Below are 72,089 nucleotides of genomic sequence, written 5' to 3' on the forward strand. Positions count from 1 at the left end.
GAAATTGTTTAAGATTCTTCCACAAGTTGGTCCAAATTTATGCACTTTTTTTGTCGCATCTACAGTAATACGTCCTCCATCATCTTTTTGCTTGTTTGGGATCCCACAACCGTTGATCATCATTCTGGTGAGAATAAAGTAATATTTTATTGCTGTCTATGGATTAGGTATGGAAGTGATCATCTCCTCCCGTATTTGTTAGCCATTGGACTTCCCATTGCTGTGAATGTTCAAATCAACTGCTGATTTCCGGTCTACTTTGGTGCAAATGTTATTGAGTGCTTGCCATATTTAGGTTATTTCTGGAACGCAGTGAGTGGATCATTTGCTTAACAGAAGCAGGTCTGTGTTTGCAAGTATATCGAGAGTGGGATGACAATAGTGTACTCGTTAATATGGTGAAGTAGAACCACAAGGTGAAGTCTCCTTAGTGGTTTTGTGCTGATTTTTGAAACTTTTAAAATTAAAATTATTTTAATTCTTATTATGAAATATATTGTACACACAGAGAATACATCTTATTAATATTTACACATTTAAAATAAAATGTAATAACCTGTGATCATCACATATATAGGAAATATACATCAGCAATCCATTCAAACCCCTGGTGGCCTCTTCCTACATTTCCCAGAGAGCTACATTTTTAAATTTGTTTCAGTCAATCCTTTGGTTTCTTTATAACCTTATCATAAGTGTTTGTATCCTCAAATACGTGTGTGCCTCTTTTGAGCTTTATATTCAAAGAATCACACTGAAAGTGTTCGTCTTTTCTTTTCCTGCCTTTTGTCCTGGGATACGCTGATGTGCCGATGTTTATAAATCACTTAAAAGGATAATAACTTCTGTATAGATTTACGTTGTTTAAACACAATCTACTCAGGTGTTTTCCTCTAATTTGCTGCAATTACAAATAAGAGTTCAATGAGTGTATCTAGACAAGTCTCCTTATGAAAGTAGAAATTGTTTTACAGTGAACACTTAAGACAAAAATAAATGATTGTAGAACTTTTACCAGGTAATTCCTGATTATTCTTCAGTGATTGCACAGATTTATGCTTCTCCCCCAATGCATCCGAGTTCACTGTGTGTCACATCAGCATCCAAACCTGGTCCGTTCGCTCACTTGAGTATTTGACAAAAAAATAGCAGGTGTGGAATACTACCTAATGCTTTCATTTTCATTTCCATAATTATTAATTATACTCAGTGGTATTTGATATGTTTATTGGTCATCCACAATTTCTGTTACACTATTGTTCATTCCTTTTGCACACTTTTTTTCTAGTGGGTTGTTTGCCTTTGTTTTGATGGTTCCTAAAGATTTCATATATATTTGCTTGCTGATTCAGTCACTCATCCACCTGTCTAGGTGACCTTTCCCTTTGAATGGCTCTTAAACATCTCCGACATCATAAGTCCAAACCTGTATCCTGATCCCCCATCCCATACTGCCCCAGCACCTCCTTCCTCAGTACTTTGAATGGCAGTGACTTTTTTCAGCGCCTCAAGCCCAAAGCTTTGAGGTCACCCATGAGGGTTCTCACTGCACACACTCTGTGTCCCGTCCACCAGCTTTTCTGTTGGTTCTACCTCCAAACACACCCAGAATCTGGTGACTTCTCAGGACCTCCACAGCTACCACTCTGCTCTGAGCTGCTCATAACTTTCACTCGAATTTCTGAAATGTTTGCCTAATCTCCCTTCTTCAGTCCATGTCCCTCAGCAACCTACCCTCAACAGAGTAGCCCGAGTCCTATGTGAGAGTCAGATCATGGCACTCCCCAGCTCAAAGCCCTGCAACAGCTTCCCAGCAACCTTGGAGCCAAAGCCATGGTCCCCATGAAGGCCTCCAGGACCCTACCAGTGTAGGTCCTACTTACCCTCTGACCTCATCTCTCACTGCTCTCACCTTCTCCTCTTCCTTCCAACCAAACAGGCATCCATGTGATTCTAGAACACACTGTCCACAGTCATGCCTGAGGGCTGGTGCACTTGGAGGTTCCTCTTACTAGACTGCTCTTTCTCCAAGAATCTATGGGGTGAATTCCCTCATTTCTTTCCAGTCTGTGCTCCAAAGGTAGCTACTCAGTGGGGCCTAGCATGAGCTCCCCACTATCACCCCCGTCACTCTTGATTGGCCTCACTTTTGTCCCACTTTTCCTTTCACTGTAGCACTGATGATCTTCTAGCATACAATAGAATTTACCTATTTATTATGTTTACGTTTAGTATCTAATGCACCCATAAGCATTTTTGTCTTTGTTCTTCACTGATGCATCCAAAGTGCTGAGGACATTGCTTGCCATATTGTACTCGCATTCAACTGGGTAGATACTAGTTGAAGGACAAATAAAAGTCACGCATATAGAGCAGCGCACACAAGTGTATATGGTGATGAGTATAGGAAACTCGGGATCCAACTACTTAGGAATAAATTCGGACAACATTGACAGGCTCTCCCATTTGCTGTATTTTTGGGAAAATAACTGAAGCTTTTAGTTTCCTTATTGCAAAAATGAGGCTAAAATTGTATCAGTGTTGTCACGGAAAAGTCAGATGAGACCATAATTATTTTGTTTTGTAAGGCATTCTTTTGAGAAAGTTTAGAATTTTCTCTTTACCTTTTATGGTCTTAAACTTTACAAATATGCCCATGTGTAGATTTTTTTTACTATATTATGTTTGGCATTGCATATCAATTTTGAGGGGGAAATATAATCTTGCTTCAACTGGGAAAAAAATTTCATTATTTCTTCAAATATTTCTTCCTGTGTATTTACTTACTTTATTTTGGTGATGCTTATTATGTTAAAGCAATTTGTTTATCTGGATGTTGTCTGAGAGGGTTACACTATGTGACAATTCAGCAGAATAATCAGTAACTGGTTATGTCTGTTCTGTTAATTAGCACTTTGTTTTAGTTATATATTCTTTAACAATTAATTTTTGTATCTGGCATTTTCATCCAGTTTTCCTTATACTTTTTTTCCCTTTGTGTTTCTTATAAAATCTTTATCCTTAACTTCCAGAACCTGTTTACTATTTGTTTTAAATTTTACTTTATGGTAAATTAATCATTTTTTATATGGCACAAGACTTTTGTTTTGTTTTACTTTATTTTTAGTTTGTTTTTCTCAGATATCTCCTATTTCCCCAGATATATTGCCTACTATTCCGGTAAATGTATTTCTGTGACTAAATATTAAATCCAGGCCACAATTTATGTCCCTTCTACGATATGTCTTCAGTCGTATCCTACAAGTTTGAAAAGCATCTCCTTCTTTTTCGTAACTCTTGATATATTTCTTTTTACGTTTTCCTAAACCTATAGCAACTTAGAAGACTTGTTCTCAATTTCTAAATGCATAATTCTTTCTTATTTTTTCCTTATAAATATTCAATTTATTTTAACTTATTTATGGGTTGTAATCAATAGTCATTTAATAAATTGTGTATTTGTGTAACTGAGTTATTCAAAATCTTTACATCTTTTGTTGTTGTTGTTTTTTTTTTGCTCTATGAAGAAATTCACTTTAACACGCACAACTTTAAGACTTTGCATACGTTACAACAGTGCATTAGGGATACAAGCTGTAAAACACTTTCCATTCCTTTGGATTTTGCATATGATGGGTTTGCATCAGTCACTGCAGGTAGATTGAGCAAGCTTTGTTTTTGTGTTTGTTTTTTTAAACATGCATTCAACTAGATATGATTCTGAATAGATTAATACTCCCTTTTTATCACTATAGTTAGCTAAAAAATTGCCAGGCAGCCCATAAAACAGGATTTGCTGTAAGAACAACCCAGAGTCAGCTGGAGACTCATGGCGCTGGGACCTGCTGGGCGGGCCGCAGGAGTGCTAGCTAAGTGTCAGAGCATTAGGAAGAAAGTCCGGGCTGGAGGCGCCAGGCCTGCAGCACCAGCTGTGGAACCTCCATTATGTGACCGCACAGCTCCATCCTCAAACATCGCAGGGTGATCACCACTGAGGGGGCACGTAGCTGTAGGTGGGTGTTCCGGGGGCCTGATATGTGGGCACCGTGACTGGGTGAGGGGCGACAGGAGTTGGGGAGTGGGCAGTCAGCAGGGTACCTGCTGACATCGCCATAGTGGTCCCAGCCACCATGCCCATGGTGACCCCGTTGCCTGTAGGTGGAGGGATAGGTGCAGGGTACACCGTCGCCGGCATGCCATTGGGCTGCACCACCGTGGTGTGGTGGACGACGTGAGGAGGTGCTGCCTACAGGGGTTGTGTGCAGTATGTGCCTTGCTGTGCGTATGGGCTCTGCTGGGGGTAGGCACTTCGCACGGGGTACACGGCGGTCTGGTAGGGGCTCGGGGAGGAGTATGGTGGCACTGCCTCACTGGTGGGGGAACAGGGCACTTTGTAAGGTGTGCCAGGAGTGTAACCTGTTTGGAAGGTGGGGTTCGCTCCAGGGTACATGTTGGGGGAGTAGGCGGGAGCCGCTGCTGTGTAGCCCATGGGGAAACCAGCTGGATAACCAATTCCTTTGGCGTTTGCATAGGGAACCCCAGAAGAACCAGGGCTATAAACAGGATTCATGATTTCAAGAACATGACATCCACAACCAAGGCTAAGACAGGAGTCCAGATCAGCGCTGTCCAACAGCACTTTCTGCAGCGATGAAGCTCTTCTCCATGTGGGCCGTCCGATAAGCACCCATCAGCTAAAGTAACAATCGCTCCCCGCGCCGCGGCGGGCGGCCTGGGCCTCGCTGACCAGCGCGCCGGCCGGGGGAGCGCCGCGAGGCCTGCTCCGATGCGGGGCCCGAGCCGCCAGGGCCAGTCTCCACCGCCGCCGCCGCCGCCGCCGCCGCGGGCCTCTCCCCTGCTCCGCGCCCGGCCCGCCTCTCCGCAGCCCGCGCGACCCGCCCACGCTGCTACATCTTTTGTTTTTATATATTCTTTGATATTTTTGTTTTTCTCCCAACATTGGAGTATGAAAATTACTTTATAAATGAATAAGTTGAAAGACTTATATACCGTCAATGCTCATATTTCTATCTTCATTTAACTGTTTTTTATTTATCACATATCTATATATTTATGAATGCCTTTCTCCATTTAGTCCATTTTATTTATTTTATTTGTTTCAAAGTGAATTTCAGACACTGGTACACTTTAGCCCCTGAACATCTGAGGATAGATATATAATATTAACTAACTAGAGTTGTTTGCTTATTTTTAAATTTTATTTCTATATTTTCAATTTAAAAAATTGGTATGTAAAACTACATATGCTATATTTTTACTTAAATACAGTCAGATACACAAATTTAAATGTACCACTCAATGAATTCTGGCAAATGCATACACCCACGTAGTGTGTTGAATTTATCCTGCAGAAAATTTCTTCCTCCTACGCCCATTCCCGTTAATCCTTGCCCCAAACCCCAGAAGCTTCCACATTGTTCTGACTTTTTACCATCTTGGATTAGTTTGTTTTCTGGAAGTTTATACTAGTGGAGTTCTATGGCATCCAGTTTTGAGTAAGAATTCTGTCATTCTACATGTTTTTGAGATTCACCCATGTTGTTTGTATAAATACTTGATTTGTTGTTGTTGTTTAATTTAAACTCTTTTCTTTTGAGAAGTAATTTTAGATTCATATGCTATTGTAAGATATAATGCAGAGAGATACTAAGTAACTTTTACCCATCTTTCCTCAAGGATGACATCTTATAAAACTAAAGAACAAGAATTATAACCAACACAGAGACATTGATAAAATTTATCAATATTTCTCAGATTTTCCTAGTTTTACTTTTCTCGAAAGTATGTGTGTAGGTGTGTGCGTTTAGTTCTATGTAAGTTTATTATGAATGTAGGTTAGAGTGTCCTTCACTGTGGTCAAGATAGAGATCAGGTTCATTACCATGAGAGTCCATCAGTTTGCCATTTACTGCCACACCAACACACCCTCCCCTAATTCGTGGAAATCATTAATTTATTCTCAACTCTATAATTCCATCATGAATTACATGAATTTATGTATATTACATAAATATTATATGAGAGGAGTTTTATACACTATATAATTTTTCAGGATTGGCTTTTTTTCACTGAGCATACTTGTCTGGAGATTCATTCAAGTCATTGAATGTAACAATTCCCAAAACTTAGACCATTTTTAATTAATTTGTTTTTATGTTGGAAATGGAAACATCTTGTATATTTTTTAACACTAGAAAAGAGGGGACTGGTGAAAGAGAAAGTTGACTAATATAAAGTTATTACCATGCAAGCTTTAGTTGAAATTATTCTGTTTAGTATAATAAATTTATATAATAAATTTTAAAATCTCAAACTACACTTCAACATACTAAACTTTTGAGATGGAATGAAAATAGTTAAAAGGAGAAATTTTATAGGGGCTAATGTCTGCATTAAAAAAAAAAAACCTTAAATAAACAACCTAACCTTGAAGTTTCCAAAGAACTAGTAAAAGAATAAATTAAGTCCTAAGTTTGTTGTAGAAATAAAACTGAGACTAAAAACAATAAAAGAGATCAATTAAACTGAGAAATGCTTCTTTTTTTTAAGGGAAACAAAATTGGCGAAAATTTGGCTGGACTAATCAAGAAAAAAAAGAAAGAGGGGTCAAAAATACAATCAAAAATGAAAGATTACACATTACAAATGATACCACAGAAATAAAAAGGCCCATTACATATTATTATGAACAACTATATGCTAACAATTTAGATGATCTGGAAGAAATGGATGAATTTCCAGAAATGTAAAATCTACCAAGACTGTCATGAGGAAACAGAAATGATATCTACATATACAATGTAATATTATTCAGCCATAAAAAAGAGTGAAATCTTGCCATTTGTGACCATGTTGTTGGACCCTGAGAACATTATGCTAAATACAATAAGTCAGACAGAGAAAGACAAATACTGTAGGATCTCTCTTATATGTGGAATATATCTATACAAACACACACTATTTATACACACTATGTACTATACACCATGTATATACTCTATAATATGTCTGCTAGATATGTATGCTATATACTATAGATAGATAGATAAATAGATAGATATAAGCTCATGGATACAGAGACCAGACTGGTGGTTGCCAGGGGTGGGAGGAAGGAGATGGGAGAAATAGTTAAATTGCTGTTTGTTTTTGTCTCGTTTAAATGAATTGAACAAAAAAGTAGAAATAAAAAGAAGTAGAAAATCCAAACAGACTAATATCAAGGAATAAGATTGAATTAGTAATCAAAAATCCTCCAACAAATGAAAGTCCAGGATCAGATGGCTTCACTTGTGAATCTGACTAAACGATTAAAGAAGAATTAACACCAATCCCTCTCAAACTGTTTCAAAAAACGGAAGAGAAAGGAGCACTTCCGAACTCATTTTATAAGACCAGAATTATCCTGTTACCAAGCCAGATTAGCACGCTAGAAGAAAAGAAAATTACAGGCTAATATTGCTGATAAACATACATGCAAAAAGTCTCAAACAAAAATTAGCAAACTGAATTCAACAGCATATTAAAAGGATCATATACCATAATCGAGTAGGACATATCCCTGCGATGAAAGGATGTTTCAATATGTGGAAATCAATAAATGTGACATTAACAAAATGAAGAATAAAAATCATACAATCATTCCCATAGATACAGAGAAAGTATGTGAAAAACACTTACCATCATTTCAGGATCAAACATGATAACTATAGTTCCCACTGCTGTGTGATATATACGAATGTTGTTAAGAGAGTAAATTCTGAGTTATCACTACGAGAAAAAAATATTATTTTATTTCCATGTATTTTTATTGTATCTGTGTGAGATAATGAATGCTAGCTAAATTTATTGTGGTAATCACTTCTCAATATATGTGAGTCAAACATTTATGCTGTACACCTTAAACTCATACAGTGATGTATGTTAGTTATATCTCAATAAAACTGAAAAAAGACCTCTCAAACTAGATATAGAAAGAATGCAATTCAACATAATAGAGACTATGCATGACAAACCCACAGCTAACATCATACTCAACAGAAAAAGCTGAACACTTTCTCTCTGAGATTAAGAACAAGACAAGGGCACCACTCTTGCCACTTCTACTTAACATAGGACTAAAATCCTAGCCAAACAATTAGGAAAGAAAAATAAATAAGAGGCATCTGAATAAGAAAGGATGAAGTAAAATTTTTTCTGTTTGTAGTTGACATGATCTTACATATAGTAAACCCTAAAGACTCCACAAAAAACTGTTAAAACCAATAAATGAATTCAATAAACTTGCAGGATATAAAATTAATATGCAAAAATAAGTTACATTTCTATACACTAACAATATACTACCTGAAAAAGAAATTAAGATCTCATTTACAATAGCATCAAAAAGAATAAAATATTTAGGAATAAATTTACTAAAGGAGGTGAAAATCTGTACACTGAAAACTATGAAATATTGATAAAAGAAACTGAAGAAGACTCAAATAAGCTGAAAGATATCTTGTGCTCAAGCATGGAAAGAATCGATGCTGTTATAATGTCCATTATACCCTAAATGGTCTACAGATTCAAAGCAATGCTTATCAACATCCGATGGCATTTTTCCAAGAAAATAGAAAAAAAATCTTAAAATTTGCATGGAACCCATAAGACTCCAAATAGCTACAGCAATCTTGATCAAGAAGAACAAAGCCGATTCCAAGCTGGGTTACAAAGATATAGTAATCAAAACCATATGGTAATGGCATAAAAAAGACGTAGGACACTAAAAAAAGAAAAAAAGAGAACAGAAATAAACCTGACTAACATTTTTACAAAGGCACTAAGAAGGGGCTGGCTCCATGGCCGAGTCATTAAGCTTTGCCAGCTCAGGGTTCTGCCAGTTCGGATCCTGGTTGCAGACCTAGCACCACTCCTCAGGCCATGCTGAGGTGGCGGCCCACATAGCACAACCAGGGGACCTACAACTAGAGTACACAACTATGTACTGGGGGCTTTGGGGAGAAGAAAAAGAAGATTGGCCACAGATGTCAGCTCAGGTGCCAATCTTTAAAAAGAAAAAGGCACTAAGAATACACAGTGGGGAAGGGATTGTCACTTCAATAAATGATGTTGAGAAAACACAATATCTGCATGTAAAAGAATGAAATTAGACTCCATATTATACCATGTACAAAAATCAACTCAAAATGGATTAAAGACTTACAAGTAAGACTTGAAGCTAACAACTCTTAGATGAAAACAGAGAAAAACTCCTTGACATTGTTCTTGGCCATGACCTTGTGGTTTTGACACAAAAGTATAAGCAAAAACAGAAAAATATAAACAAATGGAACTACATCAAAGTGAAAAGTTTCTGCATGGCAAAAGAAACAATCAACAAATAAAAAAGTAATCTATTGAATGAGAGAAAATATTTGTGAACCATATATACCATAAGAGATTACTATCCAAAATATATAAGAAGCTCATACAACTCAAAAGTTAAGTAAATAAATAAATAACCTGATTAAAAAACACTCAAAAGACATAAATAGACATTTTTCCAAGGAAGATACACAAAAGGCGAACAGACATGTGAAAAGATGCTCAATTTCACCAATCATAGGGAAAATGAAAGTCCAAACCACAATTAGACATCACCTCAAATCTGCTAAGATGGCTACTATCAAAAAGTCCAAATACATCATATTGGTGAAGATCTAGAGAAACGTGACCACTTGAAGACTGTTGCTGGGGATGTAATTGATCAGCCGTTATGGGAAACACTATGAAGTTTCCTTAAAAAATTAAAAATGCAACTACTAGGGGCCAGCCCAGTGGTGCTGCAGTTAAGTTCACATGTTCTGCTTCAGCGGCTTGCGGTTTGCCAGATAGGATCCCAGTTGCGGACCTATACATTGCTTGTCAAGCCGTGCTGTGGCAGGCGTCCCACATATAAAGTAGAGGAAGATAGGTATGGATGTTAGCTCAGGGCCAGTCTTCCTCAGCAAAAAGAGGAAGATTGGCAGTAGTTAGCTCACGGGTAATATTCCTCAAAAGAAAAAAATCATTAAAACTCAAAAAAGTAGCACAAATCTCCCTGGTAATGGTAAATGTATAGCCATAGTTAAATCTGCAATATGGTAATGGTGGTGTATAACTCACAACTCTAGTTTACAAGGTAAAAAAGTCAACGTGGCAAAAATAACCAAAAATTCAATAATCTGTCATTAGTTACACAATACTAAAAAAATTTCAATTGTAGCAGCAAAAATCTAAAATTTGAGGAGGAGAAGAAACCAAAATATAAAGAATGTAAAATATATTGATGTTAAATTGTTAACAGTTCAAAACAGGATGTTATAAGTTTAAGGTATTTTATGTAAGCCTCATGGTAATCACAAAGAAAAATCTCATAGTAATTCTTCAAAAGAACATGATAAAAAGTCAAAGCATACAGTTACCAAAAACCTGAAAACACAAAAAAAGGACAGCAGGAAAAGGAAGAGAAACAAGGAACAATGGATATATAAAACAGCCAGAGAACAATTAATAAAATAGCAATAGTAAGTCCTACCTATATATAATTACTTAAAATTTAATCAAATTAAACTCTTCAATCAAAAGATAAAGAAAGGGTGAATGGATAAAAACAAGACCCAGTGATATGCTGCCTACAAAACACTCATCATAATTTTAAGGACACACATAGGCTGAGAGTGAAGGGATGAGAAAAGACATTTCAGCAAAAGTTAAACAAAAAAAGAAGTGGTAGCTATACTTATCACAGACAAAATAGACTTTAAACTAAACATGATCAAAAGAGATAAGATTATTACATAATGATAAAGGGATCAACACATCAAGAAGATAGAACAATTGTAAATATTTATGCACCCAAGATCTGAGTAGCTAAATATATAAAACAAAAACTAACAGACCTAAAAAGAGAAAGAAATAGCAATACAATAATTATTGGGGACTCTAATACCACATTCTCAACAGCAGATGGATCATTCAGACAGAATCAATAAGAAAACAGTAAATTTGAGCAACAGTATAGATCAAATGGACCTAACAAACATATAATGAACATTCTGTCCAGCAACAGCAGAATACACATTTTCTCAAGCTCATGTGAAATATTTTTCAACATATCATATGTTAGGCCACAAAATAAGTCATAGTAAATTTAGGAAGATTGCAATCATCCAACTATCTTCTCTGACCACAATGGCAAGAAACCAGCAATCAAAACAAGAGGAAAACTGGAAAATCCAAAATCCCATGGAAATTAGATAACATTATCCTGAAGAACCAATGGATCAAAAAAGAAATCAAAGAGGAAATAAGAAAAGTTTCTTGAGACAAATGAAAATGGAAACACAACATACCAGAATTTATGGGAAGCAGCAAAAAGAGTTCTAAGAGGGAACTTCAAAGCAATGAGCCCCTACATTAAGAAGCAAGAAAGATCCCAAATAAATGACCTAATTCTACATCTTTAGGAACAAGAAAAAGAACAAATTGAGCCCAAAGTTAGCAGAAAAAAAGAAAATCATAAAGATTAGAGCAGAAATAAATTAAAGAGGACAGAAAAACAATACAAAAGATTAGCCAAACTGAGTTGATTCTTTAAAAAGATAAACAAGCTCTTAGCTAGATTAACCAAGGAGAAAAGAGAAAGAACCCAAATCAAGAAAATTATACATTAGAAAGGAGTTAGCCTAGATTCACCAAGAAAAAAAAGACTCAGATAATGAAAATCAGAATTAAAAGAGAAGACGTTACAACTGATACCACAGACATTCAAAGGATCAAAACAGGCTACTATGAATATCTATATGTCAACAAACTGGACAACCTAGAAGAAATAAAAAAAAATTCTTAGAAACATACAACTTACCAAGAACAAATCAGGAAGAATTAAAAAATATGAATAAACCAATTACTAGTGAGGACATTGAACCAGTAATCAAAAATCTCCCAGCAAAGAAAAGCCCAGGATCAGATAGTTTCACTGGTGAATGGTACCAAACTTTAAAAAAGTCCTTCTCAAATTCTTCCCCAAAACTGAAGAGAAGTAAACACTCTCAAACTCATTTTACAAGGTCAACATTAACCTGATACCAAAACCAGAAATAGATATTACTAGAAAAGAAAATTACAAGCCAATATCCTTGATGAATATCGATGCACGAATTATCAATACAATACTAGTAAACTGAATCCAGCAGCGCATTAAAAAGATCATTCACCGTGTTAAAGTTGGGTTTACCGCTGGGATGCAAGAGCGTTTCAACATATGCAAATCAATCAATGTGGTGCATCACATTAATAGAATGAAAGAAAAGAATCCTGTAATCATCTCAATAGACACAGAAAAAGCATTTGACAAAATTTAGCATCCATTCATAATAAAAACTCAACAATTTAAACATGGAACATATCTCAACATATTAAAGGCCATATATGACAAGTCCACAGCTAACATCATACTCAATAGCAAAAGGGTGAAAGATTTTTCTCTAAGATTAGAAACAGGACCAGAGTGCTCACTCTCACCACTCCTATTCAACAGAGTACTGGAAATCCTAGCTAGAGCAATCAGGCAAGAAGAAGACACAAAAATTATCAGAATTGGAAAGAATGAAATAAAATTGTTCCTAGTAGCAGATGACATGATTTTATATGGAGAATATTTTAAAGATCCAACCAAAAATCTGTTAAATCTAATCAATACATTGAGTAAAGTTATAGGATACAAAGTTAATATACAAAAATCAGTAGCATTTCTTACACAAACAGTAAAATTTCTGAAAAAGAAACAAAGACATTGATCCAATTCACAATAGCATCAAAAACAATAAAATACTCAAGAACAAATTTAACTAAGGAGGTGAAAGATCTCTGCTGAAAACTACAAAACATTGATGAAGGAAATCAAAGAATGCAAGTGGAAAAGTATTCTGTGTTCATGAATCTGAAGAATTAATATTGTTAAAATGTCAATAGTATCAAAAGCTATCTATAGATTCAGTGGAATCACTATCAAGTTTCTAATGGCGATTTTTACAGAAATAGAAATAATACTCCTAAAGTTTACATGGAATGACCAAAGACCCCAAATAGCCAAAGAAATTCTGAGAAAGAAGAACAAAGCTGGAAGAATCTCAGTTCCAGATTTCAAGATATAGTATAAAGCTATCGTCACCAAAATATTACAATACTGGCATAAAAACAGATGAGTAGAAGAGCTTTGAGAGCCCAGAATACACCCAAGCTTGTGTGGTCAACTAATATCTGACAAGGGAGTTGAGAATGCTCCATGGTGAAAAGACAGTCTCCTCAATCAATGGTGCTGGGATGATTGCATATTCACATTTAAAAGAATGGAACTGAGGTCATGTCTTACACCACTTGCAAAAATTAACTTGAAATGGATTAGGCTTAAATGTAGGACCTGAAACAAGGAGATTCCTAGAAGAAAACTTAGGAATAAAGCTCCTTGACACGGATCTTGCAATAAACTTTTGTATATGGATTTTTTTGACGCATAAAGCACAGGAACAAAATAAAAAATAAACAAGTGGGACTGCATCAAACAAAAAAGCTTTTGCATGGCAAAAGAAACCATCAACCAAGTGAAAAGACAACACTTGGAATTGGAAAAAATATTTGCAAACCATGTATCTGATAAAGCATTAATATCCAAAACATAAAAACTCATACAACTCAGTGGCAACAAACAACGAAATTAAAAAGTGGGCAAGGGATCTGAATAAACATTTGTCCCAAGATATACGAAAGGCCAACGTACATAAAAATATGCTGAACCTCACTTGTTATTAGGAAAATGCAAAGGAAAATCACAAGGAGATATTATCTCATGCCTGTTAGAATGACCATGGTCAAAAAGACAACAGTTAAGAGATACTGACCTGGATGTGGAGAAAAAGGAATGCCTGTGCCCTGTTAGTGAGATTGTAAATTGGTACAGTCGCTGTGAAAAACAGTATGGAGGAGTCTCAAAAATTAAAAATAGAACTACATTATAATTCAGCAATTTCACTTTTGATAATATATCCAGAAGAATAAAAGCATAAACCCAAAGTTAAAATAATACTCCAAAGTAACCCCATTGTTAGCCTCCAATATGGTTCTTTTTGCTTATCATCACCTAGAATATCAATACAGATTACAAGATATCCTGCTAAAACTGTATGCTGCTTAGTTTCATATTTGGAGATGTCTTATAAATGTCATGGCAATAAAGTATTCTTTTATATTTTGATTTTAATACTCAACTTCAAGTCTGTGTTCTTCGTTTAGGTTCATTAATGCTGCTCTGTTTGTGATTATCAATTTTATAGAATATTCCATTGCACGTTTTGCACTATTCCTTGTATTAAACTAAAAAGTCGAATCTAGTACACAGGGTATCAAGTCTTGAGGCACATTTTTCCCCAAAATAGTTCTCTCCAATTTACACAAACTCCAGCAGTGTTAGAATTTTAATTGTTGCCAAAGTAATGTGTGGGCATACTTGAATCCCTCGTTTGTTCAATTTGCATCACCTTGACCTCTAGTGAGCTTGACATGCTTTTAAAATGTCTGGTAACATTTTGATCTTCCTCTTCTGTGAATTGCATGTTGGTATCCATTTCTCTTTTCCTATTTATTTAGGTATTCATCTTTTCCTATTGAATTTTTTGGAGTTTTAAAAGGCTTGTTCTTTATACCAATCCTTTTTCCATCACGTATGTTGTCTATATTTTCTTCTGATATGTCTTTTGTGTTTTGACTTTGAATATGTTGTCTTAGTTGTTATTGCTGCTGATTGCAATAATTATGTTAATATGCACTTAAATATTGAGGGAAAACCTCCTCATCTTCAGCTCTCTGCCGGCACCATGAAGCCCATCATAAACATCACTCGGCCTACCTGGGACGGACACCATGACCTGAAAAAGAGATGGTGGTGGGGAGGGGGTGAGACGGGAAATGGAGTCCAGTTGTGTTACTAAGCCCCGACTTCTGAACCAGTCTTCTCTGTAGGGATTTTAATTCAACTTGGCAGTTTGGGCTCATTCATGCCCCTCTTCTCACTGGTCACACTCTGGCATACTGCCGTATGAGGTTCACTCTGTGGTGGAAGTTCCTTCTTTAGGTTTAGAGTGACACTTCTTCCATCCTGGGAAAAAATGAAGCCTATTAAAGGAAAATGCCACAGATAAAATTATTTTTGTGGCAAAAAGAGGGGAGATCATGCATGCATGTATGAATACCTGCTAATGTACTCCATTCACGTGTGGAGATTCTGCCCAAATCTGAGCCCTTTTGTTGAACTAAGTGCTATGGACTGAATATCTGTATCCCCTCAAATGAATATGTTGAAATCCTAGCTGCCAATATAATACTTTTGTAGATGATTATGTCATAAGGAGGCAACTCTTAAAAGGGATTAATGTTGTTGTAAACGAGATGCCAGAAAGCTCCCTTACCCCTTCCACCATGTGAGGACACAACAAGACTATGGTCATCGATGAACCCTCACCAGACATCAGATCTGCAAGACCTGATCTTGTAGTTTTAGCACCCAAAACTGTGAGAAATAAATTTTTGTTTTTTAAGCCACCCAGTCTGTGAATTCTTGTTATAGCAGCTGAATGGACTTACACCAAGGAAAGTATCCTTTGAGAAGTTGGAAAAGATCACAGCCCCCAGTACAAGGTAGACGTGCAGACAGGGAAACTGCGGAATGCAGAAATTATGCAATGTCGACAATTTGCTGCTTTGGGGCCTACTGTAGAAACAGTTCAGAGCTGGGAATGTCTGGGTCATAAGGAGAAGGTCTCTCTGATCGCTCACCAGGGGAAGCTGGTGATAACGGCCCCAAATATGACGGGACACTAGACAAGTTCTTTCCTATGCTAAGGAAGGAGAAGTCACCACAAACCTGGAAACTATTCAGTGTATACTCCAGCACAGCTCCAAATCCAAATCTTGTCTATGGTCTTGTTTCACTCTTCCTCAAAGCTTCTCTGAAGAACAAAAGGTTCCCTCAAGTTTTGAGGGGAGGGTGAAAGCAGGGTGGTAAGCATCTTATATAAGCTTCTCTCCCATAATCAACTTAAAAACTAGTCTCAGAAACACACCCAACCAGAGACAGTGGAGAAGGCAGACCCTAACCCCCCACACAGGCTCTCTGACCACACGTAGCAGCTTAACATCTGGTTGTCCTGGCCGCTCTCACATCACAGGACAAAGATAGTATGATAACAAGCAGGAGACACTGCTTCAAAGTCCATTCTGCAGACTGCAACTCGGTCTTCCTTATAATCTGGCTAAGGCATAATGGGAAGTGGGGGAGAAAGGTGATACATAGGTGGGGGGATGTTCCTGTTGTTGGATCTTTGCAAGCCAGCTGTTCCAGTCTGGTTCAAGCTCGCTATAAGCAGAGTATTCAGTCGGCAACCATATCCACCTGCACAATCATCTGGGCCACCCCTTGCCAGACCCCTTCCCTCCCATCCCCCAGGGACTTAGTGGAGGGCTCTCCCTTTTCCATACAAATGTGGCCCTCCTGGTTCAAGAAGTAATTGGCTGTGCCCCTCTTCCATGAAAAAATGAATTGTACACAGCAACTGCTCAGCCTTCTCTTGAAGGGTGTGAAAACACCACAGAGGACAAGTGAAGGAAACAGAGGGAGGCGTGAACTGTATGTGACTCCTTATGACAGGCCTGCTTCCCCTTGGCTGGCGAACTCTCCTATATGTGCTCCATTTAAAAATGATGTGACATGAAACATGGCAAACCACAGATAATCAATGTTAAAACTAATGCCAACAGTTCAAACATCCAATGAGGTAGCAGGATGTCAAACTAACATGCAACAGTCAGTAGCATTCATGTAACAAACAGTAGCCACAGCATATAATAGATGAATAGACCTTATTTACAATAGAAATAAGGAAAGATAAACTGAAAAAGCTACCAAGAAATGACCTGGACCTCTATACACAAAAGTACAAAATAACCTATAAATGCATAACAAACACAGAGACAGGATGGTCCTCTCTGCTAAGTTCAACCATAAAACCTGGACAACCATAAAAGAAGAAATTTAGTGAGAACTCTGAAAGGTGGTAAGAAGAAGGCAAACTGACTTGGGACTTCAGGACTGGAGGAACAACACAGTGACAGGGTGTCTTACCCCCCAACTTTAGAAGGAGACCCAGATTCAGTAATCTCAGATCCTGACCTGCCAACAGAACTCAGCGCAGGTAGGCTTGTCCTCCTCCAGATGTAATGAGTCTCAGGAATTGTTCCAAATTAGCACAGCAACACTCCCAAGGGGGTCTTTGGAAAGTGTCACTAACAAAGGAAACAAAGAGAAGATTCTCCTGCCCTGTCACCCATGAGACTTTCCTCCTTTCCCTGGAGGTACCAAGCCTGCTGGGCAGCAGCAAGAGGCACTTTGCCCACTGGAGGGGACAAAATGACTTCCTCCTAGGTTTTTAGGTTCTGTGGCTGCTCTGCAGATTAAGTTTGCGTGAGACAAATTAACAAAAGAAAATAAATTGATTACACAGTAATTTAACTATGGCTTGAATTTCATAAAATATAACACTCAAGAATGTAGCCAGATGACTCAGATTTTTTTCAATTTTTACCAATTTATTAAAGTAATGTTTCTCTAATAAACACTAACCGCCACTTGAGTGAGATTCATAATCATTCTTGTGATTGTGTTCACAAATTAGAGACAGTTTACTTACCCCTACTGCTGTGAATAAAATCAATTTTGTCAGTGCTGTTGGCACGTCATAACTGAAAATTCTGTAAAGTTGAGATTTGGGCCTACAAAACGCTATTTAAGAGAGCAGGTGGGTCTTGACAGTAAAGACAGTACCAAAAGCTGCATTAAGAACTTCATCCAGGCAGTTTGCTGTGACAAAACTTCAATGCTATCATACATTGTCTGGGATTTCTTCAAGGTCCTTTTCATTCCTCTGAGAAATGATGATTCACTTCCATCCTGCTCTGTGTGCTGCCAGCACTTTTTCTTTAATTCACTGGAAGATCAAGACCCCTCTGAAATTTCTCCAGTCATAACTACATTTGAATGTAAAAGCAGCCCACTAAAAGGTGAGGCAAGACAAGTCACTATGATAACTCCAGCATGGGGTCCATCTTTTGTGACAGCTCCAGCTGGAAAGTGCACATGGATGTCTGTGTTGTTAAGATCAAAACTTCCAGAAGCACAGGGCAGATGGTATTTCTCGGCATTGCTGCAGAGCCTACTAATAGCAAGATGGGTGGACTCTTCTCATGATATCCCCTAGCTGAGCAGTTAGAGTTAAATGACCTTCACCATCCATTCAACTTGCCTCCACAAATATGATTTCTCCACCTAAGGGAGTCCAAGCCAAACTTATTGCCATTCCTGGTTGACTCAAATGCCCATTTTATCTATCTGGAGCCCAAAGATGTCTTTTGGAGCATAGAAATCAATCAAAATTGGCATTTCAGGTGGTAGGGCCAAGTAAGTGCTGTCATTGATAGATTCAGATTTTGCGTCTTCTAAGATGTTTTCTCTGTAAATTTCTTTCTCATTCACATCAAAATGGTCCAACTTGACTTCCTTATATTGTTCTTTTCCCACCTTCACAGCAACAGCTGGGCAAATGGCCCCAAACCAGCTATCCAGAGAATGACCCCCTGCCTCTCTGGTACACCTGGTGAAGATGTGAAGAGGAGTAACCTGAGAGATCTGAATCTGCTGAGGACTCAGCCCATGCTGTTCCAGTTGCTTTGGGATCAAGTGCTTGCTGGCAATCTATCTTCTCTTGTGTATACCCTGGCACCTGAATGTCCTCATTCTGTCCAAGAAGACAGGTGGAGTAGTAGCAGTGGTATTGGCGATAGTCATTAAAATAACTTGGGAGAGGTTAAAGCCCACATTTAGAGACTGATTTGTGAAGCTATGGTTTTGTTCATGATCCAATACCTCAAGCAGAGCTGCTGCAGGATCACCTGGACACAACTTTTTCTAATTTGTGAACCTCATCTAATAGAAACACCAGATTGTTAACCTCAACGGTCTTCAAGTCATTGATTGTATGACCAGGTATACTGCCAACATAGGTGTGCCTGTGTCCTCCAATGTCAGACTATTCACGTTCTCATCCAAATACAATCTTGTGGAAATCTCGATCTAGAGTCTTGGCCACAGACTTTCCAACATTGTTTTACCAGCTCTAGGAGGGTCAGCAAAGCAAAGAGTGGGCCCTTCAGATTGGTTTTCAGCTGTTTGACAGCCTAATATTCCAAAATTCTGTCCTTCAATTTTTCAAGGCAAAATGCTTATTATCCAGAAGAATTTGGGCTTCTTGAATGTCTGGATGGTCGGTTGTACTTTTGTTCCAGAAAGTTCCACCATAAATTCTAAATAATTTCTAATCTGAACATATTCTGGCATTGCTTGAAGCATCTTTTTAGTCTTTTTCTCTTTTTGACACAGACCTAATGGGCTTCTTCTGACATATTGGATGCTCACTTTTTCTTCTAGCATGACAATATCATGATTATCTTCTTCCTCATGTTCATCTTTTAAAGTACCTAGGATGCGGGCCAGCCCGGTGGTGTAGCAGTTAAGTGCTCACGTTCCGCTTCAGCAGCACAGGGTTTGCAGGTTCGGATCCCAGGCATCGCTTGGCAAGCCATGCTGTGGTAGGCATCCCACATGTAAAGTGGAGGAAGATGGGCATGAAGGTTAGCTCAGGGCCAGTCTTCCTCAGCAAAAAGAGGACAATTGGCAGCAGATGTTAGCTCAGGACTCTTCTTCCTCAAAAAATAAAAAAAATAAATAAAGTACCTAGGATGTGTGAAATCCTATTGAGGCATATTCATATAATGCATTTATTATTATCTTTCTTGCTTTTTCTGTTTTATTATTATTATTATTATTATTATTATTATTTTTAGGAAGATTAGCCCTCATTAACATCTGCCACCAATCCTCCTCTTTTTGCTGAGGAAGACTGGCCCTGTGCTGACATCCATGCCCATCTTCCTCTACGTTATATGTGGGACTCCTGCCACAGCACGGCTTGATGAGCGGTGCATAGGTCTGCACCCAGGATCTGAACTGGTGAACCCCGGGCCACTGAAGGAGAACACGCAAACCTAACCACTGTGCAACCAGGCCGGCCCCAAGTTTTCTGTTTTTTTAAAGCAATTTCAATTCTTGCATTGGTTTCACAAGCAGTGGTATCATCATCTTGGACAGTTCCTCCAGAGTCACAGTATCTTAAATTTGGAGCATCATGAGTTTTACTTCCAGGAGCCCTACTAAGTTCTCACAGTGAAGAACCATGAAGAAACTCTGATGTTTCTGGCACGGGAGGGTGGGGGAGAAAGGTTACCATTTTGAAAGGATTTTGAAATATCCCCTGAGTGTGATCCGTAATAGAAGCCTCCACAGCAGGGGAAAAGAGTACCAAGCCTTATCCCACGTGGGTGAAGGGCAATTAACCAACTGCAGCCCCCTGTAGCCTTCCTGTCTCATCTAAAGAGTTCAAAGAAAAGAAAAAAAAAAGCTTAGAAACACTTGTGAAGGTCACAACCCAGGGACACAGGCCCACTAAAAGATTTAATTATATCCCCTCCCTTAACACCTTCCTACCGTGTCCCCAGGGCTGCAGTATAGTGATGGGATCATAGCTGAAAGAGTTGCAAGGCATAGGCTCTGTTTAAGGAGGAGATTTAGGGGAACCTAAAGACACAGGAAACACAAAAACAAGGACACTAGAGGAAATTGAAGCCTCTGACATGCACAGCTACGGTAAATATTAAACACAGCCCAACACCTAGCCAGATGAGCATAAAACTTCACACTAAAGGTTTATTTATTTCAGTTCCTATTTCCTAATACAGCATGTGTGGCTTTCAACCAAAAATTACAAGGCATGCTAAAAGGCAAGAAAAAACAGTCTAAACAGACAAAGCAAGCATCAGATCCACATTCACATTGACACAGGTTTTGGAAGTATCACACATAGAATCCAAAATAACCATGATTAGTATGTTAAGGGCTCTGATGGAAAAAATAGATGGCACACAAGAACAGATGAGGAATGTCAACAGACAGAGGGGAATTCTAAGAAAGAATCAAAAAGGAATGTTAGAAACCAAAAACACTACAAGAAATGGAGAAGGCCTGTGATTGGCTCATCTGTAGATTGCATACGGCCAAGGAAGGAATATGTGAGTTTGAATATATGTCAATAGAAACTTTGCAAACTGAAATGCACAGAGAAAAAGAAAAAAAATTTTAAAGCCCAGACTATCCAAGAACTGTGAGACAGTTTCAAAATATGTCGCATGTGTAATTGGCATACCAGAAGGAGAAAAGAGAAAGAACAGAGTAGAAAAATATTTGAAGTAATAATGGCCAAGGATGTTCCAAAATTAATGACAGGTTAACCATAGATTGTAGAAGCTCAGAAAAGACCCCAACAAGATAAATACTAAAAAAGTCTATACTTGGACATATCGTCTTCAAACTGTAGGAAACCAAAAGATATATCTTGAAAGAATCCAGAGGAAAATAAACACCCTACATCTAGAGGAACAAGGATGAGAATTGTGGGATTCTCATCATAAACCACGCAAGCAAGAAGAGAGTGGAGTGAAATATTTAAAGTGTTGAAAGAAGAAAAAACACCACCCACCTAGAATTTTATATCTAGTGAGATTATCATTCAAAAGTGAAGGAGAAATAAAACCTTTCTCAGACAAACAAAAACTGAGGGAATTCATCAGCAGCAGACCTGCTCTGCAATAAATAGTTTTTAAAAGTTCCTCAGGGAGAAGGAAAATGATAACTTGGATCTTCATTAAAAAGAGGAAGAGAAGGAATAAATTAAGGTAAAATGAAACTTTTATTTTTCTTATTCTCAATTGAGCTAATAATAATAGTGACGATGTATTGGGTGATTATAGTATATGGATAAGTGAAAGGAATGAAAACAATGTTACAGAGGACTTACATTACTTATAAACGTATATTACAAACTCTACAGCAACCACTGAAATTTTTTTTAAAGAACAATTGATATAGTAAGAGATGAGAGAAAATGGAATCATAGAAAATGCTTGTCTAAAACCAGAAAACGCAGAAAAAGAGAAGAAAAAAGAATAGATATAATGAATAGTAAACAGTTATAGACATTGTAGATATGAGTCCTACCGTATTTTAAAAAAATCGCTAAATATAAATCGTGTAAATTCACCAATTAAAAAACAGAGACTGTCAGTGGATAAAAAAACAAGACCCAATTAAATGTTGTATACAAAATGCCCACTTTAAAAATAAAGATACAGATAGATTACAAATAAAGACAGAAAAAAATGTACCCTGCTAACACTAACCAAAAGAAAACAGGAGTAACTATATTAATTTCAGACAAAGCAGACTTCAGAACAAGGAAAACTATCAGGGATAAAGAGGGGTATTACATAACCATAAAGGGTCCATGCTCCAACAAGACACACAGTCCTCAACATGTATACATCGAACAACATAGTGTCAAAATATGAGGCAAAAACTGGTAGAACTGCAAAGAGAAATAGCTGAATCCATTGTTATGTTTGGAGATTTCACCCTCTCTCTCAGAAATGGACAGATTCAGCAGGCAGAAAATCAGTATAGATGCAGTTGACCTGAACAGCACCATCAGTCAACGTGGTCTAATTGACATTTTGTAGAGTACTTCATCCGATAATACTCATTCTTCTCAAACGCTCATGGAACATTCACCAAGATAGACCACGTTCTTGGCCACAAAACACACTTTAACAAAAATAAATAGAGATTGTACAAAGTATGTTTTCAGACCATAATGGAATTAAACTAGGAATCAATTACAGAAGGATAGCTGGAAATCCTAAAATGTTTGGAGATTAAACAACACGCTACTAAACACATTGGTCAAGGAAGAAGTCTCAAAGTATTTTAAACTAAATGAAAATTAAAATAGAACTTATTAAAATTTATAAGGTATAGCAAAAGCAGTACTTAGGGGGAAATTGATAGCATTGAATGCATCTATTTGAAAAGAAAGATTTGATATTTCTGAGGGACCTGATTTACTTACCTGATTGATGTCTCTCTCTTTCCGAAATATTGGGAAACATGGACTCCTCTTTAGGTAGCAGAGTGACAGAAGAAGGAGCCCCACCCCACACAGGAAGGCAGGGATGGGAATACCTAGGAACTCAAGCTGGAGCTCAGCCATGGTGCATTAACATTCCTCAGACAAAGAGGGTGATCTGCATCACCAGAAGTGCACTGCCACCTCAGGCAGCTGGGCGTTAAGAGTGCACATTCTAGACTAGAGTTCCAGGCCCACATCACAGAGCTTTAGCATAGACACCAAAGGTTCTTGAAGGTCGGGGAGGGGAAAACACAGAAGTGATGAACCCACAACCCTTCCCCCACCATCCAGGCCAGCAAATCAGTCCACCCCTCTGAGGCCCTTTAGATCCTTCCAACTTACCTTCCAACTCCACATGTTCACCATAGCATATATTTCACCTTGGTGAAATTTTCTATTTATTCTGTTACCCAGCTGTTACCTAAGAGCCTTTTATTGCTTGGTGATCTCCTTTTGGACCCCCACGTCATCTTTGAAAGTCGGTCCTGTGCCCAGGGATTTACATCCCCAAGATCTACTCGGCCTTCAACTAAAACTTCCCCTCATACATGATGTGTTTTTACCTGTATGAAACCACAAATACACTCAGCAGCAGCCCCACCTCCCGTTATCTCCTCAAAAGAATCCACTATCACCCAAAAGCATGAGAGAACAGAGTAGTCTGTATCAACCAACAGAAAGCATGAGAAAGAGGGCCACAAGGGCGTGGCACATCCGTGGACCCAGGGCAAACAACTTGAAAATGTTTGGTAGTTCTTCTTTTCCCCGAATCCCTCTTAGGCTAGTCAGCCTCTAAAGGTTCTCAAATCTGGCCCCCTCCACCCATACGGTGTCTCACCCTGCTGCTCCCTCTTTTTCTCTGCCAAAGCCCGTCCTCCCAGCAAAATTTTAAACTTTTCCATTATTTTACAGAGCAATTGTGCTGGACCATGACCTGCAGGGTCAAACTCATCTTGATTTAGGGACTAGGCTTCTCTTTAGCATAACTTCTAGTGAGCACAGTTGTAATCATATTTGACAGTACCTTTAGATTTTTTTTGAATCACACCTATGGTTACTTCTTCCATGAAAGGTTTTATGATTTTTTTCCCCATCTACTTTCTATCTTTTCCCCAAAATTCCCATTGACATCTCTGTAGCTTTTTAAACAATAATGTCCTTTTTGTTGATGGTGTATATATGTTTATTTCATCTCCCCCCACACTAGCTAGTCATTTAATAGTTATAACTTTTACAGCTTCATTGTTCAGTGCTAAACTGCTGGAATGAAGCCCTGTGTCATGTCCTCCCTTTGCCTGCCCGCATTCCCTCGCTGAGTCTGATGAATCTATCTTGGCCGCAGACACCCAATCCTTTCCCTCCCATGTGAGAGGGTTTACCAGTAATGACAGCTCCTTTCTTTCCCTGTCTTCTCCCTCATCCACAGCTTCACCATCGTCTCTACCCAAAAGGAAGGTACACTTCAAGCCCACCCCTCTCATGTACCCTCCCTCGACTGCAGGAGGTCTCTGTTCAGACAAATCCCTCTATGTATCTTTGCTTCTCTGGCATTGTTTTTTTTTTATAGCAAGTCTGGTCCTGACTGCCCCTAAGGTCCCCAGGACTCATGATTGTCAAATCATCCTTTAAAGTCTGAGCAAGATCAGCTCCACCAACAATAGTTTCAGGTGGGGCCAGCCCCATGGTCAAGTGGTTAAGTTTGCACACTCCGCTTTGGTGGCCCAGCGTTTCACCGGTTTGGATCCCGGGCGCGGACATGGCTCATTCATGGACATCCATGTGTGCGTGTGTGTGTGTGTGCTGATATAGAGAGAAAGGGGAGGGAGGGAGCGGAGACAGAGAGAAAGTGGAGAGATATCGAAAATGGGTCAAAATACTAATGGGTACACCTGGATAAAGGGTATATGGTTGTTTACCATCCATGCAACTTTTCCACAAGTTTATCTTTAAATAAATACATTTTATAAATGGACCATTGGCTGTTGTCCCAAATTTTGCCTAACCTTTGAAATTTCTGGCTTTGATTCCCGCACCTGCCATCGCTAGCCTACCCAGACCCCAGAAGTGTGCAGTGGTGACTTTAAAACAGTTGTCGCAGGTTCTGTCCCAGGCAAGAAACCCTGGATCCTCTTTGCACATTTAAAGTGTGCTAACATTTCAACAGGGTTTCACAAAATACTGGAAAAGAGCATCCCCCCCAATTTTTTTTTAAAAAATTATACATAATATAAAACAAGAACCAAAGGAAAGAACAAAATATTCAACATGTGTACAGCATGAAACCCTTAATTTCTTCCTTATCTGGTGCCACTGGGTCGTCCGTCTTCTGGGGTTTTGTGGTGTGAGTTGGTTTGCCGGCACTGCCTCTGCTCTGCTAGTCAGTTACCACTCCTGCACCGGATTTCCGTCTTCAAAAATTGTGTTGACATCTTTTGTCATATCTTCTCCCCTTCTTGTCATCCTCAAGGGCCTTATTCTTTTTAAATCCTTTACTTGTTTTAGCAGCTTTATTGAAATATAGTTCACATACCATACAACTTACCCATTTAAAGTGTACAATTCCATGATTTTTAGTGTATTCACAGATGGGTAACCATCACCACAGTCAATTTTAAAGCATTTTCATGACTTCAAAAAGAAACTTCATAACCTTTAGCTGTCATTCCCCTGTCCTCTCATCCCCCCAGCCCTAAGCAACCACTAGTCTACTTCCTCTCTCTCTAGATTTCCCTGTTGTGGACATTTCATATGAATGGAATCATATGAGGTTATTTGTGACTGGCCTCTTTCACTTCTGCATAATGTTGTCAGGGTTTGTGCATATTGTAGCATGTATCAGTACTTTTTATTGCCAAAAAATATTACATTGTGTGGATATACCGTAATTTATTTACCCATTCGTCAGTTGATGGACGTTTAGGTTGTTTCCGTCTTTTGACCGTTATGAATAATACTGCTATGGACATTTGTGTACAAGTTCTTGTGTGGACATATGTTTTCATTTCTCTTGAGTGTATAGCTAGAAGTGGAATTTCTAGGTAATATGGTAATTCTGTGTTTAACTTTTGAGGAACTGCCAGATGGTTTTCCAAAACAGCTGCACCATTTTTCATACCCACCAGCAGCATAGAAGGGTTTCAGTTTCTCGGCCTTCAAACACTTGCTATTATCTAACTTTTTGATTCTAGCCATCCTGTGTGTGAAGTGCTATCTCACAGTGGTTTTGATTTGCATTTCCCTGGTGACTAATGATGTGGAGCATCTTTTCATGTAATATTTTACTTTTGGGGAAGGAGAGGAGATAAAAAAGTGTTTGATCTCCTGTGTTTAACTCATCATACAGTAGCTCGTTTTAAATGTATTACAGGAAAGAAACTTTCTTCTAAATCTTTGAAAGCACTTGCATGGTGATGTGAAGTCCTTATCACATGTACAGTTTTCTCCTTCTGTGCTCTCTACGTGCTGCAGTCACTGTGTGACTGAGGGACTGCAACACCGTGCACTGCATTTGCTTAGGAAGATTCCTTTCTGCGTGGGGTGGAGGGAGGAGTTAACTCAGTGACTTCTCAGGCTTGACTACAGGGCTGAGCAGAACTGATGGCCAGAGCATCTGAAGCTCAGTGCGTTTCCTCCCCATGGCTCTGTCCATCTGTTTTGGGTCAGTGAGCTCCACAGGTAGTAAATGTCAAAGAAACGTGAGAGCTGTGACATGGGCACAAAGCATACACCTGAGAGACGGATGGCAGGATGTTCCCATGGGCTTTTGCCCCTTAACCGTACTGTAGGAGACGGGCCGTATCACACGTGCCAGATGATAACTGTGAAAGTGGGGTAAGGGGTACCTGGGAAGTCCCACTGCTCTTGTGCATGTTTAAACATTTCTGTAATAGAAAGCTTAAAATAATGAAAGAAGCTGGGTGTCTCCTAAAGAGAGGGAGGGGACGAGAGGATACCTGGCAAGGGGGCTCAGTCCGTCAAGACGAGGGTTTAGCTCTCTCAATAAGGACATTTCAGGAAGTGTAATCATTGAGGTTAGGAAGGAAACCTCTTTTCATATAACAGGAAAGAAGGAAAGGAGGAACGGGAAAAGGTTTTTGTGAAGGTTTATTGACGGAAAGTTCCTGTCTCCTGACTTCTAGTTCCTCTGTGATCAGTGGTCCAGCACATCTACTGAGCAAATGGAGACAGCCTAAATTTGAGGAAAGTGAAGGAGATTTGAAATAAATTTGAGTGTCCCTGGAGAGAGAATGGAATAAGGAAACAGCGACCTAAGCTCCATTTGTCTTGTTCTCATGTTAGTAAGCATGGGATAATTCTTTGTGGAATGAGTGAGTGATTTCCAGCTAGTGCTGGGGCTGAATTTACTGTGGCATCGGTAGACTCCATTGTGAGATTTAATCCAATAGTGATCAGTTAGTTATAGGAAGGCATTTCTGGGAAAGGCAGAGAGATGGGATTTTGCCAGACAGGCAGGATTAAAAGGGATTGGATGGGGCCCATTAGTAGCGGAGCTTTTTAAATGTTGGTTAGCTGACAGACCATCGAGTCTACCCCGGAGAGGGAGGAAATGTAAACAAGAGCTTGACCGACAGACAAGGAGTAAGTGGAAAAATGAAGGGCCTGGAGTTGAAAAGTTAACAAGGGGCATATGAATCAGAAGAATGAGAGACGAGGCCAAGGGGTGGAATGTCCGACTGTAATAATCTGGATGGCTGAAGTGTTCCTGGTGATAAGCTCTGCAGTGTGGCAGTAACTACACTGGAATGGAAGTAAAGGACCCTAAGATGAGATGATGTAGAAACTGAGAGGCTGGTCTTTGGCTGGTCTATCCACATCGATGGTAGAGCCCTCCATGGCCGCCTCACCTCTTCAAGTCTCCTGCCCTGGGCCCCATCCCCCTCCCAGGACCTCCACAGAATCTGCATTCTTTCTTTGACCTCAAGTTTCAGACATTGTGGGTTCAATGGCATAACTCTGGACAAGAAGATACAAGTGTGGAGTGAGAGAGGCTGTAGTGGACACCGGTTTTGTTTTTGGTTTTTGTTTTAACACCTAGCATTCACAAGCCTTTCTGGGAAAACTACCTCCAGTGCCCTCTGGGATACTCACCCCATTTGTGTGGTGTGTGTGTGTGTGCGCGCGTGCGTGTTCGGTTTTGTTACAATAGTTACCATTATACTTGTATCTTTTCTAATGTCCTCAAATTCCTTTCCCTTACTCGGAGTCTTATTTCGTTTGTCACCTATATCTTGACCCCCTCTTATTACTTATAGAACAATCATTTTATTCTATTTTTCCATTTTTCTCCTCCCTTCCATTTTTAAAATCATGTTGTTTTTAGAAAACAAAATTGGTATTTTATTTTTCCACCCTTGTAGCCATCTTTATTTTACTTAGACGTCTACAACTTAATGTATTTAATGCTCACCATCATAATGCTGTTTGAATTTTGCCCCAGTTGACACTCAGCCAATTTTTGAGTCCCAGTCTGTCTAAGTGGAGTTGCCTTTCCTCCAAACCCCTATTTTAAGGGTGGGTATGTGTGCAGTCCATGGTGAGACCCCCATATATCTGTAACCTGGTGCACAGTCTGGGACTCACCTCTGGTTCATGAGCTGCAGATGTTCTGGGGGAGACCAGCCATGGCTCCACCAAGACCGTGAATATCAGAGGCGGCACTTCCATCCTGATAGGTGAACTGTACACACTAAGGGCAAGATCTTGTATATTCCTATTAAGCATAGATGGAAGGAAGGCAGCAAGATCACCTTCCCCAAAGAGGGGGATGCCATGCCTGATGACCTCCCTGCAGATATTGTTTAGTATTCAAAGAACAGCCCAGTGCCTTTTTGGAATAAGGCATCAGTGTGCTGTGCAGTGCCTGGATCAGCCTCAAGGTGGTGATGCCTGGATCAGATTGAGGAGGGGGCAGGGGGAACAGGACAGGGTCACCATATGGATGATGAGGCATAAAGCTTTGTTCTACCAGCAAGGTCCTCCTTTCCCCTCTTCATTTTTTCTTCCCTCCTCGCTTACTCCAAGTCATCTTTTCCTCACTCTCCGCTTTATTTTATCCTGGGAGGTAGGTGGCTACCTGGTCAACATTGTTACTACTGGCAGCTGAGTGATGCTTTTGCTCTGCAACAAAATATCATTTGGCAGTCTGAAGAAATACCTACAGAGGGGAACCACTTCCCCCAGGTGCCTTTCCAGTAGGGAAACCTCAATGTAAAGTTTAAAGTATTCTTCCCTAACACATTAATATGACTCGCATGACAGATTCTTAAGCCGCGTCTGTGCTGTTCCTAGCCCCTCCCCCACCAGCCCAGGATCCACTGCAGCAATACCCTCCCCCACCCCCCAAATCCCATTCAGGGTTCACCCACCTGTGGGGTCCTCTGGTCACTGACCTCTAAATCATGATGAAGCCACTGTTTTTTCTTCATTGTTGTTTTATGAATTGCATACCTATTCTTGACCCTCTTCGGATAGAGAACACCTGTCTTCCCTACTCTCTGAAGGATGTAAAACATTCAGTGAGCGGAAGGTGTGAGCTGCTCTACACTTTCGTTAAGGCTAAGCGAAGAGGCAGGAGGCAGAGCCCACCTCCTTAAACTTCATCAGGGAGGAAATGGGCTTTTGGGGGCACGTGATATCTCTTTGTCAACAAGAGCTCCAGAGCACTGGTGACCTTTTAGAAGCCAGAGGAAGCAATCAGTAAGAGCTGAACTCACTCCTCCTTTTCCCTAAGCACAAGCCCTGAGTTACCTGAAACCCATGCCCCCAACACAGGACACAGAAAAGACATCACTATTATTAGAGAATCATTTATTGGGGAGAATTAATATTCTCCACAAGAAGGAATTATTTTGCGGTGGGAAATTTTCCGCTCTCGAAACGCTGGAAAAGCGTTTTCTGTTGACATAGAGACGGATCCCTAAACATAGTGCCTTTAGCAGTGGTGAGAACAGCTGGAGGCCCCTGGGCCGGCTTGACGCCTGCAGGTGGAGCTTGGATGGGGCACATGCTCCCTGCGGGGCACAGATAAGGGACGCTTCTGATCCAATAGCTGATCTTTAAACGCCATGACTTTCTGAGGGTGTCTGTTCTGGTCCCTGATCCGTCTAGAACATGTAGGATAATTCTGGCCAGCAAAGACAACTTCTTGGTGGCGGGACTTGGTGCTTGGCACTTTACAGGAGGGAGCCCTGTAGTTGGAAGGATGTCCCTGGACGGGCTCTGCCTGGGCCTGCTCTTCTGCCTTCTGGTCAGTTTTCACAAACTTCCTCAGGGAAGGAAGGGGCTCTTGAGGGCGGGTGACCTCTGCTGCACACCGCTGCCCCAGTTTCTCCACTGGGAACTTCCCAGGGACCGTCCTGGTCTTCTGAGCCGTGGTGGTCCCAGTAACGGCAGCTCTCCCTTTAACCAGGCCTCTGCTCTGTGCAGATGATATGGGGCTGCCCTTTTCCTGGGGATGTTCTTGGTTTTTGCCTTTTGTCCCAGGACGAAGCCATTGAAAAATGTGGTTCATCTTTTTTCTGAACAGACTTTCAGGAGGCGGCTGTGCTTTCTGTGATGAGGTCTGGGAAGACTTGCTCCCAAGCGTCTCCTCTGATGCTGTGATCTGAGTAGGGAAACTCTTTCTTGTAGGTTGGGATGTCCCCAACCCTGCATCCCCTCCACCAAGCTCTTCTTTGTTGCTGCCCGGAGGGCTCACTCTCATTGTAGCTGGTGGGAATTTCTTATCCTCGTACCTCTTTCGGTCTTTCTTAGGGACCCAAGGCTCCTGCCGCTGCTGCCTGCTGATCCCAGTGTCCTCCAGATGGACATGCAGCACCTGGGAAGCTCCCATGTCCCCACTGGAGACACCGTGGGCATGAGTCAGTGAGGCCTTGTAAGTCAAGCTCTCTGAGGCAGGGGACCTGTCAGTGTGTTGGCCTTGGACCTGGCTCTGATTCCTCTTCTCTAGTTTCGACTTTAATTCCCTAAACAGATGTTCCTTAAGATCCGATGACTTCGGGTCTTGGGGAGCTTGTCTTTTTGGTGCAGGGCTTTCAATGGTCCCAGTAATTTCTATTTTACTGTGATTCTCACGTATCCTTTGGGAGCTTCCTGGCTTGCTGGTTGTCAACACATTAGCAGTTTTTGACTGCAGAGCGTTGAGCTCCTTGGCCCTGAATATGTCCCTGGCCGTGCTGTGCACGGAAAAGGGTTCCGACTTCATCTTTTTGTCCTGTCGCCCTTCTCTTCTATCACTGGGACTCACTCTCTCATCCTTTGTCTCATGTTTGGCACCAGCTTGCCTTGCAGGCAGCTCTGGGGGGCATCTGTTGCCTAGCTGAGTAAATTTCTGACTCGCTTTGCCTGTGATGCCACACGTGACAGGCAGATGAGTCTGCCTGGCACCCTTACTCCTCTGAACAACCTCTGCAATCTCTTGGTTGATACCAGAGGGTGATTGTCTCGGCACCCCTTGTCCTTGCCTGCCCATAGGTGAAGTAGCAGGGCAAAGACGATCCAGGACCAGGGCTGAATTTGTTGTTTCTGCTTTTTCTTGAAGAACAGATTTAGAGCTTCCTCTATGGGGCTCGAAGCCCTCGGATTTGGAGTCCACTTCCAAAGTTGGGTTATTTGAGGGGGGACAGTAGAAATAGGTCAAGGACTGGGATGCAGCATCTTCCAATTTAAACGCCTGTATGGATTCAAGGACCCTGCAGGGAAGGCCCCACTCCATTCTCATACGAAAGCTTTTAATATGGGTTTCCATCATCTGTTGCGCACTGGAATCAATGAAGCAAAGCTCCTGGAAGGTATTCAGGGAGGAGTCCCCACCCACTGAAGGAGGCAAACTCCTCTGTGTTATTTGGGTGCGGGATTTGTCAGAAAGCAGCAATGTCTGCTTGCTGGCATGCCATGAACTGCGCACCGTCCCAGGGAGCCGAGCCTCACTGATTTCCTCAAACTTCTTGCTCAAATGTGCTTTCAGGACATTTTCAAGTTGTTTCTGATCTAGACTTTCCTCCAAGGCCCTTGAATTTTTCCCTGACAGACTTGCCACGTGACTATTTAGGTCTTTCTCAGAGTCATATGCCGGATCCTTATCTGAAGAGCTCTCTGGGTCACTCAACAGATGAGCTTTTGGGCCGTTCTCTGGGCCATGCCCCTGATCCTTCCCCATCTCCTTCTCTACCTGAAGCAGTTCTGAACCCCTCTCATGGAAGCTTTTGGACTGGCTCAATCCAACATTTAGATCTTTGTTCACCGAGATCCGTGAGAGTCCACGATTGCTCTCTGCCTTAGCTATCTCTGAGAAATCTCTTGGAGGCATCATCAGTGACAGACACTCACAGATCCTGCGGGGCAGGCCCCACCGGTGTTGGATGAGCCTCTTTCGAAGGTGATGTTCCAGTTTCTTCCTCAGCTCATCACTGAGAGGAAACTCTACGGGAAGGATGGAGATGGAGGCATGGGCCTGGGAGGCCCGATGGTAAGGAAAGTTGGGAGCTGAAGAACAAAATTCTTCCTGAGATCTTTGGACTACAGAGGGGGAACCCCACAAACTTTCCTGTTGCTTCTGCAACACTTTCCATTCCAGCTGTTGAATTTCAGATGAGGTGAGAGACTCTGATTCATCCTGGGGTCTATGGTGACACACTCCACAGATCCTTATCTGGGGTAGAGGACCAGATGGTAGGATTGGGAGTGGGGATTTAAGGTGGGCCTGGGACTTGACCTGAGTGAGAGGTAGGGGCTGGGATTGGGGCAGGGTTTGAGGCAAGGGTTGGGGCTGGATCTCAGGCAAGGATGGAGGTGGGCGCTGGAGAGGTACTGGGGATTCTTGGCCCATGGAGGCATTTGAGATGGTATTGAAAAGGAAGATTGTGGTGCAGTCACTTGAGTCACGGATAGCAGAGGGCAAGGACTCGCTGTGCAGAGATGGGAGACCCCAGAAGAGCTGCATACATTTTTCCTGTAAATGGTCCTCCCAGATTTTAGGATATGGGGGCTGCTCATGCATGTGCAGCTCCTTTGGTTTGCCTGCACTGCTCCAAAAAGGAAGGGAGAATGCTGAGTCACACTCATCAGCATTTGACTCTAGCATTTTCCCCGAAGGATTTAGTTGGTAGTCTGGCCTAATCTTTTTTGGAAAAGAACCCTTCTCCTTCTCCTTTTCCTTCCACATCAGGAAATCCCTCCTCTTTCAGACTTGTCTCTCCAGGAGTGCCAGGACATGAGGGCTGAGAAATGAGAGGTTACCAGGCTCTATAAGGTTAGCTGTAGGGTGTCTCTCCAGAGAGGACTCTGAAGAATGGAGGGCAAGAAACTCTCGATTAAAATCACATGGTGCCAAGGTGGAAGGTGCTAAGAACAAGTCTTTGGCAGAAGCTTGCCACCAGGATAATTCTGAAATTGACAGGCTTGAATGGTCAGTGCCTCTGACTGTTGGGACATAAGTGGACAACCCACCAGGGCTATCTGGAGATGAGTTCTCTGGAACAGACTTCAATAAGATGGAAACCGATTTAGATTGAGTCACAGTTAAAGGGTGGTCTGTCGGTGGTGAGACAGACAGCCTTGGTGGTGTGTGATGACAAGCCAGTGAATCAGTGGGATTGATTATCTGGGACAAATTTGGTAAGGGGTTAATATCTTGGGAAAGGGTGCGGTCAAGAGAGAAGATCGTATTCAGAGACAGAGTGGCCTCTGGTTGGAGAATAGGACCCGTTGCCTGGGTGTCATGTGGTGGCAGAGGGGGAAGGGCAAGGGGTTGGGGTGGGGAACGGTCTGCTGGGAATTTGGACTCCAAGGGAGGAAAAGGCTCTGGTGGCATAGAGTGACCCGGTGGTGAGGGTGAAAGAAAGTCAGCTAAGGGTGTCATTGGGTTAAGTGAGAGGACGGAGGGGGGCGGTGGGGAAGGGTCAGGTGGAGGGGATGGTGTTAGGTCTCCTGGAGGGACTTCTGAGAAGGCAGAGGACAGAGTGAATGATGACTCAGTCCCAGAAGCTGTGGAAGCCAGAGAGGACACAGAGGCGTTATCATCTTCCAGGTCCTCCAGGAGCCGATTGATCTCAGCAGTTGTGCTATTACACACCTCACAGGAGGGGTCTGGGCATAATAGTTGACGAAAGCGGGTGGTATCGAGAGGCCGGCCTAGGGGCCTGCGGGAGACAGGAAGTAGAAAACTGTAGCCCGGACCAGAACAAGGAAAGGAGGACCTGCTGGCCTGTCAGGGGAGGGGCCACCTGAAGCCTGCTGCCCCTTCACAATGCCCCACGTCTATGACTTCACCATACACTCAGCAGCCCTCACCCCAAGGCCTTCATTCACATACCCACTCCTATGGCAAACCCCTCCCATGACTACTGCAGGCTGTACTGAATCCCTGGAATTGCAGAGAACATGTCAAAGAGGGATCAGGAAAGAAAAGACTAGTCACCTTTTCAGAATAGAAATTAGCCTCCTTTTCTCCTCTGTTTCCCTCTGGTAATTTCTCCAACCTGGGAAACCAGAAGAGTGAATTACATGTAATAAAGGCAGAAGCATAGGTGTTACACAGGAGTCCCTTTAGGGGAGACCCTTGGGATATTAACGGGCTGTTAACTCTGAAAGCCCCAAGAACCAGTAGATGTGGTCAAACGGTCAATGATAATATTAATAAGGTTCACATGTGTTTGTTGCTTCATTTATAAAGTACTGTCACATACATTATCCCATGGGATGTTCAAAACCACCATGTGAGGAACATAGGTCAATGGTTACCTCGAGGAGTCTGATCATCCAGGAAGTCAACGTAGTTTCTACAAGGTCAGGAGACAGAAGTTCTGACTCTTGACGTCTCCCACGGCCACCCACTGGGCAACACCCATTGTCCAGGCCCATCACTGCTTCATGCCCAGAGCTGGGCAGAGCAGGAATCTGAGAAATGTCTCGGGTTCTGACTACCTTCCCATGAGCCTTTCCTCTGAGGCCTCTATCTTCTGAGAGGGACTCTATCTAGCGACTGACATCCTCAGAGACCATGGACCTGGGACCTCATGGAGAGGACAGGAAGGGTCACCCTTGGAGAGCTCAGGTGGGATAGGTGGAACCTTACCACTTGATGTTCCACCTCTTCTTCTCCTCTTGGCTCTGCCCTGACGCTGAGAACAAAAAGAAAAGAATGAGGAGCGAGGACTTAGTTGGCTTGCTCCTCTCTCTAGGAAACTCAGATATTCATCCAAGATTAATGTCACTCTCCATTTTTATTACTAGCACTTTGTGTTCTTTCCCTTTCTGAATTTCTAAAGGTGATAAGATACTTTCAATTTTTCCTTCTTTGAAAAACTCGAAGGAGGATTTTTGGCTAGAGTCCACACTTGATATTCTCAGTCAGAAGTCCTCTGCTCAAGGAAGGCATAGACTCTGAGGCCCACAGTCACATCTGTGCTTCCTCAGATAGGACCCTGTATCCTGGGACAGAGCTCACACTCCAGTGTCTGCTCAGAGGCTCAGCCCTGCTCTCCTGATCTGCCCAATACAAAGGACAGTTTGGTCGAATGACGCCCGACATGGGAACGTGACTCATGATCCAGTGTTGGGAACAGTGTTCTCCTACACAGATCCCAAACTCTCTAAATAACCTAATGCAGGGCCGTGAAATCAGTGATGGGATTTTATCCAGGAATCCTCCACCACACCCAGATGGTCTGTGAGTTTTAAATGGGAAACAGTCCCAGCTGAACCCCTAGTCCTGCCTGGCCTATTCCCCTAGAAGGATGATGTTCTATCCTCTATTCAGACTTGCCATCTTAGGAGTCTCTCTGGACCAACTCATTTAAAAATGTGGGACTAGAAATGGAAACAACAATAAAAAATCCCTGTTGGTGGCTTGCCCAGGGATCCTTACCTTTTGGTAGATTTTGGTTTTCCAGAAGGTTGGTAAAGATGGAATCCCCACCAGGAAGCACAGGAACAGAAGAAGCAACCACAACCCACACACGATGGTGAGGTTGTGGTCACTATCTAAGAATGTTGAGCAGATGCTCAACAACAACTCAATATGGCTATTCAGAAATGAGAGAACATTCCATTGACTGAACTCCATTTTCTGAATCACAAGGCTGCCTGAGGCAACTGAGCTCTGAGAGTGTCCACACTTGCCTATAATCCCAGGCCTGCATCACAGAGCACTGAAGAGTCACAAAGGGTTTCAGAGGGTGGGGGAGGGGACATGAAGAGGGTGTGCCCATGGCCCCTTCCCCCCACCAGCCCAGCTGATCTCTCCATCCATCCTGGGCCCTCCAGGTCCCTCTGCCCTACCCTGCCATCCTATTTTCCAACTCTGTCCGTTCATCATATCATACAATTACATTAATGGAATTTTCTGCCTGTTCCACCTGTACTCCAGATATTGCCTGGGCCCCCTTGACTGTTTGGAGAGCTTGACTTTGGTTTCACCAATTCCACTGCCTCGAAAGTCTGAAATGCTCCCTGGAATTTTTGCTAGTACCCAGACATTTATACTCAGAATCATATATGTCCTCAAATCCATCTTTCCTTTAGAATGTTTTTGCCTTACATGAACCCTGATATAGAACTTAAAGTTCTTTACTCATTTGGTTTTGTGAATGTTGAATAACAAATTTTAGTTTCTTGCTTCAGTCAGCCTTTACCGTCTTCAGCCAGTGGGGCTGGCTCAAATAATTGAAATGAATAATTCATTATTCAACATTCACAAGACTAAAATCAGTACGGGCATACCTCACTTAATGAAAGGGACATGTTTTGAGAAATGCATCATTAGGCACTTTCACTGTTGTGTGAACATCACACAGTGTACTTACACAAACCTAAGTGGTAGAGCCTACTACACACCCAGGCTATGTGGTGCTACCCGTATGGGACCACTCTCATGTATGTGGTCCATTAGTGACCGAAACATCGTTAATATTGTTACATGGTGCGTGACTGTGGTGGATGACAATGACAAAATGGAGTACCATTTTCAAGGCTTCTAAAATGGAGCTGGGAGGCCATTAAGGAAGTGGGGCTTATGCTTGTACACCACATCCACCACCAGACGTTAACTGAACTTTTGAGCTTTACCTGACAGCAGAGGTCACATCTTGAAGTATTTCCTCATTCCAAGAAGGGGCAGTCTGCCTAGGACCAACTATGTTCTGGCAAGTCAGCTCACCCCATGCCAGAACCAGTCATTAACTGTTCACTGTAGAGCTTTGTAAGCCTGTGTCCTTTCCTTTTATATACCCCTGCCTCCTTTGTCTTCCTAGGAGCACATTTGAGCTTCTACTCGAATCTACATCTCCTGAATTGCAATTCTTGAGACCCCAAATAAACTTTTTGGTTCTTTTGCAGTTTATGCCTCTTATTTGCTGACTTTACGTGGTGACAGAAGTGGGATCCCTAGCTACTGACCTTCAATTCTGGTGCCACTTCACAGACACAAGCAAGGTGCCTGCAAAGAATCTTTTGTGCTCTGTCGTCTCCTCCTGGTGGCTCTGGTTCCTGGTGGTAAGTCCTCCTGGGCCTGGACCACCCATTTTTGGTAGAGGTCCAGACTCTTTATGTAGGCGTCCTTTGATACTGGTTCTGGCCATCCTTCCATTGTCAGCTTTGTTAGAAACTTCTGTTTCTTTCACTCCTTTTCTGGGCCTTTGATCCTTTGGTAAGTTCATACAAATGAGAAGTCCATTTTCTAAGAGGACCACCGAAGAACAGCCCCACTCTGGGACTCCTGCTGGTTTTGTCTTTAAAGAATACAGACCTTCTACATGTAGATTTCTGTCCCACTGGGCTCAGATTACTCAGGGTGATTTAAAGCTTCGCTGGCCTAAATGGGGCTCCTTTGAAATACCTAAATTGGTTTATCTGTGCACTCAATTGGAAAAAGCCTATCAAACCAAACAAATAAAATGGGAAACTTTTTAAAATTGGTATCTTGAGGCCTCTAAATGAAACACTGAAAAGGACACTTCCTTGCAAGCCATAACAATGTCATAACTAAGAATTTCAAATGATTAAATGTAAATGCCATCGAGAAAAGAATATTAACTCCTCCTGTATTTGTCAGGGTTCTCTGGAGAACCAAGGAGATTATCTATATATATATAATATATATTAATATTGATATATAATAGAATATATAATCCATTGTATCTATATTTAAATTCATTTATTTAGTTCTATAAATTACATATATACACATAAAATTTATATATAAAAGAAACTTTGGCCTCGCCCCTAACTGCCTAAAAGAATTTAAGACAGAAGGCCTGTTCCAGGAAGGAGCTGTCAACGTAGGGAACTCTAGATGTGGTAGAGAAGAAGGTACCTAGCCGGGCCCATTTTACACAAGTTCTCTCTCATTTGTTTAGAGATGGCCCAGCAAACATTTGGTTTCCTGTCTCCTTGTGAATCGGCTTCCTCCTCTTTGAAGTCCCAAACCATGACCCCCAACCCCGCGACTTTGTAAAATATCTAAACCCTAACCATAGAGCTGGCAGACACGCTGTAGACTGAGCAGCAGCATGAAGACCAGGGTCAACCTGATGACATTGTGGGTGGGACTACTGGCTGTTTGTCCACATCCTTGTCCTGGGTGCCCAGGAAGGCAGTCACCCAGCAACTTGCAGTGAGGTGTGGCGTGTGACTATGTTTCAGCCAATGCAATGGGAGTGGAAGTGGTGTGTGCCATTTCCAGGTTGGAACTTTTGAAAGCAGGTGTGTCTTCTCCGTGTTCCTTCTTTCTCCTTGTGCAGATTGGTTGCAGACAATGATACAGGCATCAGGAATGGCAGAGCCAAGAGACGGGAATTCATGGGTGACTGACACACCCTGTGGAAGAGAACCACCTGCCCAACACGAAACCCACCTTGGCCTGTAAGGTAATCACACATAAATTTCTACTCTCTGGTTATTCTTTTTCGGGATCTGCTTGTTATTTTCTTAACTATTATGGAAATATTTCAAATATGCAGAAGAGTACATAGTATGACCTCTATCTCCGGCCCCAATACCCAGAAAGAACAGACGTTAAATTCTGCCCTATTTGCTTCCGATGTTGCATTCATTTGCTGGGGCTGCCATGACAAAATACCACACGTAGGGTGGCTTAAACAATAGAAATTTATTTTCTCACGGTTCTGGAGGCTGAAGTTCAAGATCAAGGCGTTGGCCGGTATAGTCTCTTCTGAGGCCTCTCTCCCCGGCCGCTTCTCCCTGTGTCCTCAGACGGTCTTCCCTCTGTGTGTGTCTGAGTTCTAATCTTCTCTTCTTACGTGACTATCAGTCACATTGGATTGGAGCCTACCCATGTGACCTCACTTTACCTTAATTACCTCTTTAGAGGCCCTCTCTCCAAATACAGCCCTATTTTTAGGTCCTGGAGTTAGGACTTCAACATATGAATTTTCAGGGACATGATTCAGCCCACAACGATATCTCTGTTTTTAAGAAGCAAAATGTTGCCGTCACACCTAAAATTCACATTTCCATCCCGTTCTCCTCCCTCCCTCATCATAGGTATCAATATCCTAAAATTAATTACATTCTTTATGATTCCAAGAATATCCATGTGCATGGCTCCATTAACAAAAGATTACATTTTTATGCAGAGTCAAGACATACATGTGTATGTCTCCGTTAACAAATTCTTACATTGTTATGCACTTAAAAAATGTGCAGGAACAGCATCACACTGCACATGTCCTTCTTTGATTGGCTTTGGGCTATAAATGGGGAAGGAAAAACAGCAGCCGAGGGTAAGAGAATAAATAAACGGCTTATGCATAAAAACCCAAAAGGACAGATTTCCAAGAGCATCCAGGTTGGTGACCACGTGCAGGTTCTGGGAGAGTGGTTACCTGGAGAGGGCGTGGAAGCTCAGTGCCCTTTCCCCATGTCTTGCCCTGTGCGTCTGTTCCATCGAGCTATTCCCGAGTCATATCCTTTTCTAATAAACAGGTAATCTAGTAAGTAAGAGGTTTCTCTGAGTTCTGTGAGCCACCCTAGCAAATTCGTCGAACCGGAGTAGAGAGTCTTGGGAACCTCCTACTGACAGCCAGTTGCTCAGAAGCATAGGCGACAACCTAGACTTGCTGTTGGCACCTGCAGTGGGGGCAGTCTTGTGGGGCTGAACCCTTAACCTGTGGGGTGTGATGCTGTCTCTGGGTACATAGTGTCAGAATCGAGTTGAGTTGTAGGACACCCAGCTGGTGTCCCAAGAATTGCTTGTTGGTGGGGGGGACTCCCCCGACCCACAACCCCACACACATTGGAATTGGTACCAGAACCTAGGAACAAACTGTGAAAGATAAGCATCTTAGCTTGGGTTCCCATAACAAAATGCCATAGCGTGGGTGACTTAAACAACAGAAATTTATTTTCTCACCATTCTGGGGGCTGGAAGCCTGAGAGCAGGATGCCAGCATGGTCAGGTTCTGGCGAGGGCTCTCTCCTCAGCTTGCATAAGGTCCCCTTCTCACTGAGTCCTCAGATGGTGGGGTGTGTGTATGCGTGTGAAGAAACAGAAAGAGAGATCTCTTCCACTTCTGATGAGGCCGCAGTCCTATCTGATTTAGGTTCCACCATTATGACTTCATTTTCACCATAATTACTTCCTAAAGACCTTGTGTCTGGACATGGTCACAAGGGGGGGTCAGGGCTTCCATATATGAATGGTGGGGAGAGAGAATTCAGTCCATAGCAATAAATAAAGAGCAAATAAATAGAAACAAAGGTTTGGCATTTCTCTTTCTCATTTCCTTTCTTCCTGACTTTACTGTCTTGCTCTTTGTCTAGCTTCTTGAACAAGTAGCTCATTGGTTTCTAATTTTTCTTTTTAGATACGTATGTTGAAGGTATCTTTCTTCTAAGTATTGTTTAATTCCATCCACCAGATTTTGTCATGTAGTGCTTTCAGCTATAAATATTTCCTGAGTTCCATATGAGATCCCTTTCAATGCAAGGTTCTATAAGTTCCCAGCCATTATTATTATTTTCTCATCTGTCGCTCCTTTTACAAGTATGTAATGTTCCTCCTTGTCACCATGTTGGTTTTGTCTGGAGCTTTACCTCCAGATTTCTATAGATATGCTTTTTTATTGACAGGTAAAGGACAAAATGAGGAAATATTTTTGCTATATATAAGCATGGTATCTGTCTACACTCCTGGGACAGTGTAGACTTCTAATCTGTCACTTATCCACCTTTGTGAAAAGGAATTCTAATATTGGCTCACTGAAGTCATTTTGGTCAACAGCACAGGAAATTGGTAATATGTATGTGTGGGGACCTGGAAATGGCCACCCCAAGATATGTCTCTTTGGCATCAGGATTATTTGAGGCTGATTGCTTTTGAGAAACTGGGACAGGGAAGGAGGAATGGAACTTGCCCTTTGTTAGGGCACATTTACATTTGTAAGGTAAATCTCTATCTGTAAAAGTTGCCTCCCTCCCTGTACCAGGAAGAAGAAAGGAGATGACCTTCTCTCTAAAAACTCTTAATCAATACCAAAGGCAAGGACTTAAATCTGCATTTTATTGTGCTAGTCTGGTAACCTCCTGTAACTGACTTTCCTCCCCCTCCCAACGTTGGCATTTCTTAAGGATTAAGCATCTTTCCTTAGGCTAGGAACTGATTGCTGAGCTCACCTGTGACCGCCCAGCTCCAGACAATCGACTTGAGTCCTGCTATGCCCACTGAGATAGCAGACCCACTACCTGCTGTGTCCATCAAGTGCCGACAGGGCAATCTTGTGACTATTGTGGGAGGGACATTTCAATCACATGTGAAACACCCCATTTGGCGGTATATAACCACTATGTGCACCCCACTTCTTTGGTGCCCTTTCTTCCTTCGGGAAGAAAGGCACCGGGCCACGGTTCCTCATAAAGCTTTGTCCAATTTTCTCTTGCTTTTCTGTCTCATGTGAATTTAATTCGTTCTCCAGCCAGACGAACCCACATTTGGGAAGAGGAAATGTCTTCCTCCCCTACATATGTTTTCACCAGTCAGATAGTCCATGTTGTGCTGTATTCACAACAAACTCCTAAGTCTCAGCTAAAAATAACCAAGGTTTATTTCTCGAACATGCTCCATGTCATCAGGAGCTGGCTCTGTATTATCCTTGCTCAGTCTGGAGGATTGAGTAGATGGCAGCTAAAAGATGCTCGATCCAACTTCTTGCACAACTGCCAGGCAGGAAAAACACACTCCTACTGTTTGCCAAAGGTTTGTCTGGAAGAGACAGCCTCATTTTTGCTCAAGTTTCATTTGCCAAAGGCTCACAAAGTCACATTTGACTTTAAGGGGCCAAGAAGATACATCCCTTCTGTGTGCCAGAGAAGAGCCGACAATATTTGGTGAACGGCAGTAATAATAACTATACACTGTGCTCTATTGTGTCTTCCAAAGCTTATTTTTGCTTTTTGTTTGTTGATTTTTTCAAAAATTCCCTTCAGTTATGTGAGTTACCGTAAATCCTTCTAGTCAATTTCTTTAATAAGAAAACTGAAGTTAGCCAGAGTTAGCTTCTTTTGCTTAAAAAAAAAAAACAACGGTCTAACGCATTAGACTTTGCGTTATAAATGTTACTGAGCAGCTTAGGAAAATGAACTTCAGTTTACACCTTGGGCTGGTCTTCAAGAAAGGGTACACACCGATTTTTGAAGGATAAGGTTTTAATAGGAAAAGAAGCAGGGCATGGCATGAGCCAATATTTAGATCCGAATAATTATTGGTGACTGCAGCATGTCAGGCAGGGAGCCAGCTGTTTTTGCATATGCTCTCTAAGTCAATTTTAATTCTTTATAAGAACAATATGAGGTGACTCTTACTATTCATCACTTATATATGCAGAAACTGAGGGTCAGGGAGGTGAAATGACCTGTGCAAAAGTCACTTAACTAGCAAATGATGGCTTTGTTTCAAGTCCATCATCTGATCAGGCAGAGGTGAAAGAGAAGAATGCAATGTGTGTTTTTGGGTAGTGGGTACTGTTCGGTTTGGCAGGACTGTGGGATACATGAAAGGCGGAGGGGCCCTTGAGTGCTAAGGCAGAGAGTTGGAGTCTATCAGGTAGGCAGTGAGAGGAAGGTTTCCGCATCAGAGAGGGCACTGGTGGAGCCATGCCTCAGAAACATTGATCTGCTATTGTCCTCTACGATGAAGAGAAATGAGGCACGCTGGAGGCCTGGAGACCAGTTGGAGGAGCATTGTAAAAACTCACATAGGCCTGAATGGGCATGGGTGTTGGCAATGGAAAAAGAAAAAAGTATTCTATCGAGTCTCCAGACGCCCAGGAAATTGCTGAACGAAGTCTGAGTTCTCCCTATGTAGATAGCTCATACTTTTCATTATAGATTTCTCAAGAACTTGCTCCCAGGAGAAACCCTGGATGGAGAACAAAACAGGTAAGTGCCCAAGTGAGAAATCTACAAAGCTCCTCTCCCCCAAAATCACCTCTTCCCCATCTGGCATGTCTGGTTCTGGCATGTCTTGCAGGTGGTCAGTCATGTCCATCACCTGGTTTCGGTGTGTGCGACACCTGTATCTGGTGTATCCGGCAGGTGTTTCTCACAAGACTTGTAGGTGGTTCAGACGTGTCCAGAAGGTGGTTCTCGCGTGTCGGGCACCTGGTTACAGTGTGCCTGGCATGTGGTTCAGGATTCTCCATCTAGTGGTTCAGGCTGGTCTAACAGGTGGTTCAGGTGTGTCCAGCCGCTGTTTCAGCTGTTTCTGGAACCTGGTTCTGGCCTGTGCTGGACCTGTTTCTGGTGTATCCATCATATGGATCTGGCATGTCCAGCACAGTGTTTGGGCGTGTTCAGCAGGTGGCTTCAGCGTACTGGGCGCCTGGTTCCATCGTATCTGACCGTTGGTTCCGTGGTGTCTGGCAGGTAGTTCCTGTGTGTCTGGCATATGGTTCCAGTATGTTCTGAAGGTGGTTCCGGCGTGTCCGACTGGTGGCTACCATGTGTCCGGAACCTGATTCCTTTGTGTGTGGTTGGTGCGTTCAGTGTGTCCAGGTGTTGGTTCCGGCGTGTTTGACAGTTGGTTCCCGCATGCCTGGCGGGGGATTCCAGGCTGTCTGGCAGGCTGCTCTGGCCTTTTCTGGAAATTGGTTCTGGCGTATCCAGGACCTGGTTCCGGTTTATCCAGCAGGTGATTTTGGCATGTCCGGCAGGTTGTGCTGGCGTGTTAGGCTGGTGGTTCCGGCTTGTCTGGCAGGTGTTTGTGGCATGGCCAGCACCTGGTTCTGGCGTATTCGGGAGGTGGTTTCAGTGTATCTGGCACATGGTCTCGGCATATCCAACAGGTGGTTGCGAAGTGTGTGACAGGTGGTTCCTGTGTGTCTGGCATGTGGTTCTGGTACGTTCGGAAGATGGTTCCAGCATGTCCTTTGGGTGCTTCTGACATGTCTGCAAGGTGGTTCTGGCGTGTCAGTGTCATGGTTCCAGTGTGTCCGGTGGGTGGTTCCAGGTGGTTCTGGCGTGTCTGGTGGGTGCTTCTGGTGTGTATGGCGGGTCATTCAGGCATGTCTGTATGGTGGTTCCAGAGTGTGCGGCAGGTGCTTCTGGCATGTCTGTTGGCTTTTTCCGGCTTCTAAGGGGCCTGGTTCCAGTGTATCCGGCAGGTGATTTTGGCTTGTCCAGAAGGTGGTTCCAGCGAGTGAAGCAGGTGGTTCAGGCGTGTCCAGCAGGTGGTTCATGTCTGTCAGTGATGTGGTTCCGGCATTTCCAGCACATGGTTCTGGCACTCTGAGAGATGGTTCTTTCATGCCCGTCATGTGATTCTGGAGTGTCCATCAAGTGGTTCTTGTGTATCCGGCAGGTGATTTTGGCGTTTGAGTCAGATGGTTCTGGTGTGTCCTGCAGGTGCTTCTGGCACGTTTTGGACCTGATTCTCACATCTGCGATGGGTGGTTCCACCGTTTCCAGATGATGCTTCTGAAGTGTCCAACAGTTGGTTCCAGCATTTAAGGCAGGTGGGTCACACAAGTCCCGCCCGAATCATTCGGCTGAGGCACGAATGATTGTCCTTCCACATGCTTAGGAGGAGAGAGACAATAGGATTTTAACCAACCACTCTTTGGAAGTTAAGAAAAACTCGCTTTCCACAGTGCTCTTACAGCATACTGGCAACCTCTCATGCCGCCCTTGTGCATGGGTGGAGAGAGTGTTCACAAAGCAGCTATGGAAGAAAGGCCAAGTTTGCTCAGCAGAGTCCTACATTGCCCTAAAATTGCAAGGCACGAAACACTGCCTCCAACCCTCAAGGGGAGATGAGCAATAATCCATCTTGCTTCCAGCTCTTTAGGAAGCTGAGAAAGAACTCACTTGCCACACTGTTCTTATAGTGTACCTTGAACATCTCATACAAAGGCACCTGAAATGCTGTTTATTTGGAGCCCTTAACTCATTGCTTTAGAACTTCTGCTTTTGGGGCATTTCCATCTTGCCAACCCGGCTCAGACAAAATGCCTACATCTTCTCCTTAAGCAAGGAGGCTGAGGCCCGAATGATTGTGCATCCACATGCTTAGGAGGAGAGAGACAATAGGCTTTTAACCAACTGCTTTTGTGCACTGGAGGAGAGAGTGTCAGAAAGCACCTATGGAAGAAAGGCCCCTTTGCTCTCAGCAGTGCCCTACATTGCTCTAGAGGTGGAAGGCACAAAGCACTGCCTCCATCCCTCAAGGGGAGACAAGACACAAACCATCTTGCTTCCAGCTCTTTAGGAAGCTGAGAAAGAAGTCGCTTTCCACAGTGCTCTTATAGCATATTGGGAACCTCTCATACACAGGCAGCTGAACGCCATTTCCTCCCAGCCCTTAACTCGCTGCTTTAGAACTTCTGCTTCTGCCACATTTCCCTCTTGCCAACCCGGCTCAGGGGTAATGGCTACATCTTCCCCTTAAGCAAGGGGGCCAAGGCCCGAATGATTGTGATTCCACAAGCTTAGGAGGATAGAGACAAGAGGCTTTTAACCAACTGTCCTTGTGCATTCGTGGAGAGAGTGTCAGAAAGCCCCTATGTCAGAAAGGCCCATTTGCTCTCAACCATGCCCTATATTGCTCGAGAGGTGGATGGCACAAAGCACTGCCTCCATCCCTCAAGCGGAGACAAGCCACAAACTGTCTTGCTTCCAGCTCTTTAGGAAGCTGAGAAAGAACTCACCTGCTGGATATGCTTGAACCAGGCACCTTAGAGGCTGGAAAAACCCGACAGGCATGCCGAAAGCACCCGCCGAACACTCTGGAACCACCACACAGACATCCCATAATGACCCAGCAGACTCACCGGAAGCACCCACCGGACACACCAGATCCACCTGGAACCACCCACTGGACACACTGGAAACATGAGTCTGACACACCAGAACCAACTTCCAGACATGCTGGAAGCACCTAACGGACAGGCCGGAACCATCTTCTGAACCTACCAGAACCACATGCCACACACTTCGGAACCACCTGTTGGATATCCCAGAACCAAGTACCAGATACACTGAAACCACCTCCCAAATATGCCAGAACCAGGTGCCAGACACGCCACAAACACCTGCCACACAAGCTGGAACCACCATCCTAACACGCCAGAACAACAGGCTGGATACGCCAAAATCACCTGCCAGATACACCGGAACCAGGTCCTGGATACGCCAGTACCAATTTCTGGAAAAGGCTGGAAAATCTGCCAGACACGCCAGAATCACCCACCGGACATGTGGGAACTAATTGCAAGACAGGCCGGAACCAAAGCCAGGACACTCTGAAAGCATCAACCGGACAGGATGGAATCAGGTCCCAGACACACTGTTGCAACCTGCTGAACATGCCGGAACCACCTTTCGAATGTACCAGAACCATATGCCAGACACACAGGAACCACCTGCCAGACACCATGGAACCAACTGTGAGATACACCGGAACCAGGCTCCCAGTATGCTGAAGCCACCTACCGAATATGCCAGAACCATGTGCCAGACACGCTGGAACCATGTGACGGATACACCAGAAACAGGTCCAGCACAGGCCAGAACCAGGTGCCGGACACGCCTGAAACAGCTGCTGGACACACCTGAAACACCTGCTAGACCAGCTTGAACCACTTGACAGACAGTCTGGAACCACATGCTGGGCACACCAGAATCAGGTGCCCGACATGCCAGAACCACCTGCTGGACACGCCTGAAGCACCTGCCAGTCTTGTGAGAACCACCTGCCAAGAACTCCAGAAACAGGTGTTGTACACGTCAAAACCAGGTGCTGGACATGAATGAACCACCTTAAAGAAATGCCAGAACCAAGTCCCAGACACGAGTGAGTCACCTGCAAGACATGCCAGAACCAGGTGCCTGACATGCTGGAACCACCTGCCGCTCACGTCGAAATCACCTGCCGGATACGCCGGAACCATGTGCTGCACAGGCGGGAATCACGTACCAGACATGCCGGGACCACCTGTTGGATATGCCAGAACCAGGTGCCTGATTCACTGAAACTACCTGCCGGGCACACAAGAACCAGGTGTCAGACAGGCCTCGACAACCGACAGGGCACGTTGAAATCACCTGCATGATACCCCGTAACCATGTGCCAGAGAGAATGGGACCACCTGCCGGACACACCGGAGCCACCTCTCAGATATGCCAGAACCACATGTTGGACACGCCGGAACCATCTCCCGGACAGACCTGAACCACCTGCTGGACACGCCAAAATCACCTGCCCGATACGCTGGAACCAGGCACCTTGGGTGCTGGAAAAACCTGGTAGACATGCCGTAACCACCCGCCACACACTCTGGAACCACCACACAGACATGCCAGAACGACCCGCCAGACACACTAGAAGCACCCACCAGACAAGCCAGAACCACCTGGAACCAAATGACGGACATGCTGGGACCATGACTCTGACACGCCAGAACCAACTCCCGCACATGCCTGAAGCACCCAACGGTCACGCCTGAGCCATCTTCCGAACGTACTAGAACCACATGCTAGACACTTCGGAACCACCTGCCAGACACTTCGGAACCACCTGTTGGATGTGCCGCACCCAGGTACCAGATACTCTGAAACCACCTGCCGTATACGCCAGAATCAGGTGCCAGACATGCCACAAACACCTGCCACGGAGGCCGGAACCATCAGCGTAACACATTGGAACAACCTGCTGGACACGCCAAAATCTCCTGCCGGATACACCAGAACCAGGTCCTGGGTACACCAGAAGCAATTTCTGGAAAAGGCGGGAACAACCTGCTGGACACACCGGAATCACCCCTGGACATGCGGGAACCAACGGCCAGACATGCTGGAACCAACACCTGGACACTCTGAAAGTACCAACCGCACACGATGGAATCAGGTCCTGGACACATGGTAGCCGCCAGACGGACATGCTGGAACCACATTCAGAGCGTACCGGAACCACATGCCAGACACGCAGGAACCACCTGCCAGAAACCATGGAACCCACTGTCAGATACGCCGGAACCAGGCACCCAGTACGCTGAAGCCACCTGCCGAATATGCCAGAACCATGTGCCAGCCACGCTGGAACCATGTGATGGATACACCAGAAACAGGTACAGCAGAAGCCAGAACCAGGTGCCTGAAATGCCAGAACCACCTGCTTGACACAGCTGAACCACCTGTCAGTCTTGTGAGAACCACTTGCCGGATACACCAGACGCAGGTGTCGCACATGCCAAAACCAGGTGCCAGACACATCTGAACCACCTGCCAGTCTTGTGAGTACCACCTGCCAGATACACCAGACACAGGTGTCGCACATGCCAAAACCAGGTGCCGACATGACGGAACCACCTGCAAAACATGCCAGAACCAGGTGCTGGACATGCTGGAACCACCTGCCGGAGACGTCGAAATCCCCTGCCGGATACGCCGGAACCACATGTCACATGTGCTGGAATCGCCTACCAGACATGCCGGGACCACCTGTTGGATACGCCGGAACCAGGTGCCTGATTCACTGAAACTACCTGCCGGACACGCCAGAATCAGGTGTCGGACACGCATGGAAAACACACAGGATATGTCGAAATCACCTGCATGATATCCCATAACAATGTGCCAGAAAATAAAGTACCTAGGATGTGTGAAATCCTATTGAGGCATATTCATATAATGCATTTATTATCATCTTTCTCACTTTTTCTGTTTTATTGTTATAATTTTTTTTTTTTTGAGGAAGATTAGCCCTGACTAACATCTACCACCAATCCTCCTCTTTTTGCTGAGGAAGACTGGCCCTGTGCTAACATCCATGCCCATCTTCCTCTACATTATATGTGGGACTCCTGCCACAAAATGGCTTGATGAATGGTGCATAGGTCTGCACCCAGGATCTGAACCGGCAAACTCCAGGCCACTGAAGGAGAACACGCAAACCTAACCACTGTGCAACCAGGCCGGCCCCAAGTTTTCTGTTTTTTTAAAGCAATTTCAATTCTTGCATTTGTTTCACCAGCAGTGGTATCATCATCTTGGACAGTTTCCTCCAGAGTCACAGTATCTAAAATTTGGAGCATTTCTGTTGCTTGTTTGGATAAGTGATGTCAGAATGTCTAGTAAATCTTCCCTAGGAGAACTGTCTAAAAGACGTCTCAATTTAGCAACTGCAGGGACATGTATATTCAACATTTCAATCGATAGTAGTTCATTTTTGTAGAACTCTTCTGATAATTCTCCCAGCTTCTCTTTAGTTTTACAGGTGTTGAAAAATCCCTCAAGTCAGTCCAACAGTTCCACTTTAACAGCAGGATATGACTTCTCTTTTAAATCTGTACCATCTGCAAACAGCACAGGCGTGTGGTCAACAAAAGTGAGTGGGAATTGGGCTGGGTACTGCCCACAATCTGAACCATCAGTGCCGCGGCCCCAATCCTGTGCAGTGGTGGCAGATCCTGAGTATTGCTGGCCAGGTAGGTCATGCTGGGGATGAGACTTAGGATGGGGCTCTGCAGCCCTCGAGCAGGCAGCTCCACACCAGCTGCCAGTTGCAAGTCCAGTCCACACTGGGTGCACATGGGGGAGCTTGGAAGCAGGCAGCCATCTGGGTGAGCAGCAGCAGGAAGTGGATGAAGGAAAATTATGGGAAGATGAAGGGAGAAAATGTATAATAAATAAAGCTTGCCTTGTTATGCAGATAAATCTCTCAGTTAAAAAAATTCTCTAGGGGTTGGCCTGGTGGTTCACTGGTTAAGTGCGCACGTTCCACTTTGGTGGCCTGGGGTTTGCCGGTTCTGATCCCAGGTGCAGACATGGCACTACTTGGCACGCCAGGCTGTGGCAGGTGTCCCACATATAAAGCAGAGGAAGATGGGCGTGGATGCTAGCTCAGGGCCAGTCTTCCTCAGCAAAAAGAGGAGGATTGGCAGCAGTTAGCTCAGGGCTAATCTTCCTAAAAAAAAAAAAAAAAATTCTGTAGGGGCTGGCCTGGTGGCACACGGGTTAAATTCACACATTCTGCTTTGATGGCCTGGGGTTCACCAGTTCAGATCCCAGGTGCGGACCTACACAACACTTATTGAGCCATGCTGTGGCAGGCATCCCACGTATAAAGTAGAGGAGGATGGGCACGGATGTTAGCTCAGGGCCAATCTTTTTAAGCAAAAAGAGGAGGGTTGGTGGGGAATGTTAGCTCAGGGCTAATCTTCCTCCAAAAAAAATTCTCTAAGAGTCATTCTCTTTCTGGTGCAGATGCTTTTACTAATGGAAATTTCCTTTAGAAACATAAATTTCCTTTCCAAAGAGGAAGTCTATCCTTCATTTAAAGCAGTCAAGGTGGAGATCAAGAGTTTTTCCTGCATCTGCGGGCTCTCGATTGCTTTTGGCTCCAAATAATTTGTATGTCAAAGTACCATACTTTGGGCATCTTCAGCATTCCTTCAAGAAGAAACAACTTGTTCTTGGAAGTCTCTGTCTCCTCCCCAACCCAGATGCACTCAAGCTGTTAGAGGCCAACAGCAAACAGGGTTCTGCCTCAAGAAGCTTTGGGGAAGCCTCTTCACCCTCAAAGGCCTGAGACACACGAGAGGGATAGATCACTGCAGGTTCTTCAGCCATTGAAAATAATATAAACAGTTCCATTCTCATAAATTTAACAACTTGAAAACAAGGAACAACTTACCAAAAATTTCAAACTAACAAAACTCAACCAAGATGATAGTATTTTCCTCAATCGGGCGCTGCTAGCCAAGCTTTTTGCCACAAAACTCAAGACTTGGATTCATGGGACACACCTGAAGAAAGCACAAACTCTGGGGGGAACTGCACATCATTTGGTGACTTAAAAATAAAGATTTCTCCAAATGGAAGCAGACAGTATCTGATGCGAAGGTTTCCAAGGTGTCTGGACCAGGTCTGTTGGAAGTTTGTCTGCCAAACCTTTGAGGATGACATGACACTTCAGATCATCTCCAATGCCTATGATCTTGATAACATGCAAACTTCAGGTAAAAAGTGCCAGAGAGTTCTCCCTCCTCTCACTCCGTGTTCCTCAAATGTGGCCACAATAGGTTTCCAATCTGTGTGTTTTTCCTCCAACCTGGGACATGACTCCCAGAGAAGCTCCTTCCTGGCCTCGAGGGACGAGAGGCTACTGAAAGTGGAAAAATCTGACTGCAGATCAACAGTGCTTTCAGAGAAAGATGGCAATCAAAATGGGGACATGTGAAAGTTAATAAACGGAAACGTAGTTGAAATAGTGTTGGAAGGCTAATAGAGGGAGTTCTCATGCCCTATGTCAAAGGCGCAGTGCAACAGGAAGAATAAAGACATCCTCTTCCTGACCAGTCAGAAACTAACCCAAGGAGAGACTGTCACAACTCTGCCGATGAAAAGCCACTGCCCTCAAGACTGTGTCCAATAGCCCCCACAGTTTTCCCCACTCTGAGATAAAAGAGCTTCTCCTCTCTTCCTTGCTGGGTGCTCCTGCATGGCTTGCCATGGTTGCACACTCCAAATGGCTATTCTTTGCTAATCCCAGATAAACCAATTTTTGCCAGAGAAATAACTGGCTGTCTATTTGTTTAAGGGCAAGACTTGTTAATAGGCAAGAGATGTAGAGAAAACATTTGATACAATCCAACTCCTGTTTGTCATAAAATTTTCTAGCAAGTTTGAAATAGATGGAAACTACTTTCACTTGTTGAAGGTCGTCTACAGAAAATGCACAGTTGACTTCATGCTTAACAGGGAAAGACTAAATGATTCTCCCCACAATAAGGAACACGGAAAGGAATACCACTTTCACTACTCTTATTCAACAAAATACTGAAGCTTCTGGCAATAACAGAAGTAAAGGAAATAAAAGCCATAGAGTTTAGAAAGGAAAAAATGTAACCATTCCTAGTTTCATTGTTGTCTGTGTAAAAAAACTCTGGGAATCTACAAAAAAAAAAAAATCAGAACTAATACATGAGTACAAAAAGTTCACCAAGTACAAGATCAACACACAAAAGACCATTTTATTTCTACAACTAATGATGAACCTGCAGATGATAAACTTGAAAATGCTGTATTATTTAGAACCACTCCGAAGAACATGAAATATTCAGGCATAAATTCAAGAACATGTGTACAGGATCTGATGCTGAAAATTATAAAATACCGATTACAGTGATTAAAGAAGATGCAAATAAATTGAGAGCCTTACTATTGTCAAAGACAAATGCAGCAGAAATTAGTTAAAGTGGTGAAAGCAGATTTTATTCAGTAACAGCTGACAGAAGCTGAGCTGCGCTCAGATTTGTACGGAGGTGAATCTAGAATTTTAAAGACGGAATGAAGGAGCAGGGTTCAGGGGCTCAGTAGAGTCAAAGAAGTAAAAAAGTACAAAGGTTGGTCAGTGTAACTGTGATTAGACCCACTGTGTTCGTTACTTTGCAGTTATCAAAGTTAGGATTCTATCCTCACTCAGAAGTTGAGAGAAAGAGGCTCTATCTGTCTTAATGATCGTATTTCAAAGGAGTGGCTCTTAGGTCCTTTAGAGAATTGTGAGAGATACATATCTACAGTTGTAAGCCCTCTTTAGTAAATACTCTAAGAAGGGGGATCAGAGGCCTATAATTGGGTGTTGACTAAAATAAATAGAAAATTTTTCTGTCAGCTTTGAGCTCTCAGGAAGGCATTTTAATGGTGGGCTGGAGTCATTCCGGTTACACAGACTTATGCAGCTAGAAGCCACGCCAGAGTTTGGTTGAGTCTCCTCCTGGTGTGGGGGTTTGGAAGGAGTTGTTATGTGCTGAGAATTCTGCAGTCCTCACCATGTTACTGGATAGAATAATGAGGACAGGTCTCAATTATCCCCAAATTGATCTATAGGTCTAATATTATTCTAATAAAAATTCCACCACAGTTTGTAGACAGAGACACCTTTTTCTAAAATTTATATAGAAAGGCACATAGCTGAGAGTAGCTAAAACAATCATGACAGGAAGAATAATGCAGCAGTAAACACTTTAACAATATTTAGTATTGCCTTGTACATACTGTAATCACAGCATCATCATTTTCATTGTAGGACAGCTACATAAATCAATGGAACAGAGTAGAGAATCCAGAAATGGACCACAGAGTTATACCCTAGTGATCTCTGACACCAAGAGTGAACCTTAATGTAAATTATGGACTTTGAGTGATAATGATGTGCCTATGTATGTTCATCAATTGTGAAAAGTATACTACTCTGATGAGGGGTATTGACAACAGAAAGGTTATGCATATGTGGGGGCAGGGACTATATGAGAACACTGTGTATTTCATTAAATTTTGCTGTAAACGTAAAACTGCTCTAAAAAATAACATCCATTGATTTTTTAATAGGCAATGCAAGAATACCTTGTAGTGATAAAACTGGTCATTATTTTAGCTGTGATGGATACAGAAACTTGCACATCTGATAAAATTGTACAGAACTAAATACACAGGAACAAATTAGTACAAGTGAAACTGGAGAAATCTGAATAAGATAGTGGATTGCATCAATGCCAACAAGCTGGCTGTGGTATCGTCCTATAGTTTTGCAGAATGTTATCATTGTAAGGAACTGGGTAAAGTGTACACTGGAACTTTTGGAGTTATTCCTTACAGCAGTGTAGAATCTACAATGATCACACTATAAATTTCAATTAAAAATAGTTGGCAAATGGAAAGTCAGTCTATGTTTTAAGTTAGGAAGTTTCATTAAATGGTCAGTCCCATTACTTTATAAATTGAATACAATGCCAATAAAAATTTTAACGAGCTTTTCTGTTGAGTTAGATAAATGATCCTACATGGAAAAAATAAACGCATAAGCTAAGCTAGGAAAATATGGACCAGGAAGAACTCTGAGGGAGGAGCTGGTCTATCACACGTTAAAAATATTGCAGAGACTGTAATGCGACAGGAGAGGATTGTCGCATGCACAAGAAGAGGAGAGAAGGGAAAGGGAGGGGAGAGGGTGGCAGAGGTCAGGGGAGTGGGGGAGGGGTGGCCTGATTGGAATTTGTTGACACGGGGAAGCTGGAGCTCACTAAATAGAAGGCAGGCATCCTATGTGATGGTTTAGGGAGCACATGTGGCTTTCTCTGGCGGTCCTGTGTTGAAAGCAGAACGAGAGTTTTGGAAACTGGCAGTTACTGACCAAGTGCTGACTGTTCTGTGCTGAATGCTGCAGGGGCTGTGACTTGGCTTCTTGGGATGTTTGCTTCCCACGTTGGGGGGTCAGAGTTATACTGTCATATATGATCTGTCCTTTGTCCATTTGTATATTCAGTCTCAAAAAAACAGTTGGTGCACAAATTCATCAGTTAGCTCGTCATTAAAAAATAGTCTCTTGGAAAGTTAAACCTTCGAAAGTTAAAAAGATGAAAATGTTAAAAAGATGAAAGATGCCAAATAAGTTTTATAGATGAATATGAAGAAATTGAATGAGAATCTCAAAATTATCCTTCAACAGATTAGGGTGTCATGAAACAGGTTTCTCAAAGTCCTATATTAACATTATTTTCTAAAAAAGAAATTTGGCAAAATGAATTGAAGGAATTAAAACGTCCTTAGCGTTGACTTCATGTTTACACTTCTAGTAATTTACAATCAGGAAGTAATTCTAAATAGCAATACGTTTTATCTCCTAAATTGATTTTTTTGTGTAAATTATTGATTAAAAAAAGAAAAAAAACGAAATCAAATCTCCAGCAGTGAAATATATTTACTTGAGAATATATGATGCAAACTATGTTTCAGTAGAGTGTCATTTTTATTATCAGCATAGGAGAAAAGATGAGTTATGGAAGGGATTCTGCTCATGCTCAGTTATTTCCTTTACTTAACATTAAATCTTGAATAAAGTATAATGTCAAGCTGACTCATTTACTCCTTCATTTTAAAAGCTGAAGACTATTTCCTTGGTTTTTAAATAATGAGGTGTAAAGGAGGGGGTGAGGTGTTGAAAATAACTTCCACTGAGATTGACAGTAGCAACTGCTCTTGATTTTTTTTGAGAGTTGTGGGGTCACCCATCAAAGCAGGAATGCTATTTATGTTGAGAAATTAACAATCTGAATTTTATTAGAAATTTTGACTTTTATGCACCCTCAAAAAGTAATTAGGAATTTATTTGAATTTTTAGCTCTGTTGAGGTATGAGTAATAGACAAAAAATGCACACGTTTTCTATATGTGTATTGATTAGTTTGGACATATGCATACACCCATCATATCATCCCCACAACCAAGTGCTGAACACATCCATGACCTCCAAAACTTTCCTTGTGATTTTTGTGTGTTTTTTTAAGCTTAGGAATTTCATGGATTTTAACCTAATGCTCAGATAAAAGAGGGAGAAGATGAGGTGTACGTTGTTTCATTATGGTACCTTAAGACATAGACTTTCAACATACACATGACTTCTGAAAAGCAACATTTATTACTTTCACAATGAAATATTTTCTCCTATTTCCTTCAAATATATGGCCTTCTTATTCTACCCCCCACCCACTTCCTTTTTGAGTAGGGACTCAGGAGAAATTTCCAATGGTACTAACAAACAGGGTCCAAGGGGTGGCTGCCCCTCAGCCCTGCAGGCTTTTCCCTTGTGAGAAGCGACCACTTTGCACATGTGTGAGCCAGTGTGGAACAGGACAGAGTATGTCTGCAGACTGGTTCAGCCTGCTGAGCCCCTTTGCTGCTTCTAACCTATGGCCACGAAAAAGGCTAAATGGAGGGAAATTAAACTTTGATGTGTTGATGATTGAAAAGGAAAGTGCCTTGCTCTCTAAGGGATAAAGTCATTTGGAGGAAAATCAAATAACTATCATAGTTATTTTTTCCTATCTTATTTTTCCGCTGAAGCCACTAGATATTTCAATCTTTCTGACTTCCTAACAGAATCCAGTAGTACTTTCCTTTTCTAAGGCCAATGAACTGTTATGTAAGGGGCTTCTCTTGCTTTTTCCAAACCCTCCTGGGATTCTGTTTATCTACTGTTCGTTTTTCACCCCCTGCTTTTCAGATTGCTTTGTTCACTGTCCTTGTCAAATAAATGTGGCTCATTAAAATAAGCAGCATTAATATGTATCTCTTTCACGGCATTTTATCTAATAAATATGCTGAAGATTTTCTGTATTCTGCATGTGAATCCTTTGTTGAATATTGGAACTGGGACAATCTCTTCGCATCCTGTGACTTGCAAATTCCCTCTTGTAATGTGTCTTATGATGAACCGAAAGCCTAAATTTTAGTGAATCCCAGTTTACCGATATTTCTTGTATGGAGAGTGTGTGTGTGTCTTCTTTGAGAAGTTTTTTCTACCCTGTGGTCCCGAGGATGTTTTCTTATGTTGTCTTCTAGAAGTTTCATTATTTTACCTTTCCCCTTTAGGTCAAAGTGTCCAGGAATTGAGTTTTGTGTGTTGTGAGGGTAGGGCTCAAGGTTTCCTTTACATCCATATGCCCGTCTCTACGAGTAATAACAGGCAGCATTGGGACAGGTGGACACAAGCCTGGGAGTTAGGGGTCCTGTATTCTCAGCCTTACCCTCCCTTTAAAGCACCCTCTGAACGTGGGCAGGTGACTTTCCCAGTTCTCCCTCCTCTCAGACTCCTTCCTTCCTCTCTTCCTCCTATCCTTCATTCCTCCCTCCCTCGCTCCCTCCATTCTTTCCTTCCTTCCTTCCATCTATCCACCCGAGCATCTGTCCAGGTATCAATCTGTCCAACTGTCCTCCTGCCTGTTCGCCGGTTTGTCCTTCTTCTCTCCTTCCATCCTCTTTCCTCCCATGTCTCAACTTCTCTTCCTTGTCTTTGTTCTTCCTGCTTTCCCTGTGACCCTCCATTTGTCCGCTCTTCCTCTGTCCATCCAGGTATCCCCTCTATCTGTGCCTCTACCTGTCTCTTTGTTGCGTCTCTCTCTTCTTCAAGCACACTGTCTCTCTTGGGTTCATCTCACTCACAGGCTCGAACATCCCGCTACTCACACAATCCCTCCTTCTGTCACTCACATTTATGGCTCACCTGTGAATGGTTGTCCTGGGACAGCCACTGTTGGAGTGCAGATGAGCCTGTGGGGCTTCACCCACTGTGTGGGGTCTCTGTGTCTCCCAGACGACAGCCCTTTCCACAGCTCCTGAGCTGGGCAGCATGTTCCTGCCTACTTCCTCATTGCTTGAGCAACCAGAAGCCACCACAGGCCTAGGGGGCCCCTCTTCCTTCCCCAGAGGAGCTCTCTAGCCCCACACCTCAACTGACCAATTCTTACTGGGCAGCTGGGAAGCCGAGGTGTGCAATTCTGCTTTGAGGGCAAGCATGCTGATCACAAGGATTATACCAATATTTCAATCTGACGCAGCCCTCAGAGAGCCCCTGGTCTTGTGAAAGTCACAGAAAATTCTAATACAAGGTGGGATGTTTTGAGGAGAAGCACCTGGCATCCTTTGGGTGGGAAGAGCTCTCTGGAGGGAGTTTTGCCCAATTGGGGTCTTTAAGAAGGAGTAGGAATTATATAGGGAAATAAGGTGTGGAGCGTGTTCCTGGCAGAGGAAATTGCATGAGCAATGGCCCTGTAGGCAAAAACAGCATAGTGTACGGGAGAAGTGACAGGAATTTGGTTTGCCTGAAGCACAAAGCCTAACTCAGAGTGAATGCATCAATGAGGCTGAAGAGTCAGCAGGAGCCAGATGTGCAAGGGCTTTGAGTGCCAGGTCAAGAAGTTTGAACTTAACCCTGAAGGCCTTAGGGAGCCATGGGTGATGCTAGAGCAGGAGTGTTCTAGTGAGATCTTCATTTCAGAAAAATGCTTCTAATGTTCAAGGCAGAGAACATCCTTTAGACAATGCATCCAGTGAGCATGTTAGGGTGTTGGTTCCGGTGAGAAAAGATAAGACCTACCTGGGACGTGAATGAACAGAAGGAATGCATTGAGGAGCAATCTGTAGGTGCAGTTGGTGTTACCGGCAGGGGAGGGAGGAGGAGCTGAGAGATATGCTGGCTTCAACTTGGATGAGCGCAGCATTGAGTGGTGGTTCCACTGGGAGCAAAGGCAACAGATGATACTGAGTTCAGGCTTCTGATCTGGTCTCAGCCCAGCTCTCAGTGATGGCCATCTCTCTCCCTCTCTTCTTGCAGCCAAGGGGCACGACCTGAAGGCCCTCACACTCAACTCCACCATCTCCAACATCCAGTATTTGACAGACATGAGCAAGAGCTCAGCCACATTGAACTCCACTGAGAGAGTCCTGCAGCACCTGATGAGACCCTGGTGCCAGCAGCTCCCGGCAGGATGAGTCCCAGCCAGGAGCACCCCACCTGCTGTCTCTCCTGCTCGTCCTCCTCCTGCCTCCTCCCCTGCTTGGATCCTTGTTCAAGAAGAGCAGCCTGGGCCCCTTGTCTTGGGCTGTAGACTGATCTCCCTCAGGGAAGTCCCTTTTCTGAGCATTTGAGAGTCATGAACACTTTTGGTGACCACCCCAATTATCACTCTTCCCACTGACTGCCAATTTGCTCCTCCCTCCCTCTGGCCCCCATTATCAGAGGATTCAGGACATCTCTCTAGAGTCCCCACATTCCTCTCTCCCCGGGCCTGCGGAGGAAGGGGCAGCCTCCAGCATGGAAGCTGTCTGCACCTACCACCCTGACCCCATGGCTCATGATGGAGAATGTGACAGAGACCCCATGTGACAGAGAGCAGCATTCCTGGGTGCGGAACCAGCTGATCCACCATGTGACCCCGAGGGGCCTCTACTCCCTGGTCAGGGACAGCCTTTTTGTCGGTGGTGAGTGCTCGTGCTGAGCTGGATTGACAGTGATCGTTACTTATGCCTGTTCTGCTTTATTTCCTCTCTAACACGTCAGCCCAGGTTCTGAGTGGGGGACACAGAAACCACATATGTAAAAAGTTTCAACTTACAAACGGAGACTATGTAAATGGATTTGTTGATCCCAATAAAAAAAAAATGTGAACTATCTCACTATTAATTTTCATATAGATTGCCTGGACAAATGGTAATATCTTGGTTATAATGGGTTTAAATATCCCATTAAAAATTAGTTTCACTTGTTTATTTTTACTTTTTTCAATGTCAGTATTTAAAAAAAGTTTAAATTTCATTAGATAGAGTGTGAAATTCTACTGTTGGACAGCACTGTTCAAGACGTGAAAATAAAGCCCAGAGAAAGTGGTTAGGGACAATTTTTCCCAGGAAAGGAGTCAATCTGACCCACGTGGCAAGATGCAGACAACAGTCTCATACACACATACATACACACACACACACACTTAGAAAGCAAGACCAACATCATCATAGAGTTGAACCACTACTTCTCATGTGGCAAGAGCTTGCAGTCCTACATTGTTCTAAGTGGACGAACCTCAAGAAAGGAGCCAGGAGTCAAGAAAATTTACCAACCAGGAAGATCTAAAACCAGAGAGTAAAGGTCAGGATCTTTGGTGAAGTTCCCAGCAGTGGATTCTGTTAGAGACTCAATACATTAGCGAGAACTTTGCAAGAAGCGTTGTTACAGAACTCACCTATCCTTTCCTATGTAAAAGTACACAAGTTTCGTAAAGAATACTAGCTCCTGCCAATCAACGAAAAGATGGTAGAACACGAATATCGCCCTTGTAAATCACTCCTGGATTAGTGAGCCAGTCAGGGAACAAATGACAGTGCATTGCGCTGGACCTCATTAGGCTGATTCTGACTTCATGACCATCCTGTGGATTGTCTCATGCCAGGAACTCTAAAACATGCTGTCCCCACCACTCTTTTGCCACCAAGGTCCACCAACCAGACCTTGCTGACAAATGCCCTGGCTGGGCCCCTTCTGACCACACCTGGAGGACTCTCCACAAATCCTACTCCGTCACGGCGCTCTTCCACCTGCCACTGGCCAGGGAGGCATTTCCTCCAAGGCTGACACTCTGTGTGCCCAGCTCTGGGAATGACACGTCTCCCTCAAGTGAAGAAAAGGATCTGAGTTCAGAGCCTGTGGGCTGCAGCCATTAGGACAAGGCCTGGGGTTTGCTGTCAGACAGAAGAGAACCTGTGGTGGGTGTGGGTCCCAGGGTTCAAGAAGCCCCCGTGATTCCTGGATAGAATCCCAGAAGACGATGCAGGAAGGAGGAGGGATGCTTGGGTGTGATTGTCCTTGGGAATGTCCATAGGGAGGCGGATTTGCCATTGGTAATGCCTTCAACAGGGTTGTTCATTCATCGATTCATCCTGTCTCAGGGAGTGCTGTCTACATCCTTCCAGCCCCTAGTCTCCCGTCTGGAGCAAACAGACAGCGTCAGAAGAACATTTACATTTCATTTGTAATGTATGCGTACAGGGCATGCAATGTGCTGGATGTTGCAAGTGTTTTGAAACATTAACTCCTTTAGCAGTCTCCATATCCTCACAAATTAGGTACGCTTATCCTTCTTGCCAACAACAGATGAAGAAACTGAGGCACCAATGAGGTAAGTACTTTGCCCTCTACCAATATCTAGGAAGTGATTGAGGTGGAATTTGAACATAAGTTGTGGCTCCATATTCTCTGCTCTTAACCATGTTCTTTGCTCCCTATGACTTCACACCATGAAGACGTTGGCTCAGTGTATCCATTTTCTTGTTACACCCGGTAGCCCCACTCTTTGATCTCTGTCTGAAAAAGATGCTATTCGCATCAAAACTGCTGCACATACACAACCAAAATGACTTCTCCCCATATCCCATGTCCTGGAAAATACATAGAGAACATTTCAAAACATTTCTTGCCCAGGCTGGGAGTGCTTCTGGGAAATCCCACTGTTCCTGTAAGAAGCCAAGGGCAGGCTGGGAGCTGTGTCTTAGCGGAAAGGTGAGATCAGGAGATACTATGGGGTTACAAAATGGATGGGGGACCTCAGCAGGAATTGACTTCAGGATCTGGTGGTGTTTCAAGCTGGGTGCTAATTTTCTGGCTTTGGGTGTAGGGGCTGGTGCCGCATTCCAGGGAGAGGCCAGTCTCCCTGTGTTCTTGGGGAAACCAGACCCTTGAAAGCAAGGGAATGAGAATTTCCTTTCACGATGGACTTGGGAGGGGAAACATTCAGCCCAGAAGAGACAGTCATGATCCTGAGGAAACCAGAAGAAGCTGCCTCCTCGTCCGCCAAGCAGAAAGCCCTCCTTCATGGACTCACTTTATCCAGATGAGACCAAGAAGGAGGACATCATGAGATGCCCTTGCAGGTGGGAGACCTGTGACAGTGGAGCCTGTGCCTGGGAGGCTCTGAAAGGCATCATAGGGGTGACATTTGCTGTCAGCAGGGTGCCAGATGAGAGGCACGCCCGCTTGTGTCTGGGAACAGTTTGAGTGTCAGGGAGAAGGCACCGCTGGCGCAGAGGCTCACAGGAAGAAGTGGGTCTGACCAATGTCCGAAAGAGGGCAGTGTAGCTGGAAGGAGCCTGAGAAGAGAGAGGAGGGTAGATGGGGACAGGCAGGGCCAGAGGGCAGGAACTGGCAGACTGTGCTTTTCCCGTCGCTCTCTGATGACACTGCTCTAAGACATTGCACCTAGAAAATACAAATCCTTAACATCTCACAAATTCTGTGTGCCAGGAATGGGGCACAGCTTAGCTGGGTGCCTCCGCCTCAAGGTCTCTGTGAAGCAGGGGCTGCGGCTATATTGCGGCTCGACTTGTGGAGGGTTTGCTCCCAAGTTCACTCACATGCATGCTGACGGGGTTTGTTTGGACTGAAAGTCTGAGTTCCTGCCTGTCTGTTGGCCAATCATTCCCTCCGTTCTCTCCTATGGAACATCTTCATAGGGCAACTGAAAACATGCACACTTGCTCCCCCAGTTCCAGAGATATAAGATGCAGAGAGAGAGAGAGATGGAAACAGAAGGAGGGAAAGACGGAGGGGACTAAAGCCAATGAGTAAGAAGGAAGGGCCAGGCTTTTTGTTCTTAACCCTGGGTTGCAGGCCATCCCATCACCTTGGCTGCATTCTATTCAGAAGGCAGTTCCTGACCACTTGTGGTTCCACAAGGACGTGCACAGGAGAAGACAGTGAGCACCAGGAGCCATAGTGGAGGCTGCCCACTACATAGGCCGACACGAGGCACTTGGGTCTGATTCTAAGTCAAACAGGAGACCTTGCAAGGTTTCATGCCAGTGAATGGAAGTATCTGAATTTCCCCTAATTTCCACCTCTTAAAGGTGCAGACCTGGAAATGAGGCCCAGAGGGGCAGTGACTTTCTCAAGGTCACAGAGCTGGAACCCAGTCCTGTTTTGAGGGGTACTCCACACTACATCCCACCCCTTCTTGTCATTCTTTCATCTCTAAGTGTGTGCATCAGACACATGCAAACCAGACCACAGGTGTTGTTGCTATTGTCTCTTCTACACCTGAGGACGTCCCGAGGGAGATATTTCTGGCCTCGTCCCCATTGTGCAGGTTGGGTGATTGAGGAGGCCCTGGGAGGCCCATTGGCATTTCCAGGACACAGAGCTTGTAGGAAAAAAGAGGTCGGAACTCAGCTGCATGTCCTCAAGCTGGAACCCTGGTTCCATCTCAAGGTCCTGTGTTGGGATCTGTGCTGGCTATTTGTGTACAGTTCTGGAGGTGACATGGGCAAGGAGGGTGAGCAGCCAAGATCCCAGAGAGGTTTTCGGTGGGTGTGATTGAAGAAGGCGCCCAGGTAAGGGAAACTTGAGGAAGTGACCTCACTTCCTTGGAGACAGACCCCAACAGAACTTAGCACACTGGTCTCCAGGCGCCCACATTCTAGACATAGCATCCTATTGAGCCCACTTGAGTGGCGACACTGAAGACAAGAGGATGTTCTCCTGCTGTCTCCCGAGTTGTGGAGGCTCTGGCTTCAGGAAAGCCAAGAAAAAGAGCCTTTTCAGTCACTATAGACACTGGCTTGGCCCTCACCTGCACCGCCTCTGTCCAACTGGCAGGAGGAGCACTCAGGTAACACAGGGAAAGCCAACCGGGTTAGGCCACAACTGGATGCCACCCGCACAACAATTTGAGCCTCCTTGTGTGTCGGAGGGGAGTGAGAGATGGGCGGCGGTGCTGAGCGGGGACCCACACTGGGCAGGAGCCATTTGCTCGGTGTTGGAAGCCTGGCAGTGTGTCGTGTCCCCAGCCTAGGTGGTGGCTAGCAGGATGGGAGAGTGGGTGCTGGGAACCAAGCTCCTCTACCCATAGGTTAGTCCCGAGCCATCCAGGTGTCATCTCATTCCCTCCCTGGCTAGAGGTCTATGCAGATGCTGCTCGGTACCTGATCTGTGCTGGGGTTTCCTCCTGTGGCCAAGTCGAGGCATGCCCCTCAGGCCTCCCGGCCCGGCTCTCGGGCACTGTCTTTGCAGAGCTGCACGCAGGAGGTGGTGGAAGAGCTGACGGATGGCTTCGGGTACTCCATCTCCCTGGACAGGGACCAGCTGCACCGCGCCACCATCAATAACCAGGGCTGCTCTGAGGTGAGAGTGGGCACGGAGGGGTCTTCCCACCCAGGCCCCTGAGATGACCAGGGCCGGCCCAGAATCCAACCTCAAACTGCCGTTCTCCTGGGACCCTAACAGGGCTGTCCCCCATGAGTGTCCCACAGTCCCATTCCCAAAGGAATCTGGACTTCCGCTCCTCCCCACCAGCTGCATAGGAGGAGGGTAGGAGGGCACTCTTTGCATTTTCCTAGGAAGATTAGAGAAAACGTTGATGTCGTTGTCACTTCCCAATAGGCCCTGAGTATCTTTGAATTTCGCCTTTTTTGGAAAATGAAACCTCGATAACAAGGGTCTCCAAACTCCCTTTAATGTAAAAGAAATAACCATCAGCGTGTTTGAAAGTCAAAGGGATTCTCAGAACGTGTCACTGCCCTGTACACTGTTTCCAGACCTGGGAGGGGTGAGGTGGCCACATAACATTTCCCTCCAGGTCAGGGTCTGATAAAGCCTCAGGCAGTTACAGGGGATGTCCCTCAGCCCTCACTTTGGGCGGTTCTCAGTTCTGAGCCACAGGACCTAGAGAAGCCACTTGGCATGCCTAAGCCTCTGTTCTCCTCTCTAGAGAGGGGTGTCTGTTGAGGATTCACTGGGCTGGTGCTCTGCACAGACGGAGGTCTGTTGTCCCTCAGCGAGCAAATGGCCTTGAGGGAGATCAATGTGGAATCCTTCGCAGGACCAAAGTCAGATTGTGCTTTGAGAACCCAGAACTTTGCTGAGTTGGGACCCCTGTCTCTCCTGTCGCACACGTCTGGGAGGGGCTAGGAGTTCCTGGGTCAGCTGCAGACCCTGATAACGCTGGTGGTTGGCAGTGGTGACCCTGACTCTGTGTCCCTCCTCGTCCCACCCAGAGTGAAGATGAGTCCACTCTGTCTGTCACTGAGGCCTGCAGGATGCGTGCCCTCCGGGCAGGCATGATGCAGAGGCTCTCAGAGACTGTGCTGCCAGCCTTCCCCAGCAGAGTCCTCTGCAGTGTCATCACCTCCCTCTGCAGCTACTCAGGCTCCAGCACAGCCCACCAGGTGCTGGACCAGCTGTTTCCCAGGTGACTGCCCGCCTCCTCCTCAGCACAGTGGTGACTCTGCCCACTGCCAGCTGTGTGTCTTGCCTTGGGAATGTCACCGCATCTCTCTAAGCCTGAGTTGGCTCCTCTGAAACGTGGGGTGGGAGAGGATGAACTTGCTAGGCTTCTCCCAGGGATGAATGGGATCAGCCCTCCAGGTGCTGCCCTGGTGCCCGGCTCTGCAGAGAGGGTGGTGGGCCATGCTGTGGTTGCTGGTGGTGATTATTTCTCTGTCCCCCACGGAAAGTAGTCTTCCTCTCCCTTCACTGGCTTGTGGCTTTTTGAGTTTGGAAAAGCACCTGGAGAGCACCCTGTCAAGGAGTTTGAGATGCCATCCAGCTGGTCCTGGTGCTTGTCCTTGGTGTAGCCACTTAGGGATCTCTAGGGCCACAGAGGGGCCACAGGCCCACTCAGACACCCGGGGTGGTTCTGGTTGGAGGTCATTCAACAATGTCTATGAAGGACCTACTCTGAGCAGGACTTCTGGACACACTAAGTGTCACTCAGTGACTGAAGCAGACAGCCTCCCTGGCCCTCCCCTCTAATCTGAGAGTCAGACAGTCACACTTGACAGCATTCACAGGTCCCATCTACCCTCCATCCCGGGCGATGCCCTCATCCCCTTTGGGACACATGGAGGCAGCTTGGCCCATTGCGTGCGGGATGCTGGAGGACAGGACCACCTCCCAAAGTGAGTGGTCTTTGGGTCGAGAAGGAGGGCCTCCTGTCTCTAGCAAACAGGGTGTGGGGAGAGGATGGAGGCTGTGGCCGGGTCAGGCCTGGGAGAAACCTGCATCTCACCCATCTTGTGATTCCCATGGGAGGGCTGAGTTCTGGTGGCTTCCACTCCGGCAGGACTGGACTCAAAGAGAGCTGTGCATGGGTCCCAGGCCCCTTGAGAATTGGAAGGGAGGCTGGGCTGCGTTGTCCCCAAGAGACCCACTCCCAGAAGAGTCCCAGCCCCTCCTGCCTCCCTTTCTCCACATCCACACCTTGTGAGCACCACCGCCAGGTCCATAGTAGGAGGTGTGTGAGCAAGCTGCTCCCAAATCTGCTGGAGTCTTCATTCCAGTGGCCCACATTCATGCAGGGCTTGGGTGGGCTCTGTCCAGACCCTTGGGGAGGAGAGTATCGGTGGGAACAAGAGACTCTCACAGACTCTGTGTTCAGCCTGCTGGATGAGCAGGCCTGCCACAGCCAGGACAGCCAGCCAGGGCTCAGGGCTGGGATGGGGCCCTCCTCTGGAGGGGGAGGGTCTGGCAAAGGGGCGCAGATGCTAACAAGAGTGCCTTGGGAGGACGGTGTTTAAGGAAAGGCCAGGCCACTGACTCTCTGGCCCATCTGCCTCCACGCAGTGCTATCTATTTCCTGCTGGGAACTTGGCTGGGCCAAGGGCAGGATTGCAGGGAGCCCCTGCGGTTTCCCTCTTGGACCCTGCAGCTGGCCACTCTGCACATCAGCTTTGGTGGCTCCCACGTGGAGGGCCATGCCTACCTTCTGCCAGGCCACCTGGAGCATCTCAAGGCCATTGAGGCCGAACGGAAAGGTGAGGGGACTGGAGTCTGGGAAGACTGTCTGTGTTGAGGTTCATGGGCTAGCGTTCCCTTAGAGGCAGTGGAGCCCTTCCTATCTTTGGAAAGGCACAGAAACTGTCAGGTGTGTGGGTGCAACTTTCTCTTTATCCTGCTCCAGAGCCAGCTCCAAAGCTCCTGCCACTTCCAAAGCCAGAGCCAGTGCCAGCCCCCGGGCTGGAGCCAGCTGCACCTCCAGTCTCACCACGTGTGGTAGAGCTGGAGCCAGCAGCCCCTGAGTCGGCCACTCCAGGACCAGAGCAAGGGCCACCATTAGAGGCAGCCCCAGAGCCCAGCTGCCCCCGGGCCGTGACCACCGAGGACCAGCTGCGGGAGGAGAAGCTGAACATCTTGGACTTCCCTCCCCAGCTGGTGGCAGAGCAGCTGACGAGGATGGCTGCGGTGAGCAGAGGAGCTCACGGGGCGGGTGGCCCCTGCCTTCCCGGTGCCATGAGCCGCCCCACACCTGCCATTCCCTGCTCGGGATTCCGATGATCTGGGTCCAAATCCCTGCTCCCTCCCTTATCAACACTGTGACCTGGGCAGCTTTCTTTCTCCCCAAGCCTTCACTGTCCCCTAGAGAACAGAGGACAGTAGAGATGGACACTCAGAGCACCTGCTGTACAGGGTGGCTGTGCCGGTGAATGAGGTGGGAGAGAGTGGAAGGTGGGCAGAGTCTGGCCCTTTGGTGGGGGATGGGCACTCACTGAAGTGCTGCCAGGTCCTTGGGTGGATCCCCCATCTGTGCAGGTGGCCCGGACAGCCTCAGCACTTAGCAGGAAGGTGATGTGTATTGACTCCAGTGGAGACAGTCAAACAAAGCCGGGGGTTGTCCCTGCCTCAGGGGGAATGTGCATGGGAATGGGGAGTGGGACCTCAGGGGCACTGGGATGGGTGGATGATGGCCCTTCTGGTGGGCATGTGTGGGCTGCCTTCTGGAGCTTGGAGGAAGTGAGACGGGGCTGGGAGCAAATGTCCCCTCCCTTCCCCACAGTACTGTGTCCGGGGTCATCCTGGACTGGGTGCATTCAGTGGACACAGACAAAACCCAGGGACTCCCACAAGCCTCAGGCCACATGCTCTGCTTCCTGAGCTCCAGTTCTGATCTCAGCCTGCTGGGCCTATGGGGGAATGTGGACGCCGAGCTGGGGTGCGGCAGGACCGGGTGACACTCCGAATCTTCTGCAGGAGCTGTTCAAGACGTTGGTGCCCGCCCACTGCCTCGGCTCCATCTGGTCCGAGTGCGACAACAGGGAACGAGAGTACCTGGCACCCACTGTCCGTGACAGTGTGATGCACAACACCGTGGCCAATTGCATCCTCGTCACCTGCCTTGGGGACCCCAGCATGACAGCGCGGGACAGGGCCAGGGTGGTTGAGCTGTGGATCAGGGTGGCTGAGGTAAGCCTTGGCACGCTCTGTCTGGATGCGTGGGAATTGCCTCTTGTTTCTCAGCTCTCAGGATTGAAGTCTGGGGTCTTAGTCCCTGGACTGTCCCTTGACCCTCATGCCAGGGCCACGTTGACCTTGACTTGAGGTCCCAGTGGGGACAAGCTCACTTCCTCCCTTGTGTTGAGCTACAAATCCTTGTGCCTGGCAGTGTTACTCATCGGGTGGCAGGTGTGCCCTCCCTGGCTTCCCTGGGCATGTGTCTCCTCCAGGACAGGGGAAGTCTGTGAGGGGACAGAAACCAGAGGCAGCAGAGCTTCAGCTCCCCCTCACGGCTCCATCTCTTCGCTTCCCCAGGAGTGTCGAGGCCTCGGGAACTTCTGTTCCCTCCACACAATCCTTTCTGCCCTGCAGAGCCCTGCCATTGCCCGTCTCCAAGACACCTGGGGACAAGTTTCCAGGTGGGTAGTGGGTGGTCTGCTCTCCAGCCAAACACCATGAGGGTGAGGTGGCCCAGGCAGCCTGATTTGGGCCGGCATGTCCCCCAAAGTCAGGTGAGACCACCTGGGAGACAGCGAACGCCGGGCACAGGGACTGACCTGGGTGCTGGGTCTCTGAGTCTCTCAGCGCCCTTAAGCCAGCAGTTCCATCCCAGGGATTCATTTCCTTCCAGACCAGATCCTGGCTTGAGCCCAGGTGGAGATTCTCAGGTGTTTCCTTTGCAGCAACAGAAGCCTCTATGCAGCTGAAACCAACACTGTTCCAAAGAGATCTGTTTGGGACATCTGGGAATGGAGGCCCCAAGGGACAAGAGGAGAGGCCCCTCCGCAGTCCCATGGGGACCTTAGAGCTCAGAACACCCCAGTGAAATCCCTCATCCAGGCCCCAGGCAGTTTGGATCTGCTGGGTTCTCAAACAAATGGGATTTGCCTTCAAGCATCCCACAGTTTTTCTTGCTTGCTTGCTTTCTTTCTTTCCCCACCCCGCAGGGAGAGTTCTCGAACCTGGAAGAAGTGGGTCAGGAGAGAGAAACGCGTGAGCAGGGAGCTGCTAGTGCAGGTAACCTGGAGGCTGGAGATCTGGAAGGAGGCCAGAAGGAGAGGGGAGGGGAGCATCCTGAGGGGATCCTAGGAGGTGAGGCTATGGCAAGGCTTGGCCCAGGCTGGGTGTCAGACAGCCCTGTGAGGGTGGGGCAGGCCGGGGCCACTCGGCCAGGTCCCCCAAGACACCCTGCCCTCCCCCTCCCTGTCTGTTCAGCTGGGGTCTGGACGCACCCCTGGAGTCCAGAGGTCGGGGCCTTGGTCAGATTTGGAGCCAGGGCTGGGGTGAAGGCAGCGGGGACAGGGCCTGTAGCTGGCACGGGGAGCAGCCTCTCCCAGTGGGTCCTTGAGCCAGTCACTGCCCCTCTGGGGGCCTCCGTCTCCTCCTCTGGGAAGTGGAGGGAACTGATCAGTGGTGCAGACCTCCCAGCGAGGTGCTACCATCCAAGGGAGGACAGGAACGCAAGGAGATTTGTGCCGGCTCCTCCTCGAGAGGTGAGGGGAGAGCAGTGATGACACACAGATGACTCTGAGTGCTCAGGAGACTCCTGGAAGCAGGTGACATTCTCCTCACACTTTTCAGCTGAGGAAAGAGGGCCAGGGAGGCCTGGGCAGGCCCAAGGTCACACAGGGCTGAGTCCTGGAGCTGGGACTGGTCTAGAATCAGAGCACCCTGGAGGTGGGAGCAGCAGAGGCAGCAGGGGACTGGAGCCGATGGCCAGGGTCTGAGATCAGGGGCCTTGGGGGACATGCGGAGGGGAGTATGGGCGCACTGACCCTGTCCTCGGCCCCGACAGGAGGCGACCTCCGTGTTAAAGACTGCAGAGAGGGCCCGCCAAGGAGCCCAGGAGAGGCAGCGGCAGCAGGTGAGGGTGACTGTGGGGGAGGGGCCTAGGAGTCAGAGGAGAGGGGGCTCCCCCTCCCAGCTGGAGACCTCCCTCAGGAGAGGGGCCTTCCTCCTCAGGCGAATCTGCTGTGGCTGCCAAGCATGACGGGCCTGCAGTGGCAGTGAGCAGGAGGAGGCCTGGAAGGGCTGGCAGCAGGGCAGATTTGGGGTGGGGAAGGGCAGGGGCCACTGCCCCTGGGAGGGGCCAACAGCCAGCCCTGGGACTTGACTGATGGAGTTTGGTGTTCCTGGCGGGGAGCGGGGGAGGGAATTGTGTGTGTTGGGGTGTCCCGAGGATCCTAGGCTGCTCTGTGTGGGAGCGTGGGGTGGGCAGGAGGCTGGGCTGAGGGGTTTCAGGGGAAGGTTCATGGGGGCACCTGAGAGCGGGAGCTCATCACCATGCCCATCCCGATGGCGGCACAGGGTGTCGTCCCCTCCCTGGTGACGTTCTTCCATTCCCTGGAGCTGCTGGACGTTACGATGGAGGATTATGTGGAGGTGAGTGAGCCCGGAGGTGGGTCCGGGGGCTCAGGCTCCTGAGGGTGGGGAGGAGAGAGTCCTGTCCTGAGCCCTGAGCTCTCTGCGTTTGGCAAAGGTCCTCTCAGCAGGGCCTCCAGCCTCGTGTGGGAGTTGGGGTGTCAGGCCCATCTCCCCAGTGGGTGATGCAGGCTCTGCATAAGCCACCGTCCAGGTTCCCTGGGCTGCTGAGGCTCAGAGCTGCCTGACTGTGTGGCCGCAGGAGGTGGTGTCTGAGCTGGATTCAGCGTCTCCCTCTGGCCCTGCCAGTGAGGGAAGAGAAGTCGGGCCCCTCCCAGTCAGGAAGCACATCAGACGCTGAGCTGTCCCTTCCTGCCTGAGGCCTGAGTCTCCCCACGTGTCATCAGAGAGGGTTGGGTCACAAGGTCTGTTGCCTCAGTTGCTCTGCGCCCCCTGCTCTGGAGCCCAGAGACTGGCCCAGGTCCAAGTCCGGGCTCTGGATGGGCCTGCCCACTGGCAGTAGTGCAACATTGCAAGAGGTGTGGACGGGGGCTAGTGCTGGCCCCAGGGGGCTGTTTCTGATGGACTGCGGCTGTCTGCTTTCCAGGGCAATGTGCTCAACTGTCGGAAATGGAATGAGGTAAGCGGCTGCGGCCTCCCGGTGGGGAGGGTGGGGGTTGGAAATCAGAGACCCCCCCCGCAGTGGGCAGGACCCCCTCTGGCCCAATCCCCAGGGTGGAACATTTATTTGCCCACTTCGATATACAGAGCTAGGGATCCTATGGCATTGGCGGGTGGGGGAAGGGCTGGCATCAAAGACTCCTTCCTGGAGGAGGAGCTATTTTGGGCCAAGTGTGAGAGCAGGCAAGCTCTGACTGGAATCGCAGGGAGGGAGGGCTCCCAAGTGGGCAAAGGCCCCAGACTGGCCCCTTGCCCCCTTCCTCACCCCCTCCACGAGCCCTGCAGGGTCCCCCACTCAGGCCCTGTGGGCATCCTGTGCTTGCTCTGTCCTAGCAATTCAAACTGATGGACGAGATCGAGCTGCTCCAGGAGGCTGCAAATCTGTACACCGTGCAGCCCGACGAGCACTTTGGGGCCTGGTTCCAGGCCGTGGAGCCCCTGAGCAAGGAGGAGAGGTGAGTCGGGTCAGGAGTTGGGGGAGGGCAGGGCAGCCTCTCTCTGCTGACCAGCTCCAGAGCCCATGGCCGTTGCTCCATGGTCAGCCCCTGATCTGACTGCATGGCGACCCCTGGGGCCCTTCGACCCCAGCTGCTGGCAGGCTCCAGGACGCACATGTGATGTGTGGCTCCTGAGAGCTCCCAGCTCCGCTCTGTCCCGTAGCTACAGCCTGTCCTGCCAGCTGGAGCCCCGATACCACTGGGTCAGAAAGATTCGACTCTTCTTCAAAGGCAAGAAGAACCGCTCAGTCCAGAGTGAGTGTCCAGACCGGCA

At 45.3% G+C, this 72,089-nt stretch overlaps 1 long non-coding RNA gene and 1 pseudogene across 1 annotated transcript; one reads left to right on the forward strand and one right to left on the reverse strand.

Moving 5' to 3' along the window:
• Positions 1–3,797: 3,797 nt before the first annotated feature.
• Positions 3,798–4,570, reverse strand: LOC139043618 (myelin-associated neurite-outgrowth inhibitor-like; annotated as a pseudogene).
• A 33,010-nt stretch (positions 4,571–37,580) lies between these two features.
• Positions 37,581–59,009, forward strand: LOC139043619 (uncharacterized). The gene is made up of 3 exons (XR_011500693.1): positions 37,581–37,733; positions 38,981–39,106; positions 58,860–59,009. It is a non-coding gene; the product is annotated as an uncharacterized lncRNA (long non-coding RNA).
• The last annotated feature ends 13,080 nt before the right edge of the window (positions 59,010–72,089 follow it).

Source organism: Equus asinus, unplaced genomic scaffold, assembly GCF_041296235.1.
Source record: "Equus asinus isolate D_3611 breed Donkey unplaced genomic scaffold, EquAss-T2T_v2 contig_307, whole genome shotgun sequence".
Lineage (NCBI taxonomy): Eukaryota > Metazoa > Chordata > Mammalia > Perissodactyla > Equidae > Equus > Equus asinus.